General features: G+C 38.5%; 2 protein-coding genes across 2 annotated transcripts in view; both read right to left on the reverse strand.

Annotated features, from left to right (window-relative positions):
* Positions 1–18,992: 18,992 nt before the first annotated feature.
* Positions 18,993–53,088, reverse strand: LOC140226973 (uncharacterized). The gene is made up of 8 exons (XM_072307441.1): positions 52,998–53,088; positions 38,101–38,179; positions 35,954–36,053; positions 32,755–32,882; positions 29,846–30,083; positions 26,023–26,160; positions 22,365–22,472; positions 18,993–19,125 (listed from the first exon to the last, which is right to left on the reverse strand). The coding sequence occupies exons 1-8, from the start codon at positions 53,086–53,088 to the stop codon at positions 19,111–19,113; spliced, it is 897 nt and encodes a 298-aa protein (XP_072163542.1). The 3' UTR covers positions 18,993–19,110.
* Positions 53,089–67,991: 14,903 nt separating this feature from the next.
* LOC140235086 (EH domain-containing protein 1-like) overlaps positions 67,992–72,089 on the reverse strand; it is a 17,364-nt gene continuing 13,266 nt past the window's right edge. The window contains exon 2 of the mRNA XM_072315126.1: positions 67,992–72,089. This exon is cut by the window's right edge and continues 1,056 nt beyond it. The gene's annotated coding sequence lies outside the window, so the exon portion shown is untranslated.

Raw genomic sequence — 72,089 nt, forward strand, 5'->3', positions numbered from 1 at the left:
GCGCCCCCATGCGACATAATACTATAGTACGACCCCAAAATCTGGTCAGGAACCTACGCATGGAGACGCCCTGGCAGGGTGGGTTCATAAATCTCATGCTGTACATTCAAAACCCATGTCAATTTCACGAAACTTCACCAAATTGTAGAAGAAGACTTACTTATTCCAGAAAAATAATTAAAAGTGGGGGTTCATGTGCTCGTTTTTGTGCTAGCAGCGCCCCTATGCGACATATACTATCGTACGACCCCAAAATCTGGTCAGGAACCTATGCAGGGATGCCCTGACAGGGTGGGTTCATAAAACTTATGCTGTACATTCAAAACCCATGTCAAATTCATGAAAATTGACCAAATTGTAGAAAAAGGCTCACTAATACCAGAAAAACAATCAAAAGTGGGGGTTCATGTGCTCGTTTTTGTGCTAGCAGCGCCCCCATGCGACATAATACTATAGTACGACCCCAAAATCTGGTCAGGAACCTACGCATGGAGACGCCCTGGCAGGGTGGGTTCATAAATCTCATGCTGTACATTCAAAACCCATGTCAATTTCACGAAACTTCACCAAATTGTAGAAGAAGACTTACTTATTCCAGAAAAATAATTAAAAGTGGGGGTTCATGTGCTCGTTTTTGTGCTAGCAGCGCCCTCATGCGACATATACTATCGTACGACCCCAAAATCTGGTTATGAACCTATGTAGGGATGCCCTGACAAGATGAGTTCCTTAGGCTTATGCTGTTCATTCAAAACCCATGTCAATTTCACCAAACTTGACCAAATTGTAGACGAAAGCTTACTAATTCCAGAAAAATAATAAAAAGTGGGGGTTCATGTCCTAATTTTTGTGCTGGCAGCATCCCCAGATGATAGAAATCACCTCACCGGACCCCAAAATCTGGTTATAAACCTCTCGTGGGTGTCCTGATTATAAATGGGGTTCGTGAATGTCATGCTGTACATTCAAAACCCATGTCAATTTTACGAAACTTTATGAAATTGTAGAAGAAGGGTTACTTAATGCAGAAGAAATGTAAAAATGGGGAGTTCATGTGCTCGTTTTAGTGCTAGCAGAGCCTCCTTGCGACGGAAATCATCGTAAGACCCCCAAATCTAGTCAGGAACCAATGCAGAGATATAACCTGCTAGGATGCATGAATCTCATGCGGTTTACTCGAAACCCCATTTTCTTTAAAGAAAAAAAAAAAACCCACACACACAAAAAAAAAAAACATGTGACAATTGCAGTGATATGGTGAAAGATATTCAGAAATAAAAGTCCATGTGCGTTTTTGTTATCATTTCCCTTCCACAGCCATAATGATATCATGTGGATGCAAGCGTGGAAAACTCCATATTATTGATATGCACGCTTGTTTGTTTGTTTTACACACTTGCTGTAACCATGTACAAAAAGTGATAATGGAGGAAGAAGAATAAATATAAGGAAATGGGAGTTTTGGTATTAGTCTGACGGACCTCCAAATGAAAAACAAATCGTAATACAATGACGTTGATTGTAGATTGCATGTGTTGGTTGTTGCAGTGGTTGGTAAAGTGCGTGTTGTAAGCTATGGAGAAGTACCTCCACCCCCCCCCCCCCCCCCCCCGAAAAAAAAAAAATTGATTCTCCTTTTGTTACACCAGATTTGGTAATTAAAAAAAAAAAATAATATATAAATGGTGAAAGTGATGAATAGTCTTGTTTGATAACACTTTCGTGACCTAGTATTTTGTAACCAAAAATAAAAAAAAAAACCAATATTTTGTATTACTAGTAATGACAAGTTTAGATCTAATTTAGATTTTAACAGAGACACTCAGATTGTTTTAGCTGCTAGACCTAAAGATGAAATGTGTGTCATATATGCTTGTTTTGTTGTTGTTGTTGTTATTGTTGTTGTTGTTGTTTTAACACCTAGTCCAATAGACTAGTGAGCCTTACACCCCGACTAGGGCCTATTATAGGCCCTTGGTACCTTAGACTTTACCATGTTGATGACCGGATAATGAACTTCATGTCACAAAACAGATCTATGGATTGAAAATGGAAACAGCTCTGTTCCACTTCCAAGCTTCGCGATTCCGTCAATCAGTGTTGTGCTATACAATGACCATGTATATGCGGCTTGGACCGCTGAACTTTGCGTGGTATGTACAGATTGTAACGCGTACAGTCGGCACGCGAGCTGAGCGAGGCCGCCCAGCGCGGGTGCCCGGCGCGGCCGCGGTGGGGAGCTGTCGGGTATCCGTACGTACACATACCACACTCTAGCTCGATCTACTAGCAGCTGCTCAGCTCAGCTAGCTCAGCTCATCACTCGTGCGTGCGCTTCTACGCTCTTTGTTACGTCACTGACACCTGCGCAGCTAGGATGCGCACAAACTCAACTGAGGAACGTCCTTAAGTAAGTTTTTATGTACATGAGAATTGGTCATCTTTTCAGGAGATCATCGATGGTTGGAGCAGGACTGGGCTTTGCTGACTTCATCTCTGCTTGATAACCACCCCACTATTCTGTCCCATCTTCTTCTTATGTAGAGCAGGACACAGGAAATGATGGCAGGGTCCAACGCAACGGAAATGACGAGCCCGCGGAGGTCTCCGACGATAGCGAAGAAGACGACGCATCTTCTTACGAGAGTCCCGACCCAGAGGACTACTACTGGGAGCGGGATGCTTGGGGATCATACCGGGTCCGCTACGACGATGGATCCATCATTACCGATCGCAGTGAGGATGAGGAAGACAGTGATGCCTACTGGTAGAATAGGTGGAGAGCACGGGAGAGGGAGAGGTGCGAGTATTGCTGTTCATGAACAAAGCAGCATAGATCCCCTCCACTCCTCTGAAGGAAGTGAAACTGCCAGAATCCACCCCAAGAGACCTACAGCAAAATCTTCAGAGAGTGGTCACTAGCTACCCGTGTGAAAGAATATTACAGACTGTCCATGAACTTCTCATCTTTTTTTTCCAGACACCACCAATACTCACGGGGACTTGTAGGGTATGATTAAATCGTTCTGTACTCTGTTTGTATTCCTACATTCTTTCTAGAGCAGGGTCGTGACGCGGCGGCACCCGTAGTTGAGGTCGTCGAGGAGGAAGAGAGCTCGGACGTGGATTCCAACTCGAGCAACTGGGATTACGACCGGTACGGACGATTCAGGAGGGTGCGCTACAACGACGATGGTTACATTATTTACACCGAAGAGGAAGAGGAGGAGGATGAAGATCTAGATGAGTGGTAGATATGAGGGGGTTTCCAGAGATAGACATCAGTGACAGGAGCATGGTGATGGAACATGCACCACCTCATTGAAAACTTTGCCTTGGGACCATGACGTATTCCGTGGTCAGTGACTAGGCAAGGCAGTCAGCTCTAGAGGACCAATTGCTGGATGTATCATATCTGACCTTGTATTTATGTTCCACTTCTTGTCATATCACTGCCCATGTATGTCAGTTTAAAGCGGCCTTTTCATCGATACTACCTATTGTAATTGCTTTACGGGGGGGGGGGGGCATTTATTTCTTTTCCCATGTACATCCTTGGATACCATAGCAGTAGTACACCACCACAAATGAGTCAAAACACATGCATAAAAAGAGATCACTGTCCTTCAGGTTATGTCCTGTGACAAAATGAAAGTAGACGATATACAACTGTTTCCTCCTGACTTAGAATTATACATGCATTGTGTTGTGATTTCATGAAATGTCGCCGAATATCCAACCACGTAGTGAGTCAGCATTCCAAGCCGGTTTGTGTGGCAGAAATTGAAACTGTGACAAGATGTGACAGGGTTTGAATGGTAATTTAATTTGCGTTTGTGGCCAACATCATTCTGGGGCGAAATGCAAGGAAATGCCAAAGTGTTGAGTTAATGAACACTGATTACTTGTGCCTTTTACTGACAAGCACTGATATTCTTACCAGCCAGTTCACAGTTATAATCTGAGCATGTGCAGAAAAAGGTCATCTCAGAATTCTTTTGAAATTGAATTGTAACTGAGGTTCTTACAAAACTGAATAGTTCTTCATTAAAACTATGTTACGGATATTCGTGTTGAACCAGGTGCTTATTGGAATTTACAGGTGAATGTGTATTCTTTTCAATCAAATCAACAAAAGACATTCATGCAGCACTGACATGTACAACACCAATTTCTGCTGACCTGTTTTCAGCTGCTCGTCTCATCAAGAGGTTAATCCATTTTTTGGAAAAGTCTGTCGTTTGGAGGTCATTGCAGACCAGTGCTAACTGTGAAGTGGCATATTTGAGCCCACCGATGTTCCTGGTCGACTTTGTTAATTCCTACCCATGTCATTTTTTTTTGTGTGTGTGAAGGGCCAGTTTAGCAAGGATGCCAGTTGGGCAGTGCAGGGATACAGGTTTATTTCCACAATACCATATGTCCCCCAAAAAATTACAACAGGACCCTCTGCGATGGTAACTGTAAAAATAGTGAATTAATCCAAATACAATTTCATGGAGTGAAATTATAACGTATTACCCACATCTTACTGAAAATCCCATCCAATTTACTTCAGTGATCAAAGAGAAATGAGGAATTTTGTAAAGCATGTCAGGAATCCCTTCCCTCCAAGTTCTGTCCATTGTGTCCACACATTATACAATTCCAAGAGCATCCAAGTACTAACTTCGGAAGAATCAGATCCCTGACATGCTTTACAAAGATCCACATTTACTCTGTGATGACTTGACCAAATTGAATGGAGTTTTCTGCAAAATGTAGCTAAGATGTTGTGTTTTAAGACCCTGAAGTAGCATTCAGACAGTTTAATCACATCGGAAGTTTTCAGTGCGAAAATCCGGTTGCAATTTTTTTGGGAACATACTGTACATTGGAATGAAAGAATGTGACATTGACAACTTGTAGACAGGAAATGTACCTTTGTCCCATGTATAGGGAGATTATCATGTTTACCGCTGTTTGTTATTCAAGATGGAAAGGGTGTCAGAAAGTCAGCAGACTTTCTTTTCCGGGGAAGAAGGGATAACAAGAATTTTTTTTCTTTTTTTCTTAACAGGAAGTGTGGCAGGAAGTTGATATGTGAGAAGTTTAGATTAATACCAGTGTGGTAGAGCGATCGGCCTTGTGTACATACTGTTTTCTTCCATTTGCCCAAAGATTGCCATGTAAGTTAACTTGTTCCTTACAGGAACCTGGTATACCAGGTTCTTGTGGAATCAACTCATATACGGGAACCAGGGGTCGATTTTATGAAGTCGTCACATAAAAGTCTTTACATAAATCTCAGAATGGCAAAAGTCGCTCATCTGTAGCTAATGAGATTTTTTGTGTTGTGCCCACCAGAAAAATGACTGTGATCAAAAGATTAGAGTTGCTTCTATCAATATCTGTTCTTTGTTGTATGACAACTGTGATCTGTAATTTACCTTTTTCTAACGAAGTAGAGCACACACTTCGCAATAAAACTGGCATGAAGACATAAGTAGCAATCAAGGCTGAGCTCAGTAGATTTTGATGTTCACTGATTCCATTCTGGTACCCTCATAGTGTATAACAAAAGAGTTTGGGAGACTGTCGGTGCATGTTCTTGTCATACCTCGGGTCTGATGAATATTTTGCATCATTCGATGGCACATGTAGTTGACAGTGTAAAAGGGAAACATACTGCTTGACTGCTTTCGCATAGGCGGAGTACCAATCTGTCCGTTTCATTGTCAACCAACAAAAATAATCTTGTTTGGCTGCATTTAAGGCTCTCGGAGAATTGCAGGAGGAATGGGTTAACCTCCTGTAAAAAAAAAAAAAAAAAAAAATGGGGGGGGGGTAGAAGACACTGTATCAAAACACTTAAATGAATTCACATGTCACACTAAAGTTCTGCTGGATTTTCAATGTTGAATATTAGAGGTTACCTCGCTTGCTGCTTGTTTGTCCTTGCTAGCAATGACTGATGTTGCAGTTCATATTGCAAGTAATACTTGGACTTGAACTATAAGTTCATATACATCTTGTGTACAGGTAACAAAGAGCGAATTCCAATTGTACTCTAAAATCACTGTTTGATATACATACCAACTTCATATTGTTGAAATTAAAGTCTTATCTCTTAGTCCCATCTGATTAAATGATTTGAGGTTAACCGGTCTTATGACAAGGGTTGCCTGGATGGAGCAGCCACAGATATCGACTTATCTTTAAACTTGTGTTCTCAATTTCTTTTCTTTTTCTAAGTTGAAATCCATCAAGTTGGTGTTGTCAAAAGGGAGATCTAATCATCAGGGTTGCAGCTACATTGACCAGACTTGTGTTATCTAATGACCTTGGTGCTTACATGTCAAAAGAAACCTGGGAGGAAATCTCTCAGTCCAGTGGTTCCATTTGCAGTGTACTGAATACGTCGTACATTTTGCATATTGGGCCTTGTAGAACGATTTCACAAGTGCATGAATTCATGATTTAGAATCACATAGAATAAAAAAGAAGTGTTACCAAAATAGTGATTTCTCACCTGTGCTATGTGTTAATTGGATGCAATATTTTTGCAAGTTGTTAATTTTGCAAATATTGGTCAACTTGTGAAATTCATAGAAGTGAACCCCCCCCCCCCCCACAAAAAAGGAAGAAAATATACCATGCATACGCTATATGTGACTGTCCATCTCAAAACCCACAAAAAGTCGCAGATTAGGATTCTCAGTCATAGTTGTTTGGGTTGACTGACTCGAGGTTTGATTTTTTTTTTTCTTACACAGGAGAGTATTCTTCTTCTGACCAACTCACAAAATTTGACGGCTTAAAACTAAAGCAAAATGGAGATATTAGCAGTTTTGCTGGACCATATTTTTCGGACAGGTGCTGCTTTTGCCGGAAAATGCAACATTTTTTTTTTTTTAATTTCTAATTCTGCAAAGCATGTCTGAGTGAACTTGCTCTTAAAATTCTCTTTTCTCCCTTTCCTATGAAAATGCACCCCATAAACTCTTTCGTATTTCAATCACTTTCTGAATAGGTAAAATGGTCCAATAGGTTAGCATGGTCCAATTTACATGTCATTTTAAATCTTAGAGCTTGCGCTTTTAAATAACGTAGAAAGCGAAAATTCAATTTGACCTTTTTTTTTTGTGGATTTTGGGCTGGGTGGTCACATCTTGCAGAGCAAGTTGAACAGGAAAGAGCACAATGTTGTGCAGTCACAAGACATGCTGTTTACCTGAAACTTGTGTAGCAGTGAAAATCCTACCCCTTGGGAGTTTTCCTGGTATTCAAAGAAGAAGTGATTAACTGATGCCATGCTAACAAAAAGGTACTGCAGTTTAAATAGAAAGCATTCCAAGAATGACATTTCAAAAGTTACTTTCATAGACAGACAAACACATGCACACACACACACACACACACACATTACACACAACAAAGTACTTAAGGAAAGAACAGCTTTCCACATGATATACTGGTGTCGATGGTAGTAGCTACATACTATATTGTGGAAACAGTTTTCACCAAGGTGGTATAGATCTATGGGCTGCCAAAGCTATGGAATTGGGGAATTTTCATGTACAGCAAGAGCTACCTTTCTACACAACTCATATTATGTCTTTTATAGGGGGAGGGGGAGAATTGAGGTAGTTTCAGACTCGGTGAGTCTGTAACAAAAGAAAGTCTGTTGCTTTGTTGCATCGTCTTCCAGGTAGAGCTTTCAAATTCAAGGAACTTCCCTTTTTCCATTTATAAGGCACATACCGATTGGAGTAATTATCCCCGTTTGCATCAGGGTGCCTATTTGCGACAGGGGCAGTTTCATTCATTGATAAAACAGCTAAAGAGTGCCGAGTGTGCTTAGTCCCACTTTAGAACAAAAGCAGTCTGAGTTACTCGAAAGTGTTATGGGAAGTGCGAATACTCTCGCACCCAATTTTATCACCAAATGGAACGATCCCTGCTGTAAATGGGCACCTAGTTGCAAACAAGGATGATTTATACTCTATATGTTACAATATCTTTAGTGTTTTCACTTGTTTTTTTTTTTCTTTTCATTCATTTAAGGTACGAATATGAATTTGCTAGCAGGTGGCTCAGAGATTGGGCAGTTATAATAGCGTTATTATGTAGGGTGTGAAAGCGCCACTCATTAATGCAGTTTGCTTTGAAATGTACTTTCACAAATGTCATTCTGACTTTTTTTTTTTCCCCAAAAATACCAACTTTGATATTGAAATTGAAAGCTATAAATGAAGATACTGGTAGATGCATTGTAAATAGGCCAAGTGCTATTGCCAGTTCCTTGATATTATGTTACATGTTTACATAATAAAAGCAGTCTGGCAGTTAAAATAGCTGTGTTTGCCATTGAGATTTGCGCTGGCTTTCAGCAATTTGACATCAGTGATCAATAGACTCATTTTTTTTTAACTCAGAACTGTGGTCCATGCAGCATACTTTGCAGCTTGTGCCGTATCAAAACCAGGGGCCCGTTTCATGAAACTTGTTATCAGTGACAACTGCCACATTTCTATGACAAATTTATTCTCAGCCAATCAGATGCAAGGATTTGAGTAGCTTGTCACATCTATGACAACTTGTCACTGATGACAAGTTTTATGAAAAGAAGTAAATTGTCACATTTCGTGAGCTTTTTTGTCCGACAGATCTCACTCCTGCCCTAGCTCACTGCTGAAAGATCAAAGGAGTATTTTGTGTGATGGCGTTTAATGAGAAGTGTGTAACATGTTATAATGTTTGCCAGTACTCAGAAATGCTATTTGAATTCAGACTCACAAGTATATTTCTGTTTAAGAAAGAGATGATTTAAGTTTACTGTAAATTCATTTTGTGCAAACATGCTTACAAAAAAAAAAAAAAAAAAAAAAAAATTAACCACTTTTCAAAATTGAAGGAAGTTACATTAACTTTTCCAACAGATCAGCTCTATGATTAAAGGAGCCTTGGTTGTTAGGATATGCCAAACGTGTGCTAAGTGTCAAAAGATATTGTTACGTGTGATAATTTGTATTCTGTATGTGGTAATGTAAATGGCCGCCAAATATGTTTAAAGGCAGTCTGCAATGCAAATGTATGTTGACTTTTGTTGATTTGTGATACCCTGATCATCCCTTATGTGGCAAAAAGAATACACTGAATATAGATATGTTCCATGTATTTTATGAATCTTCCCTTTTTCCTTTAGATTCCTTGGATGTGTCTAAAAAAATCGTCCTAACCAATATTCTGTTGCTGACATCATCTGTCAATCACTGCTACATAACAAATTTGATTAATAGAAGACACTGGAATACACCTTCCACTGAACTAAGCATAACTTATGTGTTTCCATATCATTTGCTACTCATATTAGTAAAATCTAGTATGGAAACTGCAAGTTATAATTAATGTTGGGGAAGATGCATTCCAGTGTCTAATAAAAGACCATGCACACACTTTCACACACACCACCAAAGAAACAGAACAAAACAAAACAAAAGTAAATTCCTGCCTATGGAATGTAATGGAACAGACCAGGTGAATGAAATGCTTTGTTAATCGGCCGTATGAAAACAAACATCCACAAGTTGTTGTACATTACAGAGACTGTCTGTTGTCAAGCTGATTTGGAAGGCTTGGAATAGTTTTCCTCTTTGTTTATGTTGTTTTTTTTCTTCTTCAACAATCCTCAGTGCATGGGCATGGGGACATGTATTGTGCTTGGATGAAAGAGTATCACAGGTGCATTCATTGAACATGAATATCTTTGGTATGCTTGATGTCACAAAGGCACATAACTGAGAAATACCAAACGAAACCACTTGCAGGTACATACAGAGAAAAAGAACTTTTGGCTTCAGGAATGCAAAGGTCATGACCTTTTCCCTCCCCACCGGTACCCCCACCCCCTTTTATTCAGTACTGCTGTACACATGAACTGACTTGTACATGCAATGGCAATGTACATACAGAATAAAGACTTTGTTTTGCCTTTCTATTTGCAAGTTGGTCTTTTTATCCTTTTTATCCTGTTTGTACTCCATATGTACTGTGTAGAAATACTTGTAGTACAAAACTTGTATGTTCTTGTAGAGTGCACACCTGTTACGATGTCCTCGGAACTAGCAGTTTTCTTTCGTTGCAATGAAATTTCATTATAGCCAAACAGTTAAGTACATGTTTATATGCATATATATATATATATATATATATATATATATATATATATATATATATATATATATATATATATATATATATGATAATTTTGGGACATGAATTTTTACTTCATTGTAAACAGAATTTCATTCTAACCGTGTTCATTGCAAGAGGAATGCATTGCACAGAGCGTATCAAAAAAAAGAAGATAATCCAACTTTGGAGGGCTGCCATTTCTTAAAGGGAAGATAAACCCCAAGAGCAATGTGGATTGAGTGAAAGCAGCAACATTAGTAGAACACATCAGTGAAAGTTTGAAGAAAATCGGACAATCGATGCAAAAGTTATGAATTTTTAAAGTTTTGGTGTTGGAACCGCTGGATGAGGAGACTACTAGAGGTTATGACGTATGAGTGGACAACAATACCAAGAAAATATAAAGAAAATTCTACAAAAATCCATTTTTCATGAAAATTACAAATTCCATCAACTTGATATTGACATATGTTAAGGGTAGCAATTATTCCCCCTGCTTTCTGAAAGAGGTTGGTCCATTGCTCTTTCATAATTCTAGAAAAGTGAATTTTTGTTGAATTTCCTTTATATTTTCTTGGTATTGTTGTCCACTCATACGTCACATCCTCTAGTAGTCTCCTCATCCAGCGGTTCCAACACCAAAACTTTAAAAATTCATAACTTTTGCATCGATTGTCCGATTTTCTTCAAACTTTCACTGATGTGTTCTACTAATGTTGCTGCTTTCACTCAATCCACATTGCTCTTGGGGTTTATCTTCCCTTTAATTGTCAGTTACGAAGAGCACAATGTTGTTTGTAAGGAAAGAGAAACTCTTCCTCTTTCCATTAATACCTAATTATGTTGACAATTGTCATGCATGACTGAGCACATTGACTTTAAAGGGAAGGTAAACCCAAAGAGCAATGTGGATTGAGTGAAAGCAGCAACATTAGTAGAACACATCAGTGAAAGTTTGAGAAAAATCGGATAATCGATGCAAAAGTTATAAATTTTTAAAGTTTTGGTGTTGGAACCGCTGGATGAGGAGACTACTAGAGGATATGACGTATGAGTGGACAACAATACAAAGAAAATATATAGGATATTCAAAAAAAATTCACTTTTCTAGAATTATGAAAGAGCAGTGGACCAACCGCTTTCAGAAAGCAGGGGGAATAATTGCTACCCTTAACATATGTCAATATCAAGTTGATGGAATTTGTAATTTTCATGAAAAATGGATTTTTGTAGTATTTTCTTTATGTTTTCTTGATATTGTAGTCCACTCATACGTCATAACCTCTAGTAGTCTCCTCATCCAGCGGTTCCAACACCAAAACTTTAAAAATTCATAACTTTTGCATCGATTGTCCGATTTTCTTCAAACTTTCACTGATGTGTTCTACTAATGTTGCTGCTTTCACTCAATCCACATTGTTCTTGGGGTTTATCTTCCCTTTAAAGACAACAATGACAAATTGCACTTTTTCCAAGTTTGCGTGTTATTGTGAAGGAACAATGCATGTCTCACTGCATGGATGAGATCTGTCAATGAAAGTGGTCAAATCATCAGGCCAGCCTGCACGAGTGCAGATTTGTGTTTTAGTGTTTCTTCTAATGTTTTATGGTTCATAACCTTCAACATGGCCACATTGTCGATATTTTGTCCTTCCCATTAAGGTGAAACCATTCTCCATTTTACTCTCTTCATATTCAAGACATGGTTTGCCACTGGGAGCTATGTGTTGAATATGAACAGAGAAAATGGATTGTGTGGGTTGGCCTCTGTGGGAGCGACCAAGTTTTCAGACAAAAGGCCATGTTAAAGGTTATGGACCATAAAATGTTAGGAGAAAACCTAAACACGAACCCTAAGCACAAAACCGAAACACAAACCTGCATTCGTACAGGCTATTTGGCAACTTTCATTGACAGATCTCATTCATGCAGTGAGACATGCATTGTTCCTTCACAATAACACGCAAACTTGGAAAAAGTGCAATTTGTCATTGTTGTCTTTAAAGTCCATGTGCTCAGTCATGCATGACAATTGTCAACATAATTAGGTATCAATGGAAAGAGGAAGAGTTTCCCTTTCCTTGCAACTAACATTGTGCTCTTCATAACTGACAATTAAGAAATGGCAGCCCTCCAAAGTTGGATTACCTTCTTTTTTTTTTTTTTGATACGCTCTGTATAGGTGTTCAAGCAGTGTTTCAAGTATCAGAACATGGAGAAACGACCGAGGTAACAATCAGTGAATGAACTTTTCGTATTACCCCCAGCACTATACAATAAAAATCAAACACCTTCCAAAAAATATGACATCAATTCAATGGCACAAATCTGAAAAAATCTCACAATATCAAATGGACAGAAATTTTGTCGATGCAAAATCATCAACATGTGACAAAAACTGTCATTTTGAGATACGAGAGATGCATTCGATGCTCTGCTAGCATTGACTTGTGGTAACATCTGTGGTATGAAGGCCAATTTAGGTCCTTACATTTACACTTGTGCATAAAAGATAGAAATGGTCAGGATAACTCTTGCATTAAAATTGAATGACCTGCATCAAATTTCCGTCACTAAGGGACAGATATTTCTATAATGCAGTGAGCTATGATATGAAGCATGGTGAAGTGATTAAGTTTAATGTAACACTTGAAATTGTGAGGGTCGGGGCTGTGTACACGAGCACCAAAACCGCATTACGGTACATCATGTCTTTGGCATCGTGTATTGTCATTGGGCTTCCTCATTTCGAGTGGAACATGTCTATGCAAATGACACATAACAAAAGCAATATTCTGTCACAAGTACCGACAGTGATGATGGTAGAATATCAGATATGCAGACCCTTGTCCTCGCACTTCCCATTCTTTTCTATTTGTTGTAATAGTCCCCCATCTTCTGTGTAAGTGCCAATGTGAAGGTTTGTAACCACATCACTTTCAAGCAAAGGGAGGTTAGATGGAATGTCAAATACAGCATTTTATTTTTTTGATAGGCTTCCCTTTTCCCTTGACCGCATTTTCCTTCCCCATTGACTTCTTTCACTTTCTGTCACAATCATTAATATCATGGAAGCAATTATTGGGAAGTTGTGCTTTGCTATACATTAATTACTTGAAACAAATGCTACACGTATTGCTAACAAGATCATTCCCCCCCCCCCCCTTGATACAGTGGGTGTTTTTTAAATGCTACATAACCCCCCCCCCCAACACACACACACACACACACACACACACATGCACACACAGAGTAAACCTGTACTCGCACTTACACACTAGACAAAAACAATCACACACACCCACTCGTGCCATTGTTTTGTGTCACCCGAGGCTTCCAGGGAACGCTTCCGGATGTCTTCATGACACAAAATAATGTTCCAATGGTCATGTTGAGATGATACCTGTTAAAGGGGTCATGACACAAAATAATGTTCCAATGGTCATGTTGAGATGATACCTGTTAAAGGGGAACACCATTCCTTACACAAGAGGGCAAAGTCAAACATACACAGAACAGTTGTGTTTCAGTACAATCGGAACCAATAAGGCAGTTCCAGAAGGTAATTATTTCCCCGTGCTTTCATGAAATAGGGATGTTAGTCACAATTACATGTGCAAATTATAAATGTATTGATGATGTCATGCCTTCACAAATATCTATCAGGTCATACATGATAATACATTTGTACATGCAAAATAACATACTGTACAGCAAGAAATATTTGTTGCATGAAATTTTCACAAACTGGAGCTGATGACCTTTATCACAGCATGAAATTTCACAAATTGCCACTGGCACCCAGTGCTTTATAGTGCAATGTAGACTTTAATTTTGAGAATCTTGACTTTTGAGAAATTCGTTAAAAAAAAAATTAAAAAGCACACAAAAATTTCTGGTTTTACGGGTTAGTCCTTCTTGCCAATGATTAAGCAGTTCTAGCATGCTCCACAAACAAAAGAACAATATTCAATATGGTCACTGCTTAGTCATTATTATTCAACAATAAATTGCCTTTGATACCTTCTCCCATTCAAATTCAAATTTAGAGAGAAAAGTAGTGAAAATCAATGTGCCAGTTAGCTGAAGACATCGGAAAGACATAACATGATCACCTCATGGAGTTGGCAGATGCAGTTGTGGTTGATCTCAGTTTGATGAAACCCGATCCTGTGCCTGATTTCACTAAAACATCTACCTTTCAGTTTATTAGTATTTTTTTTTTTTTTTTGAATGGTCAAATTGGGGGTTGGGTTGCCTCACTTTAATATTGGGATCGAGGTCTTACAGGCCTGAGGTTAGAGGGGTTTTTTTTCCTGTACGAGGCTTCCCCTTTTTTGCACTAATTTTCTTCGGCTTCCTTCCTAGATTTTGTTTTTTCTCTATAACAAGACAATGTCGGCTTCATGAAAGTGCCATAATATTTCATCATGCAGCTTTTTCAGTGTGTCCTGTACCTCATTATTCTTGTCTCCAAATTTGGCAAAGTTGTCCTCTTTCATACCTCTTAAAATGGAAGTGTTGATATTCAAAACGGACACCGAGATAACTAGAGATGCACACTTAGAGCGCACACCTCTGCCAAGCATGCAGCTCATTTCCACCACTGATCTTGTTCTTCAATAGGGATATCAGTGATTTCCACCCATACGCAGCGCTGAAAGTCACCCAATTTCCCAATATAGAAGCCTTTGTTACATCATAAACCCTTGAAAAGCTGCACGGCGCGCCTTGCCCTAGCAGAAACTAGAGCACACACTTTAGTGCGCGCATGCAAACCTCAAATACGCGCAACCTGAACTCCCAAGTTCATTGACCCTACCTGCCAAAATATAAAAAATTCTTCATAAATTCCCCCAAAATTCTCGGATCACAACAAAAATTTAATCATCTGTTACTTGTATCATTCTAAACCTTTCCTGCAAGTTTCATCTAAATCCATTTTTTAGTTATTCTGCACAAGGACAAACTAACTAACAAACAAACAAACAAACAAACCAACCAACGGTAACGAAAACATAACCTCCTCCCTTGGCGGAGGTAAAAGGTTTTGATTATTAGAAAGAGTACAAGTAGTCCATTGGTTTTCCACAGCACTGCTCTTTTTTGTTCTTATCTATCCTTGTGCAATCTTGTAGTGTAGTAGACATCACATATTGGAGATAGGGGACAGACAGACAGACGGACAGACAACCACATAACATACTTGGTAATGATTCCGCCACTCTTCAATGCAGAGGCATAAAACAATGCACCAGTGATTTGTCATTTGTAGTGGGAATGGTGCTCCCCAGTTTCGTACAGAAAATTGAAGGGAAAAAACAAACAATGTGCATTCATTTACTTAGACAACGAAATGTTAATTTTTCTATCTATTTCATAAAAATGGAAATGACCCGACACTAAGCACTGCAATAAAAGTTCATCTCATCATAATGTATTTATTAAACATATTAAGCCATCAATCTTTATGTCTCATCACAACTTGTAGCACTCAGTGACATGTTATTGATTTCCTCTTTGGTCATTGAGCCCTGTTTGTGGACGGATATTGCAGAAATTAAATAATTCCTTACAAAACCACTTCAGGAAGATTTACGGTCTTCCTCAAAACTAAACTAGATTCATGCAACTGGTACTCATTGATGTATTCAATTACACTTCTGCATGAGTTTAATCCAATGTCTCAACAACACTTCCATTGGATAGTGTGATAATTATACATCAGAATCACACATATCATCGCTGGGGTAACAAGACCTCGTATCTACAAAATGTCAAATGTTCAGGAGAGCCAAAAAACATGGCGGCCAAAGCATTATAGCGAATGGGAAAGCCTTTCCTTTGACATGCCATGGCGGCTTCAGTTTTGGGGTAAGACAGTTGGGATTTGGACAGGACATCACTTAACCCATTATTTGACCATTAATCCAAAAAAGTCATTTTCACCAAAATTGCAGATACAAGGTCTTGTCACCCCAGCGATGATATGCAAATTGAATAAAGCAACAATATACAATGTACATGTATTGGCCATACAGATTTTCCATTTGATTGTCAAGAACATGAAGTTACATTTACACATTCAATTACATTTTTTTTCACTGAAAATAGTAGTTACAACACTTGCACTATAAATACATTGTTTGTTTGTTCATTTTCCATCTTAGAAGATGGCTGGATAGCCCATATTCAGCTACGTTAAGCTGGTCTTCCATGGGGTCCAGTTGGATGTGAGGTGGGGCCACTTCACCGGGTTAAACACCCTGCTCTTTGCAATGAATGAATGAAGCGGGATCTTTTACGTGCATGAGTTGTTACTCTCTCATACACGGGACCTCCATTTTATGTCCTATCCGAGGGACAGAGTGTTTTGCCTCTTGCTAGAGGGGACGGTATGCTTACACACAACATTGCTCAGTCCAGACTCGGGTTCGAACCCGGGCCGCGTCATCGTGAGGCAGACGCGCTACCGACTGAGCCAACTCACTGCCATAATTACTTTGATATCACACTTCTAGAAGAGTTGATGCAGAGGATTTAAACTCTTTGCGCATCAGTTTCAGAAGAGGATGTTTGGTAAAAATTGTATGTAGGTTTATGAGAAACTTGGTAGACAATGACTTGAATAGATTAGATTGAATGTAATCTTTATTGAAGTTGCATGCCTTTTCAATGAATATCATCTTTGTGAAATGTGTAATTTTTTTAAAATTATAAAACTAATTATAAAACTAGTACTTATCCGTTTCGTCTGAGTTGAATTATATTTTTACATCTGTTCTAGTTTGATTTGACTCCATTCAAAATTTAAAAAATAGAGATTAAAACTTGAACTGAGTGGAGTTTCATTTTGCTTGGAATAAACAAATTCTCAGTGAATCATGAAAGGAAAAAGGTTGCCTTTCAATGTGTATTAGACTCGCAATAAATGGCACGAACGTTCAAGAATATTCCAGATTAATCCGTCACAAAAATAGAAATATGACAATACTTTTAATATAGTGGTCATACATACAAAAATGAGTAATTGTAACCTTTCATTGTATTACCATCAGAAAATATATGACATTTTATGAAACAATTCACGTTTACACCAGATTTCACTTCACATGATTTACGACACAGGAATGATCTGGTAATGAAAAATTAGGAAGTTCCTCTTTGTGACTGGAAACAGTATGCATTACAGAGATACACACATGTAATAAATCCTGACCTGCACATCATACCACTGATTCCTACATATTAATGACACCTTTAAATGTCCACATTGGATCACTCTGATCCTTCTGTCACCAAACATACATCAATACAGAAATATATGACAAATCGTCTTCAAACATTTGTCATCTTCAACATATTCTTACCTGCTGTTAAACATCAGCACTACATCTTGGCTGGAATCGCTTGCACGTCAGTCATTCAAATTTATGACAAATGACCCGTACAATGAAAAGGCTCGATATATAATTAGGATGGTTCACATGTTATGGAGTGCTCTATAGAGAGCCTCAATTGATTGTTGCACGGCTGATATGTGCTTATTCTTAAGCCAGCAATCTACACTACATAGAATTGAAGATTTAACTATTCAAATTGCATTAAATATTTGAACAAGATGAGACTGTTATAGATACACAATCAGAAGAAATAGTAAATTATCATTCTTTATACAAATATATATCTGAGCATATAGATAGATAGATACCAAGGGTATATAGATAAGGCAATGGTACATTGAATAATGTGTACTGTAGTCAACTCTTAGTACTGTTGTATGCGCACTCCTCATCACAGGACACAATACCAACTTATTCACAGCCATTTCTCCCCAATTTCCAAATGGCCAACCATTATGCTGAAAGCCCCAGGTATGTATATTCCATAAGATAAAGAATAATGTGTAGCAATGGCCCGGTGGCCCACGATCACTAAAGATTTGTGTTGGGCCACAAAATTTATATTTGGTGGTCCAAATGGGCAACTAAGATTCAAAATGGATTGTTATTTTTGCTTCTTTTTTTCGAGGGTGACCATACACATCTTTTTTGGGCAGCCCAAACTTCAGATGTAATTATACAGTCGAGTATAAACTATATCATATTCATGAATTCAAACATATGTTTGCATGCATTAATCATTCGTAAAGACAGCCTGAGTTTCTAGTTTTATCAAGCTTGAACTGCCACAATAGAGTGATTTGAGTTCAATCCATCATGAGTGAAAAGGCAAAGCTGTCTCTGACGAATAATTCCATACAAAAAATTTGTTGGCGCAGAAAGACGTAGAAGATGTCATAACTAGAAAGTCACCTGAAATCTCATGAACACTGTAACCTTCACATGAGCTTTCAGTATAAGCCGGTCAAACCAAATCTGGTTCTTTTCGGTTTGTGTTCAATATGCATTAGAAAGGCAGAAAGTTGCGTTGTCCTCTCGCAAGATAGATCAGTCTAATGTTATTGCACAGTGACAGTTGAAAATGCATTCACACATTCATGTTCTTTATCTTCACTGAAAAAGCATGGAAGGAGTACTGCATATGTCATATATTTAGCAAGTCTACTTTGTTTTTGTGAGTCGCAACTTCCCAGCAATTTCACGAGCGATTAAATTTGTGATTGTGGAGTCCAGCATTGCATGGAGAAATCAGGAATGTAGGGTTCAATAACATAATTTTGTTAAATTGGCAAATAGCACACAAATCGAGAAAATCTGCAAAATAAAAACCCTGTAAAATGTATGCCGCATAGAGTAAAGTCAAGAAAATTACACCTGATACTCGGTAGCTGCGAGTGCAGCTCAAGGCGTTACGGAAGACAAGTATTGGTGAGTAGCGCCATCTTTCACATTACATCTCATAATATGGACTCTGATAAACAAGAACAGACTTGCATGCATGATCTCCTTGGCTGGTGTATCCTTCACAGTCCTACGCAGGGTGATCCTGGGGTGGAGGCAATTGAAAGAGAGTACAAATTGCACGGGATAACTGATATAAATTAACTCATCAAGTACTTTTAATATTTCACTGCCCAAATCATCACCTTTTCATCATCAAGTTTGCACCTCTGAATCTCTGGATGGAATTCTCAGAAAATCCTGGGTTCGATAAATAAATAAATTATATATGAATATGATTTCTGAGACGTAGAGGGTTAAGTCATTACAAACAAATGCAACAAAGCATTCATGTCCGTCATCCTATGAATAATGCATGTCAGTCCATTCACAACTAATAATCAGGCTATGTACACAGAGTGTACATGTGCTTGCTAATGGGGACAAGAGTTTGTCTTTATCAGAGGCGAAGATGAGATCCAAATTACCACTGTTGCATGGGTTTCTTTCTGAATATTGAAAAAAAAAAGGCCAAAATAATGATCATTTTGCAACTCGAATCTCATCCAACAAGAGTGCCAGACAACTGTCAGCCAATGAAACAAAAGATCAGCAGCCCACACTCCACACCATGGAATCAGCAGCGATGGGAAATCATGTTTGGGTGCAGAGCAGCAAAGTGCGTATCCAGTCATCCATGCCGCGGGGGGTACAAAAAAACACACACACACACACACACACACACACACACACACACAAAAAAAAAAAAAACCCACCCCATTGAAGGTCAAAATAAACTCATCTGTGCACACACACATACAGCACCAGACATAACACTACCATTCTCCGAGTTAACCTACGCATCTTACATGGACCAACATCTAGTAGCTTTTTTTCTCTCTCTCTCTCCACGTCTCATTAACTCCCAATGACCCCGCCCACCCACCTACACATTCCCTCAAACAGAAAAACACTGGGCAGAGACAAAGCAAACTCCAAATCTGGAGGAATTTTTGCATTGGCTGGTTGCACCCTACCGTCACACTCTGTGACCAGAGGGACAGTGAGGCGGAACCAGCCAGTAAAACATGCAAGCTAGGCCACGGCTGCTAAGAGTCACGGAGGAGACAGTGGTAGAATCAGAACGACTCTGAATGCAGAGACTTCAACTCTCCTGTCTTCCCGCTTGAGATTTAATTTCTCCCGCCCCGGCTCTGTGTCTCCCGTTGGAAAGGATTTCTTACTAACTGCTATTGTATGTTGAACAATTAAGCCTTAGATAGCACCAGAGAGCATCTAGAACCCTAGGAACTTCACGCTTCGCACACATCAACTTGGAGTCTCCCGTTTGCTAGGGGTTTCAGGCTGGAGAATCTCCAGATCAGAAGGTGCTTTGGGTTGGAGTCTCTGTGAATGACATTGAATGACACGGGGGGAGGAGAAGTTCAACTTCCTGAAAATATTGATTCCAGCCTTCACCGTTTGGATCACGGTGATAGAGGCTCATTTCACACCCAGATTGAACTTTTGTTTCATTCACAATGCACACTGCATGAGGGATATAATGTTTGGAAAGGATCTATGAAATCAGCTGAGTTTTCACAGGGGTGGATCCAAGAATTCTGTAAAGGGGGGGGGGGGCAAAGCAGCTTATATACCACTTCCGGGTTTAATCACCTGACAAGCAAAAAAAAAAAAAAAAAAAAAAAAAATCAGGCCTCAACAGGTATTTCCTCGTGCCACTTCGGGTTTCATCAGCTGACAATCATACACACACACACACAAAAAGGCTTACCGGTAAATCCAATATGCAATTGGCTGACAAGGATGGTTTCTTTTGGGAATAGAAAACGAATGAAAATAAAGGGGGGCACACATAACCCTTTTAAATTTTTTTCTTTTTATTTCTTTTATTTAAAAAAAACTAGAAATGTCGCTACGGCGACTGGTGTATGCCTCCGCCATAATGCATGCTTCTCCTAATAGGTCTATAGTACAATGTCTTGACAATGTGTGATGAAAGTTTCACACAATTTGCAAAATATTAAAATGACAGGTTTGCCACAAATGTGCTGAATGTTCACTTTCCTAGAACTAGGTTCAATTGGATGAATGATTAAAACATCAGAGTGCAGGTATTTGGGGGAACTGATGATTTTTACTTGACTTTTGACCCTTTTATAAGTTTATGCATTGAGTAATTTTCAAGGTATTGAGAAAAAGTATAATTTCAGTATCAAATGGTAAAATAGTATTATCTAAACCTGGCCTTTGACCTTTGACCTCACAGTTCCAAAGAGAATCACTGTTAGGTAGAACATGCATAAATATGTAAGTTTCATGATAATACCTTGAGTTACTTTTGAGATATGGAGGAAGAAGTGCAATTTAGCACTTTCACTTGACCTTTGACCTTTTGGCAAGAAACTTCCCACAGAATATATATTGGGTTATACATGCATACATCAAGTTAAAAAAAATCCTTCAGGCATTGCATAAATATAAGGAAAGCAGTGATATTTTGAGGAGTTGACCTTGACCTTTGACCCCCTGACCTTTGACCCATGACCCCCAACTTCCCTAAATAATCACTGCCCATCGGTACATGCATATATACTAAGTTCCATGAAGATACCTTGAACCATTTGCGAGATATGGAGAAAAACATGAAATTTCAACCTTTTTTTCACAAAATAACCTGTGACCTTTGACCTTTGACCCTGTGACCCTAAAATCCAAACAAAGTATTATCCCACCAGGATATACCCTCATACCAAGTTTGATGCAAAACCACCTCACGGTTCTTGAGATATCGACAAAAACAAAACGGGACGGACGTACGGACAGATGGACGGACGTACGGACGAACGGACAACCCGAAAACATAATGCCTCCGGCCACTTCGTTGGCGGAGGCATAAAAACAGGATTAAGGGGGTGCGCACCCAGTGCACCCCCTCCTGGATCCGTCACTATTTCTGCAGGCTTTAAACTCTGTGTCATTTTCAAAAAACCAAAAATTGGAAAAAAAATAAGATTGTGATCACAATACACTCAGAAATCAGATATATATTTGGCCATGTTTTGATAAAACTAGCAAGATGGGAACATGCTTGAAGAAACAGATGTATGCTTTACACATCTATTCGGATGTATCACTTTCTAAGTTTTAACTGTGGGTTTCGCAAACACATCAAATGCAGTCTGGTTGTGGGTTATAAACAAACAAACAATACCAAGTCTGGAAATCAATCTCTGTGCAAATCAACACATTTGGGTGACTGACTGTATTGTGTTCAACCTGGGGTCAAACAACGGTGCCCGTTGGACCCTGTAGTCGGCCTACCTTCAAAGCCTGGATGAGTAGATCCACCGACGGTCTGTCGTGTGGCACCTTGCTGCTGTACACGAAAGCCACCCTGCCTCTGGGGTCAAGAATGAAATCACCGCCCATCTAGGAAAGAAAAGGGCAGACAATATGCACAATGTATTAAAATTATGCTGGAATAACGGTCAGTCTGACAAATTGTTTCCTTTGTTGCATCTTGCTTTGTTTTATTCTATTCACAACTCTGACAATAATAAATGATTGTGAACAAGGTCTTCTTAACTTGAATGTACAGAAGATATATGCCGGCAGCTTTCAGTCCTGGCAAAAACGTATGATGTATATGTTTCAAATTTCATATTTTGTACCTGATGTGCTTTACTTTCATTGTTAGGGGAAAAACAACATACCAGGTATGTTGGGGGGGGGGGGGGGGCATCTTGTTCCAGGCATCCATGGCAGTCCTGGATACTCGCCAGAATATTGGTACTAAATAAACACTACCAATAAACCATTACTGCATAAATGGTATCACATATCAGATCATGCCTTGTGTCAGATGTTTTTCCTTTGTAATGCATTAGGGGACAGTGGTATCGAAACTGAAAGTGTTATCTTGAAACTGTGTCTTTCTGAGCACTAACTCCGTAGTGAGCTAATGAGAGGACAGCACTCACGACTGCCTGCACAAAGAAACAAAATGTGGTTGTGAGGGCAAGACTGTTTGCGTAAAGAACTTTCCTGTGTGAATGCATTAATTGCACAAGCCGGGAATCCCCACTCAGTTCTACCAAAGAAATCGAAAGTTGACGACCTCTTTCAGTCTGAAATACAAACACACACACACACACACACACACACACACACACACACACACAAAACAGATTCTGTCTCATCTAACCATCTGAGTGGAGTGCTTTAAGTCCTATTACAAAGTAGTTTCCTTTCATGCTGAAAAACAACAACAAAACATTGACCTTATATTGTGGGGGGGGGGGGGGGCAAGAAAATGTCCTGGCATTAGAAACTGTTTAGATTTTGACAACATCCTGCACATTGGAAGAAAATGATTTCTGCACTCTCTGCACAGGCATTGCGGCCACAGGCACCCATAAAACAGCCTTGGCAGAGTGTTGGAAACATACACTTGGGGAAGAGATCCAATGTATACTAGCTCTCAGCATAACTTTTTTTTTCTCCTTTAATAAGGCCATTCATTAATTCAAGTCTTAACCCGTTGAGGACGAGTCCCGAGTATACTCAGGCAGGTGTCTATGGAATTGCATGTTGTAGCAAAATGAAACCGTCCTCAACGGGTTAAAAGACATAGAATATCACGGAAGTTCTGAAAAGAATATCATTCCTGTTGCCAATTCTGCAAATATACCAATGCAGCATGGAAGTAAGCAGGAAGTAAAAAACAGATCAATTTACGAGCTGCATTGTGATAGACATACTGTATTCCTCATTAAGTCCTTCCTACATGACCTACATACAAGGTCAGCATGTGTGCCTTGCATGTACGTGGTCACAAAGGAAATAAAGCCATACTTTAGTACAGTCTTTCAGAAAGTCAACAGCATCCAAGAACATCTTTGCCCAATCACTCGATAATATAGCTGACATCTTTGAGAATTTGTATTATTATCGTTATTGTAAAATTTACATATGTACCAAGGCTCACCATTAGTGGTGGCCGGGTGGCCCAGGGCCACCAGAAGTGGATGTTGGGCCACCACTTAAAAAACAAACAAACAAATATGATTTGGTGGACCAATAATGGGCCACCAAGTTTCACTGTCAAGCCATCAAAAGAAAAACTTAGTGTCAAGCTGTGTATACACACATGTGGGACTAAATTAAAAAAGACAATAATATATACTGAATTGTGTATCTTTGAAAACTGATACTGAAATTGCACATCCCTTCTCAAAAAAAAAACCAATGCATTGTATCAATCACACCAATTCAGCGATATCAATGCTGCATGCACCTGAGTTTTCGTATTTGTTTTTTTTTTCTGAATGGTGTACACTGAATTGTTGCTATCATGTGGTGGCATGGCATATAGATGTATGTCTCTGCGTCCACTGTGTACACATGCATGAAGGTTGTGCATCAACCAAATCAATATGTCATGTCAGTATTAAGCCTAACTAGGCCAGGGGGGGGGGGGGGGGAGGCCCCCCCCTTGATGTTTTGCGCAATGTATCATTAACGCGAAAAGCTATCGCCGCGACGTTTTACTACTTTTTCTTTCGAGTCTCCTGCATCTTTTGACACCAAATTTGCGATGCCCAGGCATGCGGTTCCGAAGTTGTGCATAAATATGTACTTGCATGTCAGACCAAAAATTGCTCAAAAACGTGAATTCGTGTACAATTTCAATGCAAACTGTGTTTACAGGCAAATTTCATAAAAGCATGATTGTTTTGGGGTTTTATTGATTAGAATCAATTAATAACATATTTTCTTGTTCAAAACAATGTCGCAGACAAATTTCATCGAAAAAACAATGAAAAACATAAAGTCGAAAAAACAAAGAAATACATAAGAAATTCAAAAAACAATAAAATACTTCAGAAATTTTTTCTGATTGCACAATTTTTTTCTCTTATATTTGCTAAGAACACTAAAAAGAATATTTACACAAAAAATGTGCCTGTTTTGAGCTTTATTTAGTGATTTATACCAAATTGATTTCATGCATCATTATGCATAAATTAGCATAATTTAGCATAGATGATAATTTTAAAAAAAATTAACTTCATGGTACTTTAGATTACATAATAGGCAATGTGTGTGCCAATTTTCGTCGCAATCGCGCGGTCGACGGGCGAGATCTGGAGGGGGGGCCTGGGAGGGCCCCCCGGCTCTATCATCTACTGTAAAAGTGGAAATTTTCGCGGTGTTGAAATTTTCGCGCATTTCGTGCATCCACAAACTAGCGCGAAAATAAAAGCACGCGAATATTTTTGCTTGCCATATGTTCCTGTGCGTGATGTCTTGATTCCGCGGAATTAAAAACACGCGAAACTCTTCTAACCCGGCCAAGCACGAAAAATTAGTCGCGCGAAAATATCCACTTATACAGTACCTAAATAGCCCGGCCTAGTTAGGGTTAAATTTGCATATTATGTATGTATCTAGTGCCAGTAAAAACAAAAATTAAAAAATGAAGCAGTAACAGCAGTTTTGTATCATGGTAACTGGCTTTCATCCTGTCATTTTTGCAATCAAATTTCAAGAATTGTTCACGTCCCTCCCTCAACTCAACAGGCTGGTGAGCAGTCTCAGATACTAGATGAGCTGATGGAAGTGACTTGTAGGAATCCTGACATTTTCAGGGAGACTCCTGTAGAATCAGGGAGACTTGGCAGCTCTGCATAACATCTTCCAAATATGAATAAAAGTCACCATCAAACTTTAACTCAAATGAGAATATTTCCAGCACCCACACATACATTTACAAGGCTTACTACAAAAGAAGGCAGGGTTTCCGCTCAATTTTTTACCTTCTATAATCTCCAGTGGACATCAAATGCAGCATATTTCAATAGGTAAAGCTCACACCAGTATCCCTGAAAAGAACACTTACTGAGAATGGTTCTACATAAGTACATCCTTGTTACTAGTTTTTAGTGCAAAAGCACAGATAAGCTGTAATGTTACAAACCTGGTTGGGATCATCCTCAACGTTGGCAAACTTTCGGGGGAGGGTCTGTCCTCTGGCTTTTTGCTCTGCGTAGTAAAGCATGGCTGCAGTGCCCCATACCTTGCACACCGAGACACGTAGACCAAAGGCTTTGTATATCTGGACCAGCAGGGAGGAAGTAGAAGACATAGAGGGACTGAAAAAAATGAAATGCTGGAATTATTTCCCCTACTTCATCAAAAGTACTAGCAGACCCAGTTACCGTGTTATCATCACCATCATCATAATCATGACGGGAGAGGGAGGGGAGGGGAGGGGAGGGGAGGGGAGGGCTGGGGAGTCCAGAGGGTGGAGGAAGGACAAGAAAGACCATTCTTTTAAAAAGGATGCACTAATGGTAAGGAATATCCCAGTGTCACAATTTTAGCAAATATTCATTACCATAATTTAAATAAAAGAGAACCGCATTGTCAACAATATGAAAAGGTGTTTTGTCGAGGGGGGGGGGGCACAACCATGGCTACTGTCAATAGGACATTTTGTATCATGGACATGGCACAAAGATTGAAGTCAAGACTGATAAGGTTTCACTTGATCTTATTTCCAGGGTATTATTTTAGAACAGCTGTGACCCTTTATAATAAAGTTCATGCACCAAGGAGGCACCTTGGTCTAGCGGTTGTCATGCTTGATCGGAGGTGAGCAAGCTCTGAGTTCCAAGTCCCGGCCGTGACACCTGTGCCCTTAGCAAGAAAGAAAAACATCCACACTCCTGCTTCTCTCCACCAAAAAGTGTACGGCATATCAATGCATGACTGCCAGGGTGTGGAAACTTGAATTTGATCTTGACCTGGTCTACACTTGCAACACACGAGGTGATGAAGAGGTTAACGTGGTACAGTTATCAGGGTTAGCCAGAAGGCACACACACACACAAATACACACTCTTCTTAACCTTTCCAACAAAGGCCATTTGAAAACAAACCACCCTTGAGAAAAAAACAACAACAAACAAATAAGTACATAAATCTTCACTCCTGTAAGGAGTTGAAGTGTGAGCAAATGTACACAAATACATAAACACTTGTATACATACACTTACATCCCCACATTATACATAAGGACACATACAAATACATCGTGTCTTTGTAACATGCCCATCTGTGGCAGAATATATAATTTTTCCTGTTTGGTAAAGTTAGCAGATCAAGACTGAAAATATGACACGAGAAGAGCTGAGAGGAAGGGTAGTGTGAACGTTCTCTTTTTCGAGCAAAAGGAGTCACATACTAAAGCGGAGGTTTTTACCACATGTGATGACTTTGTCTCTCTGTGAATAAACCACATTTATCATCCATGCAGAGATTTGTGGGCAGGACACAGAAAGCATTGGGTAAACGGGTCTAGGGCAATTACCCCCTGGGCAATTACCCAGGACCCTTCTCCTGTCCCTAATCCTAATCCTAATCCTGAAACTAATCCTAATCCTGAAACTAATCCTAACCATAACCCAAACTCCTAACACTAATCCTAACCCTAACCCTAATCTTAACTCTAACCTTACCACTAACCAGTGGGGGGGGGGGGGGGGGTAATTGCCCTCTGGGGGTAATTGCCCGGATACGGTGTAAACTTGTGGAGTGAGTAGATGCAAATACAGTCAATCATTAGGATTGATGATTTTTTTTTTACTCTTTTTCTTTCCCATTGACGACGACGACGACGACAACAACAACAACGACACAATGACAACAAAAACAACAACAACAAAGAATATATCTATTTGTGACCCCCTAGGTAAAATTCCACAAAAAGTTGCTGAGTAAGATCCTCTGTTAATGACCAAAATATGTTACTTGGGTTCACAAACTCAAATTTTAAATTTGTTTGACCTTGAAGAGTAATCTTTTCTCTACCTACTGTCAAAATTTGTTGGCAGAAAAAAAAATCAAGATGTTAGCAGTTTTCTGGGCCATAGTCTTCGGACATGCAGTGTTTTCATTTAGGAAATGGAACATATTTTCATTGATAGTTCTGTACAGCATGCCTGAGTGACCTTAATCTTTATATCCTCTTTTCTTCTTTTTCCATGAAACTGCACCGCTTAACTCTTTCTCATTCCAATCACTTTTTGACTGGGTTAGGATGGTCAAATTTTAACAAGTTATATCATTGTAAAGCTTAAAGCATACTCTTTTAACTATGTAGAAAAGTGGAAATTCATTATGGCTCACTTTTTGTGGGCTTTGAGGTGGGCGATCACATGCAGCATATATATTAAAAGATGGATCTCAAAAGGGAACAATATGACAAACTTTTCTTGTCCAACAGACGCTGGCAAGCAATGGGTTGCAGAGCGTGAAGGCGATATCATCATACTGGGTTTGCGCATGGACGTAGGTGTGTGACAAATAAATATTCTGACTTCTCTTCAAGGATAAATCACTGCATTTTGGCTGTTTGCATCAAATCAGTTACTACTGAACTGAGCAAACAATAAACCTCAAGTCACTTTGGATCTCAGACGACAATACACCATTCAGCGGGAAGGCATGGGTTGCCAACTCAAGCATGACGAAAATCGAATTAAGCATCGTAAATACATCCGCATTCATGCATGTTTCCATGTGGGTGCCCTTGCCTATCTAAATATTCAATGAATTGTTTGGGGCCTTTCCCCGAAAGAATCCAAACCCATGTATTTTCTTCCTTGTATTTCATTTTATCACTGACATGACGTGCTCATGATGACGACAAAATTTCCCTCATCTTAAGAGTTTGCTTAGACTTGACATCTCCTTGACATTGTTGAATTGTTCAAGCTGCCAGGAAAAAGAAAAAAAGTAATCCACTATTCACTGGTTCCTTCTCTTTCATGCAATGATATCCATGTGACCAAGAAGACTGTCAAAAACATGTTTTGGATATAAGCTCAGAAAGCTGTGAGAAAAGAAAATTGTAAGGTCATTTGTTCTTTTATTGCCTGCCAAGATAGTCTATATAAAGCATAGTTTCGAATACATGAAGGACAGACTCTTGCAATCTGTCTTCATGAAAATTTATGACAGACAAGTTTTTTGACATAATCACAGCAGTCCCTAAAATCCATGGGTCAGATTGTAATTGATAAGCAACTAGAGAAGCACTCTGAGAGCGCAGACCTCCGCCAAGCATGCAGTTCATTTCCACCACTGACCTTGTTCTTCCATTAGAGATATCAGTAATTTCCACCCATACGTACTTATAGCATGTGCTAAAAGCCGCCCGATTTCCCAATTTAGAAGCCTTTGTCACGTCATAAACCCTCGGCTGCACGATGCGCCTCGCCCTAGCAGAAACTAGAGCATGCACTTTAGTGCGCGCATGCAAACCTCAAATACGCGCAGCCTGAACTCCCAAGTTCATTGACCCTACCTGCCAAAATATCAAAAATCTTTCACAAATTCCCCCAAAATTGTCGGATCACTACCAAAATTTAATCATCTGTCACTTGTATCATTTCTAACCTTTCCTGCAAGCTTCATTCAAATCTGTTAACTACTTTTTGAGTTATTTTGCACACAGACAAACTAACTAACTAACAAACGAACGAACAAACCAACAGTAACGAAAACATAACCTCCTCCCTTGACGGAGGTAATAAATGCCTCAGTTTAGATGTGATCGGTGCAATGAAAATCAGAATACCGGTACCTGACATATTGTTGGTTTTGTTTCATCAAGGAGATGTTATTGTCTGGCATCACTGGTTCATCATGAGTACTAGTCAGCAAAAAGGTGCACAGATTAACACTTTGAATTCACATTTCAAAAATAAACATTTACAAGTAATGATAACACTTACATCCCTTTCCTCATCTGTCACCATGTCGAACTGGCACCCCGTGATATCCAACCACTGCGCAGCTCCCTCGCGAGAGCCAAAGGAGACGACCAGGACACGCCCTCCCGCCGCCGCGACGTCGGCGCGCCTCGCCTGGAGCTCCGCCACATGGTGGCGTCACGGCAGTCAGGCGAAGTGACGGAGGAGGACCAGGATGAGACTTTGGGCGCCATCCAGGTAGGAGGAGACAGTGCACCAGCTGCAAGCAAAAATCAACAGGTGATATCGCTTTTTAACCCTTTCCACACTAAGAACTTTGGACAATGCATACAATGCTATGGGGATATCTTTGCTAATCAGCATTCAAAGGGTTTAACCCTATTCTAACTGGGGGGGGGGGGTCAAATTGACCCCTCCCTCGACGTTTCGCGCCACGATTTCGCAACGCGCAAAGATTTTGCCGCGTCGTTTCACGACTTTTTTCATTGAAGTCTCCCGCATATTTTGAGACCAAATTTGCGACGTCCGGGTACACCGTTTTGAAGTTATGTAATGTTTTGCATATGCATGTCAACCAAAAAACAGCTCAAATTCATGATATCGTGTGCAAATCCAATGCAAATTGTGTTTTTTGGTTAAATTGATATAAATTAGATTATTTCAACTTTTAACCATTGAAATTAATCAATTCTAGTGTAGATAAGCCTGAAAAAGTGCCTGCAACAAATTTTGGCAAAAAAACAATAGAAAACAAAAGGTCGAAAAAACAATAAAATACATAAGAAATTAACAAAACAATAAAAAACAAAAGAAATTGATTTCGATTGTGGTAATTTTTTTCAAGAAAATTGTTTGATGTGTCTTGAGGAATTCTGACACAAAAATTTAGCAATCCTCCAGTCTTTTTAATGGAGTTATAGGTGAAAATATGATTTCATGCACAAATTTGCATAATTAATTTATTAAAAATAGAAAGGCAATATTCTTCTATTGTATGACCATGTTATCTTGTAGTTTACATCCAGCTCTATCTTCAGGCAAAATTTCGCGGCGATCGCACGATCGGCGGCCGAGATCTGAAGGGGGGGTCAAATTGACCCCCCCTCAGTAAAAACTTGGTCTCAAATAGCCCAGTTAGAATAGGGTTAAGCCTCTCTGGATTATCGCCTCCAAATAATATTGCCATCATATATATTCATACATCATACAAACTGGTTTTCAATTGTAATGACAGATTTAGAGATGAAAAGACACTTAACTTAGCTTCAGTGGTGTCCCTATCCTAGTTCATGATGCACTTCACAAATTGTCTTCAATTACAGTAATATCCAATGATTACATTGAGACATTTATCAATATGCATTTTTTCCAAAATATTAATCTTCCTGATTTGCTGATTATCATGACAAATCAGGCAGATTGAACGTCACAGTGTCAATAGATTATGCCTCTTCCATTACTTTTAATGAGATGCATCAGTTCTTTCCCTCAGAAAGAAGACAAGTCCACTGCACTGTCAGTGACATGCTTTGTGACAATCTGAGATTGAATTTTGTGATATAAAACATATCTTAACTAATTTTACCAGTACATAGTTAAAATTCACAAAACTTGACTTTGCTCTTTAATCCCAACTGGACCTACTCTAAATGAAATAGAAGAACTTCCCAGTTTACCATGATTTAAACTTGCACAAACTTTAATGAGATTATTACAAAGGTATACAAAAGTACATGGGTAGGGACAAGCGCACAAGCGGATGCAAGACAAAGGACTGTATGCCAGACTTCGCAAAAACATAGCAACAGTATGAAACAGTACTGCTTCAGAGTGAAATATTTGTTTTGTCATAATCTCTCAAAAGCATCAAAACTACGCTCACTGAAATTGTCACACAGAAATTAAAGCTTCTGCAAACTGATGGGAGTGTTGCTACAAGATGTCAAAGTCTTTTGACAGGACTAAGAGTACTCGCCACGGTGGCATACCACGGAGGACAAATGTGTACGAGGACAACAACACACCCATGGGACGGTGGGAAATATCAACAGGGCACTTCATGGCCACCTGGTGTTAAAGCCTCAAGGTTCGTCTAATAAAAGAGTGACTTTTTTTTTACCCTTTCATATACATGTGTGTATCATAGGAGAGGATACTATTTTCTTGAAACTTGAAATACTCCCTCCACTTTATGAAGATATTTAGCTAGTTATCACGGCTTTATTTACATCAAGTACAAATATTGAATAAAAAGACATGACATTAAAATCATATAGAATACCACTGATAACTTTAAAACGAAAAAGGTATATAAGTTAAAACCATTAGATTGAAGGTTATTACCAGATGAGTATCCCTCACACGAGTTGACTAATTTTTTTTTTTTTTTTTAAATTCTGTGATTATCCACACCTGTGCTTGAGTTCAAGATAATTCAGTTCTTACTGTTTTTCTTAAACATTCAAAGAAGAAATCAAACAAGAAAGGTTTTTTCACTTCTTCTTCCTGTTAGATCATATATCTCAATGTGAGTTGGCACATACTTGGTGAATCCTCTGCGATGGGAGGGTTCAATCGAACCTCCAGAACTCCTTCTGGCAACCTTTCCCTATTACCTCCCTCATCCCCCACACTCCATCCCCCACCCCACATCCCCCCCCCCCAAAAAAAAAAAAAAAAAAATGAGAAAATGAAAGCGCAAGCAAAATACATTACATAATACAGAAATAAATACAAGGTAATTGAATTAAAATGATAAAAATAAGTACAAAATCAATCAATCAATCAATCAATCAATACATGCATACATGTACATACATGAATGAATACATACATGTACAAGCTCACAGAGTAGCTAGTTGGAAACAAAAAACCTGTTGAACCTGTCATGGAGTAAATCGAAGTATCATGGTCTGTGACCAGCGACTTACTTCCCAGTCCGCACATCTTGCACCTTGGTATCACACGGCCCTTCAGCACCTACACGCAAGCTGGCCGAGTTTTCACTGGGGTTGGAGAGCTGCCCGTCTATCTCTTCCACAAACTGATTCCACTCTGCCTGGGGTTTGCACAAAACAAAGTGGGGTGGGGGAACGGGGAAGATTGAATTTGTGGCTGTGAATATTCTTGCTACATTCATCAGAACACACAAAAAGGTAGACTTCTGATCATTATGAAACCCCTTCAAAGCAGTTGGCAGTATGCAATACAATCTTGGATGGATAGTGCATTGTAGACAAATTATACTTTGATCATCAGCTGCACAGGGCGTTAACCCCATCATAGCCAAGGGCAAAGAGTTAGACTGGGGTGATCATGTACAAGAGGAGTGGTATGACATGTTTGAGACTGGAGTCCTGACAAGGTTGGGAGAAAGACAGAGATAAAAACACCAAAAAAAAAAAAAAGACAAACAAAAAAAAAACCTAGAGAGATAGACAGGGAAAGAAAGAGAGAATATGCAAAAGAGCAAGAAAAAGAGAGAAAAAAGAAAGAATTAAAGAAAGACAAGAAGTGAAAGAAGTCCATGCTGAATGGAATCTCACTTAAGCCCTAGCCAGGGGAAGTCCCTGCAAAACTCAGGGCCTGGAAAATGTCCGACTTGTTGTTTCCTCTCGGGTAACTCACCATATATTAAAGGGATGGTACAGTATTGGTGGAGATGAAAATTGGGCTTTAACTTTTTTGTGAGATACCAAGAAAACACTTATGAAATAGGTACAGAGCATACATACCATTTTAAAAGGAATTCAAAGTTTATTTGATGAAAATCGGGTTTGGAATAGCTGAAACATCCAAAAACAAAGTAAAACAAAACGATTGTAATACAATGTGGGTCCCACACTTTATAAGGATCACTCTGTTTTGCATATCTCAGCAATTTCAAAATCAATTTTCATCAAATAAATGTTGAAATCTTCATGGAATTGCATGCTCTTTCATATTTCATAAGAGGTTTCTCACTATCTCATAAAAAAAAAATGATAAAAACCTGAAGTTAAAGGGTGTGTACAGTTCTGGTTGAGGTGAGGATTTAGCTTTTAACGTTTTACGAGATATTCAGAAACCACTCTATGAGATGTCAAAGAGCATGCAGTTCTAAGGGGAATCAAAAGATTTTGAAATGGCTGAGATATCCAAAAACAAGGTGAAACAAAGAGATCCTAATAAAGTTGTGGCATGTCGCCTTTTATTATTAGCACTTTTTTGGATATCTCAGCCATTTGAAAAGCAATTTACATCAAATAAACGTTGAATCCTTCTGAAAATTACATGCTCTTTCATATTTCATAAGAGGTTTTTCATTATCTCACTTAGGAATGCTCAAAACATGAATCCCCACCTCAACCAGTACTGTACAGTCCCTTTAAGTCTCAACCAAAACTATAGACCGATTTGGGTTCATTGAGGGCAGCAGACAATTTGTGGTAACTGGGCGCAGCCATTAGCTCTAACTGCGGTGTCCCAGCCTACCCCCCTTCTCCCCCCCCCCCCCCCCCCCCCCCCCCGGGCAACATGTTTATCGCGCACTTGTAGCAGGAGTACACGCACTTGCAACAAAGGTTCGTGCATCAAGCAAGCGTTCGCGCACTCAGTACGAGACGCCTATTGGCTAAAACAACCATGTATCAGTTTTTCATTCCGTGCGCGTACTAATGTGGGGGGGGGGGGGTCGGTGGGGACACCGCAGTAATGGCGCTGCCCATGCCGATGATACACAAATCGCCTCACAGAATCGGTCTATATGATCCCTTTAAAGGGGAAATCCAGCCCAAATATAAGTTAGTCTGATAAGAAAGAGTAAAATATTACGAGTTCAACTGTACAACTTTGATCAAAATCAGATGAAAAATAAGGAAGTTATGACATTTTGAAGTTTCGTCATTTTCTCGGGAAACAGTTCTTGAATGGTCAATATGAATATGCAAAAAGCAAAGTGAGCATGTCATCCCCTCACAACTTGCCACATAGTCTATACATAAAATTTTGACATTTTCAGTTTTTCATTCAAATGCAAGTATACCCAAAGCTCAAATCCTCGTATATCTAACTGATCACTATTCTGAAGTTATTCAACCAGGAATAACATCATGTTTCATACGTAAATGTTTGTACATGATCAATGGAAAATTGTGAGGTTATGACATGGTTAGCTCACTCATTTGCATACTGTACAAGAACTGTTTTGCAGATATCAGCAAAACTTCAAAATGTCATAACTTCCTTATTTTTCATCTGATTTCAGTCAAACCTTTACCATTGAGCTCGTAAGATTTTACTATTTTACATCAGACTAACCTGTATTTGGATTGGATTTCCCCTTTAAGGCAGTCAGATAAAAGGCCAACATGACTTGGCCAGGTAAGTCCTACAATTGTTGTTTGCTCCAATGTCAGCCAGTCACTGAAACCATTCTTGAAATTAAGAGCCCTCTCATTTCAAAACTCAATTTGTGATCTTGTATCAACTCCTGGCTGTAGGGTCTATAAAGAATGCCATCTCTGTTTCTTCTCATCCGTCACACAATGGTGTGTTTAAACGTGCCGGCATTACCTTGGCCTGTCACAATGTTGATTATCGGACTCTATGCAGGTGAGTGAACACAGCAATACAACTGCCTACATTGTATGCAAAATTGGAGCAGTTTCACTTTTAATGCATTGAATTTGTACACATAATTCCACACCTCCTGCCAAGTGGCAACAGACACTGAAGTCTTTACAGCATGCAACATATTCACATCTTTGTACTTGTGGTTCGGATGAATACATCTCAAAATACATCCAGAGTTTTTGAGTGAGTGAGTGAGCAAACATTCAACAGTACATAAAATACATGTAGTTTTTACATCCACTCCTCTAGACGATAAGTTCTAAAACCAGAAGCTACTTTGCTATTAGACAGTGGATGCTAGCTATTGGCAAATCTGAGACCAAAATCGTAAGGCAGTACAGCAGCATGCATTTGACGAGCTCCGTTTTATAGAGCAGGGTGGTTTGGTTTCCTAGTACAACCTTGCCTTATCAAGTTATGTGTGTTTACAGGCAGTTAAATAATGCTGGTTAAAGGTCCTCAGTCAAACAAGTATGTGTCTTGCAGAATTCAGGCAATCAAAAAGCACACACCCACCTCTACTTCTTCTAGAGCAGACACAGCATCCCGGACAGACGGCATGTGGAAGTGCTTCTGGAAGATCGACTCCATCTCGGGACGACTTACCACACTAAGACTAGAGCAGAGGGGAAAAAAAAACACCAACAAAGCAAGTTTTACCATGTAACTAAGAATTCATAGATGTGCCTTTACCCCAAAAATACCTGGTGATAATCACGAGGAAAGTTTACTCATGAACATATTTGAATTTATATATCGTAGGTAGTAGTAGGAAATGTATGTACATTTATTCACATGGATCTACACGCGCAGACCTAAGAATGAATTGCTGTGGCACACATAAAAATATTGAAAATACAACTTTTTTAACATCCAAATATAAATCATGAAATATTCAATACAATAATTACCATTGGCAACCTACACAGTAACACAAGACTATTAAAGTGATGCAAGGAAGTGTTGAAAGCATGTACCTGGTAGAATGTTTCAAATATAATCCTAAAATACTGTAGGTAAAATTTATTGCACATTTGCTCAAAACCCTGTAATCTATCTTGCGGGCTAATGCAGTGTGATATAGCAGGCACAGAGGGAGGGGATCATGAATGGTACGAAACATAGCACAATACTGAAAAAAACCCGAGGGCATTAACCCATTGAGGACGGACTGACTTTGCTACAACAAGCATTTCCCATAGACACCTGCCCAAGTATACTCGGGACTCGTCCTCAACGGGTTAAACATAAAACAAATATTCATATATGATCTAAGATATCAATTAGGGATTCAGAATAGTTGAAAGATAAGACTTAAGTACATACTGTATAAACAAAAATTATATAGAACAGTATTCTAATCCATGAGTGAACATTATTCTAATCCATCCACAAAAAATGACAAACACTGAAAATATTATTATCATTCACACTCACTTACAGTAGAACCATAACATAATACTATATTACTACCATAATATCTCTAAGTGGACATACAAACATTATCAATACAGAATACAGAAAGAAGTTACTTTGAATAAATCCATTGGTGCCGTTCCCCTGTAAAACTACCTGGTAATGGTGGCTTTCAAGTTGCTGACATTCTTAAGCTCTCATAATGACGCAAGCATGAAAACTGAAGATATCAAACCAATACTGCTCATTCTACCATCAAATTTTGTTCTGCATAGGCAAGATTTCACATCTCTCACGCAGGCAGGAACTCTAGAAAGAAGCTGAAACTCTACAAAGTACTGTATACTGCATATGATGTATATTTCGTGAGGGTTTTATTATCGCAAATTTCGAAAGACGGTTGCTATTTGGAAATCGAAAGACACATGAAAATTTCAACTCTGATCCTTACATAAATCTAACATGCACTCATTTTACTGTTCATTGCTGTACATCAAAGATTGCAAATTTAAAGGTCCATTTTACCTTTGGGAGCATTGATTTTAAAAATGTTCAAGATATCACATTGATGCGTATGTGTAGGTCTGTTGTATCACAAAACATCGTATCATATAATTTTTTCACAATAAAGCCTAAAATATAAGGAGATATCAGCATTTTTGTCACTAAACCATAACTGTAGACGGTTTAGTCTGGAAGCATTCTTATTATAACTATTGTTCACATTTTGTGTATTTAACAATACTTAACATTGATTATACGGATTCAAATTTTCACAGCAGTTGTTTCTATCCCTAACTCACATTTTGGAAATATTTTGAAGCACTAATGCTGGTTTTTTGTTTCATCTGCAAATGGTAAATTATGCCTTTAACCACTCGCAAAGTTCTCGCGAAATCCCGATTCACACACACACACAAAAAAAAAAGACTCATTATTGTATGGTGAATATTCACATGTATAAGGATTCAGTGAGCTTTGGGTCTTTAGCAGATCCATGATACATGAAAATTGTCTCTTTCAGTGCACTGATCTAGTTGCTCAAGAGGAAGCAATGTTGTACCCTGATTTCATCCCAGGGAACATCCTACGTCTATCAGACAATGATCGATACTATGGCCTTTTCTTCTTCTCATTCCCCGTGGACAGCCAGACAAAATACAATTGCACATCATGTACCACAATTAAATAGAGAACAGAGGATATAAGAGTGCTGTCATTACATGACTCGAAACCACGGTGCTTACCTTGTAAACAGGGAGTAATAGATTCCTATTGCCTGTCCAAGGACAGATATCCCAGAGTTGACAAACTCTTCAAGTGAATCTGACAAAAAGAAAGATAAAAAGAGTGAAAGAAGGTAAAGAAAAAATTACACAAGCAGATAACAGATGTACACAGTAGATGGGTACACAAAAAGACAGATGACTGGATAGATTGATAGGTAGGAAATGAAACTGTTTATAAATATGAAAATGGGAGGAAAATGTCTTGTATGGTGTTAACTCCAATCAAAACTTGTGGCATTCTTGGTATACATTAAGTCTACACTTTACCAAATTTGAGTTGATCAACAGGTACTCTGTGTCACACTCCCCCCCCCCCCCCATCCACACACATACACACAAACAGATTAAGGGTGTCTTTATGCTCAATTTGCGAAGGCAGAATCAGCGTTTTGAAACGCTGATTCAAAACGCCGTTCACGGGAGCACTGTTTATGCTCACTTTCTTCGAGCCTTGGAAAGAGCGTTTGCGATTGCTTCGCTGACCTCAGCAGAGGCAGGTCAAATTGGGGCGCGCGCTGCGATCGGTGGCCTGGCCTGGGAGAGCAGCTGGGAAAGTCATGCGTATGCACAGTACATGGGAAAACTGCACAGGCCAGGGTAGCTGGCTGGCCGGGCGCGCGCTTTTTCACGTGAACCGGAAAGGCGTTTAGATGACGTCACTCTAAACGCAGTTAGAAACGCTGTTGTGCATGGCTCTGATCATGGGTACCCTTCATCCTGCAATATTTTTAACATCCATAGAATTTTGCTGACCGCACCAAGGTGCTATTTTCTGATAAAGATTTAACAAAATAAAGCCAAGGAAGCTGTAAAACTAGTTTCGTATTATTTAGAATAATATTTTTGTATTTACAGCCATTTTTAGATTAAAAAATGCAGTTTTTTGGCTTTTTAAATATAAAATTAAAAACAGCACAATTTCATGCCCATCATTAAAAGGAAGGATTGTGGTTTTGTTGGACATTTGATGAATGAAATGTATGAAGTAGTATAGTACAAAAATTTTTTATATTGAGAGCATGCCATGTGCTCTTCAAATAAAAATAAATGGACGCATTAATATTTAGGGTTTTGTTCATAACTTTTGGTGTCCACCAAACATATACAGTCAAACCTGTCTATAGCGGCCACCCTATGGAAACGACAAAAGTGGCCGCTATAGACAGGTGGCCGTTATAGACAGGTTGGCGTCCATTTTGAATTTCAATACATGCATTTTATAATAGCAGAAAATACCGCATGTTATTCTTCAAAAAACAACAAACAACCAGCAAATAAATTTGCATGTGCAGCAGTGCTATTATGGGGATTGTCGTTGTACAATTTACTTCATTTTTTTTCATTGCTTCCTATGTTCTTTTGATGTTAAGAATGATATTTCGGGCCTGAGAAGTGCTCTGGTTTATACCCTACTAGTTTGCATGAACGGGGTTCACGTACGAGAGCTGAGTTCGATGGAGATTGATAATGTGTAAAACTTACGTAAACAAGAAACAATACCCAGACAAGTACCCTGTTGTCCTTATTCAACGGGACTTTTAACACTATTTAGTCTGCATTTCGGTAAAATTCTTAGTTGTTATTAGGAGTTGTCTTTGCCTTTGTAGCATCTATTCAGGGCGGCATTACTGAAGCCTAGATCTAATCTAGTCAAGTTGGTGGTAAGACTACGGGTTTTCGTGGCAAAGAGCTGCATTAATTTTGTCAATCGTCTCTGTGTGATTGTGACTGAGCTAGGACTAGGTAAATCACGCAATGAACGTAAAAGACATCGTACTCATTGCTGATTTAATGGTTCAACTAAATTTTTGTGGCTGCTATACGCAGGTTGATATTCACCACGGGAGACAAAATTAGTGGCCGCTGGCCGCGTTAGGCAGGTGGCCGCTATATAAAGGGTCCTTAACACAGCAATTGCGTTCGGGGATTTTTCAATGGCCGCTATAAGCAGGTGGCCGCTATAGAGAGGTGGCCGCTAAGACAGGTTTGACTGTATAAATAAATCACACAATTGCAGTTGATATTGCAATAGCTGTTTTGTAATATAGCATTCAAAAGAGATCAGAGTAACAGTCCAACAATTAAAAAGGTTTTTATTCCCCATTACTCTGATATTAAAAATATACTATCACTTGCAACATCACTTGAATTTTTAGTGTCCACAGTTATGAACATAATACAGCCCTATTCTGAAGTAATGGAAAATCATTTTCTAAACTTTTGTATCACCAGGGATTGCTTTCATAAAAATATAAGAAAATATTACTTCACATAAGCATTTTACATCTTTTTTTAAATTTTTCATCAATTACGAAGGTGGACATGGTTATGAACAAAAGAGTTATGAACGTAACATTCGGTTTTTATTCAATATCAATGTCAAAGTTATGTAGCTATTTCTTAACAATTCTGAACTATTCTGTCTTTTTCAGTATAAAAACACAAACTACTAATGTACTTCTTTTCATCTCTTCCTTATGTTCATAACCTGGACACCACGTCCAACAGTTATGAACATAACGACAACTTCATAAAATTAAAACATTTATCTTAAATTTAATCTTGTAAAATTAATTTGATTTTAAGTCATTATTTTTTTAGTCTTAACTAGTTTCTTGTAAGTTTTGATGCATAAGAGTAATCTGTTTCTTTGAAATAACCACCAGTAGTGTCCTACAGTTATGAACATAATCTTTTTTGACAACAGTAAATTCTTACAGTGAAAAAGAATAAGAATGATTACAACTTTAGTTATGTTATATGTTGGTCCACTCCATTGCCTTTGTTTATTGAAATGTTGTTAATGGGGATATGATATCAATTCAGGGATGTTTGCTAAATTTCTTCAGCACAGGTCACAAAATCTTATGTTCATAACTATTGTCCATAATGGATTCAATCACTATGCTTTGGTGAAGATGCAAATCCCTGAATTTCTGGTATATGATGATAGTCATAGCAATTATCAACTAATATATCACTGAAGTTTTTCTGAAACTGCTTCCATAAATGAATCAAAATAAAAAAAATAGGAAATGGACATGGAGTTATGAACAAAGACACTCAATGTTTCGATGTTTGATTACATGTGCACTGCCCATGGAACAGCTCTTAAAATTGGTGTGTGAGTAATACAGGGTGTAAGGAAGATTGTAAGGAGAGAATCACTTTCATTCCAAGAACTTCATTTTTGACCCCATATGTTACACTTTGGGTACCCAAGATTGGAGCCATGCACTGTTGCGTTCGTGCTTCCCCGTCAAACGTGATTAGTCAGAAGCGCCGATCGTAAACGCACCTATTTGTGCGTTTTGGATCGGTGTTTTGAATCAGCGTTTCTATCGAAATGAGCATGAACGCAACAGCGTTTTGCACTAATCATGTTTCAAAAGCCTGATTTTGGCCCAAAAATGGGAGCATAAACGCACCCTTTGTGCGTTTTGGATCGGCATTTTGAATCAGCATTTCTATCGAAGTGAGCATGAACGCAACAGCGTTTTGCACTAATCACGTTTCAAAACGCTGATTCTGGCCCGAAAAGGGGAAGCATAAACACGGCCTAAAAATTATGTCTGACCAACATTGGGTATATAATTCGAGAAGGCTCAGCTCTCCAGGCCAGTTTTTATTATTAATAATTATCATATAATCATTATTGGTTAAACCAATAGACCATTGTGTGCAGAGTTGTAATGTGTCTTTCATTTTCAGTCTGAGAATGTTTTGCCATGGCAGTTTTGCTACAGAAAGTTTGCACAAAAGGTTAAAGTGTACACCTCATATTTTTCTTCCTGTTTTTGCTTCCTTCAAAATTCTTGGCAAGCAGTGCTCAGGCCTCTAAATGTCAGCAAATTTCAATGATTAGTATAGCAAGTGGAATTAGTATAGCAAGTGGAAAAAAGAAGAGTACATGTATGTCCGAATTCAATGTTCATCAGCTTCCTCCCAACCTGACCATGATAAGAAAATAATGGTAAACTTTTGATTTCCTCTTGACTTCTTTCTCAGGATGAAAGATTATACCCTAGTAGTCTTTTTCTACTTGCAAATGACCGTGATGCATCAGTCTTATAGCATTTTTTCATAATAGATGTGAGTGACAATTCGTCCAGAAGCAAAACATTGTCAGTTTCAAACTGTACAATACAAGGTTAGTATTTGTACACAGGAAATGAACACATCGATTGTAAGGTTACTTGAAAAGTCAAATGGCAATAAATGAATAGAAAAGAAATTCATAGAAAATATTCACTATCTTGTACAAAACACTGGGATATTTAATCATGTGATCATGCATCACAAAATCAACAAAATGCCATGCACACCCCAATTTTACATGAGGACTCAAAATATGTGAAATGGGAGGACCTAGTCTTTTTTTTTTTATATTTTCTGACGGAACAATTCTACATATTTCTGAAGTTTGGTATCATATACTTAATGTGAAACTGTGTTTGTGTTTTTTACTAGAACACTTTTATTTGTAGAATAGTGTGATTGGGTATGTCTTTATATGCCCCTTTGCATTTTTTAACTCTTTATGTGCCACGTTCGCACGTCCGACTCAGTCGACGGCGTGCCAACTTCGCATATTCTGCTCAACAAACAAAGCCGCCAAGATCGATCGATAAACCGCTAATTACTGCTAATCCCGCGGCACAATGAAAGCGTTTCTCATGCTTTTGTTCCTCTCATATACTGTTTGCATTCTATGTGGTAGTCGGCTATCAAGCGATGTTCCCAACTAGATTTGCTCGTACATTCTAAGTTTCTGTCACGGTTTTATGTGCAAAAGTCATGCCTTTACAGTAATGTAGCAACTGGTCATTCAAAAGAAAAAATGAAAATAGATTCGTCATACAATTTATATCGAAACGAAGTTTGACATTCCACTTTAACTTTGCCTACTATTATGCCCATCTTAACAGAAATGTGTAGAAGTTGTACAAATTGCAGAAACAGAATTCTTTCTTAAAGCACAACTACCTTCGTGCATCAGAATAACGTGGCACACAGGGGGTTTCCACCATGGCACATAAAGAGTTAAAAACACTTCACTTTCAACTCATACATTCTAAAAAAATGATGCTACTGCTTTGAAAGTATTAGCAAAGAGGTGGAAAGAGAGTGATGAATAACACGTGCTTATGGAGTGTGCCAAATTTCAGCTTAATAATCTGAAAATCCCTTCATTGTGGGTGGCTGCCATGGAGTTTTACATCCTGTTTTTTTTTTTCCCCATTCATTGCACTGAACACTGCTTGCTGAGATTACGCTCATGTGTACATGAAAAGACCCTAAATTTAACAGCCTCTTTTCTCAGTAAACACTTTTCCATAAGGTGTACTTTCTTTCCATTATTTAGAAAGGTTGGGAAAGTCCATTTGTATTGAGTTATATATCATTCTAAAGCCTGCAGTCTGCTTTTTTTTTTCTCAGAATCTGCCTGTAAAAAACAACCACCACCACAAACAAAAAAACAAACAACCATGTCTGGCAACTTTTTGCTGGTTTTGGAATGCAGGGTCACATATTATAATTGAATATGCTGGTTATAAGAAAACACACATTAAGACACTTTCCAAATACATGGATTTGGAAGGAGTGCTTTCAAAAAAGCATCAAGATTAACAAATGAAGACACAATTGTGGATGTTATATCATTATGGACTTGTATCACTTGTTAACCCTTTAACACTTGAGGTTTCTTGCATTGTCAACCTCTCACACCACAGGAAACTCTCAATCTCAAACTATTTTGCACAGATTAAAGGGACTGTACAGTACTGGTTGAGGTGGGGATTCATGTTTTGAACATTCCTAAGTGAGATAATGAAAAGCCTCTTATGAAATATGAAAGAGCATATAATTTTATGAAGGATTCAACGTTTATTTGATGAAAATTGTTTTTCAAATGGCTGAGATATCCAAAAAAGTGCTAATAATAAAAGGCGACATGCCACAACTTTATTAGGATCTCTTTGTTTCACCTTGTTTTTGGATATCTCAGCCATTTCAAAACCAAATTTCATGAAATAAACATTTGATATCCCCGTAGAACTGCATGCTCTTTGATATCTCATAGAGTGGTTTCTGAATATCTCGCAAAACGTTAAAAGCTAAATCCTCACCTCGACCAGAACTGTACACACCCTTTAAGACAGAGTGATCATGTATCATGAAGACTCAAGTGCAAACTTAACTAGAGAAGCACTCTGAGAGCGCAGACCTCCGCCAAGCATGCAGCCCATTTCCACCTGCACTGATCTTGTTCTTCCACAGAGATCAGTGATTTCCACCCATACATACTGCATTGTGTGCTGAAAGCCGCCCGATTTCCCAATATAGAAGCCTTTGTTACGTCATAAATCCTCAGCTGCACAGCGCGCCTCGCCCTAGCAGAAACTAGAGCACGCGCTTTAGTGCGCGCATGCAAACCTCAAATACGCACAGCCTGAACTCCCAAGTTCATTGACCCTACCTGCCAAAATATAAAAAATCCTTCATAAATTCCCCAAAAATTCTCTGATCACTACCAAAAGTTAATCGTTTGTTACTTGTGTCATTCTCAACCTTTCCTACAAGTTTCATCCCAATCCGTTAACTACTTTTTGAGTTATTTTGCACACGGACAAACGAACTAACTAACGAACTAACTAACTAACTAACGAACTAACTAACTAACAAACAAACCAACGGTAATGAAAACATAACCTCCCCCCTTGGCGGAGGTAACTAGGAAAACAGGATGTATGGACCAGGCAACGTAATACACATTTTTACATGCAGCATGCCAAATCTGAGTGCACATGACACACAGATTACCCACACATAACCCAGAAACACACAGTTATTCAGCCTTATGACTTGTTAGGCATTACTTGGAAGTGTAATGGTTCAGTTTACACTAAGGTCCGTGCATTCAAATACATAGACACTAGCAGCACCAATGGAAATCCACGGGTCTGAGGGCCTCATATTTTTTTTTTTATTTATTCATATTTCTTTCACCGCGGTTTTAGTAGTTTTAGAAAGAAAGAACTTTACTGTTTTCTCCTTCCTTGCTTTGCACCCTTTTCTACCCATGGCCATCCCCTCCTAACACCTGAGCTGAGGAGCCGTTCCATGGAATGGGACTTTAAAATAGTCCCGCCTGCTTTTATCACAGATCAACTTAGCAGCACCCGTGGAAATTTGAGGGTTGTCTTCTTGCTCCCCCCCCCCCCCCCAACTCACCGGCACCAACATAATACCCGTGGTAACCCATAGATTGTTTTCTCCCCCCAAAGATTCTTCCCGTCGAAGTCTGCCCTGCATATCTCCCCCTCCCCCATGCCATTCACCCTCAGTCTCCTCGCCCATTGAAAACAAAAATACATGAGCCCTTTCTGGCCCCCACACACACACATCTTTTCTCTTCATTAAAAAGCTGAAAAGTGGCATATGTCATGAATGATATTTCTTTTACTACGTCTTCATAAAAAAAAAAAAAAAATCCCTCCCAATGACAATCCCATCTAAGTGGGTTGTCGTCCATTCTTAATGTTCTTAATGTTGGTAGACTTGACTGATGGATCATTACACACACATACTGTAGACACAGATTGCACACACACACACACACACACACACACACACATACACCTTTTCAACTCATTAAAAAGATGCAAATTGGTTATATCATCATTTATATTTCTCTTCCCACGTTTTTATTTGAAAAGCAATACTGAGGTTTTCTACCCATCTGTGCCCCTTCAACCAAACGTTAATCCTATCTATTGTTGGTTGTTCCTGAAATGCATTTGATGGATCATCCATGGTTTTCCTCGCTGTCTCTCTCTCTCTTTCTTTCTAATGTTCTTTCATTCCCACTCCAGAATATAATGTGTATGTACAGGCAAAATCAGACCTTTCATAGAACCACCCGTTCATATGACTCGGACTTTTATTGTATTTGTTTTACTTCATTTTTTATATATATTTTGTATTTGTTTTCACCATTGAAAATGTGACTTTTGTGTGTGCCTCTTTTTTTTTTTGAATTGTCATCAGGGCTTCGTATTTTTCTTTGATATTTCTCCAACCACGTTATGAGAGAAGAAATACACGAAGAATATTTTCGTCTTCATTTGCTCCCTCATTTCGGTTTACTGCATCATCAAAACTTGGTTTGATGGATCTAGAACCACCCGTTTATCTCATTGATACTGTTTATTGTTTTTAATTCATATTATTATCATCATTATTATTGCTATTATTGATATTATTATTGTTATTGTTATTTTGTGGGAGGGGAGATCATATTCATTCGATTTTATTATCATTTTATATAATTCATTGACATGGGGATAAATCAAGGGAATTACGGAAAAAAGTTTATCCGTCAAGAATAGTGAATATCTTTTTTCTGTCATGTCAAGGTTACTCTACGACTGATAGACGTTTCAAATAGCCTCATTATCATTGATATTTCATTTTAAACATTAAAACAATCCAGTACCTGTTTGTGTCTCTTCCACCCACTCTTAGTTTGCATTGGCCCATTGTATTATTATCATTATTTCAGTGTATCATTGTTATTGTTATTATTATTATTACTAACATTATATTATTATTTAGGGGAGAGGAGAAAGTAGTCATAAAATAGGGATGATCAACCAAGGGAGGCGGAAGTGTTAATTTGTTAAGAATTGTAAAAATCTGTTTTCCCCCATTTTTCTGATAAAATAATTTTCTCTTGATAAAAAGCTTTTGTGAAGACAGTCCTGCGCGAACTGTCCAAAACTGCTTCACTGCACTAATTATACGTAATCTTGTGCTGAGCAAGGACTACTTCACATATAGACCCCTAGTGTTTTTGTTGCTAATGTGCTGAGAGAAATAAAATACTTTTGTCTTCATTTGCTCTCTTCTTTTTGTTTTTATCACCAAACCTTGGTTTGATAGATCATAGAACCATTATCATCATTATTATTATTATTATTATCATTATCATTATTATTATTATTATTATTATTATTATTATTATTATTATTATCATTATCATTATCATTATCATTATCATTATTATTATTATTATTATTATTATTATTATTATCATTATCATTATTATTATTATTATCAATATTGTTATCATTGTTGTTGTTGTTGTTGTTGTTGTTGTTGTTGTTGTTGTTGCTGCTGCTGCTGCTGCTGTTATTATTATTATTATCATCATTATCATTATTATTATCATTATAATCATCATTATTATTTGGGGAGGGGGAGATCATAGTCATTAGGTTTAATAAGTAGGCACCCGTGGGAATCCCACGTTATGGGAGAAAGAAGAATATTTTTGTCTTCATTCGTTCCCTCTTTTTTATTTTTATCACCAAAACTTGGTTTGATGGACCATAGAACCAACCATTTTATTTCCACTTGTAACTTCAAAAATAGGCGGTTGGCAAAGCGAGGTTTTCCCCCACGTCCGCTCATTTTATGAATTTGTATGTTTACAGCAGCTATGCAGTAAACGAATGGACAGCGGCACGTGTAATCTGATATGGAAGGGCACGATTGGCAGGACAAAATTTAAGTGGATATTTAGCCGTCCTAAACAGTCGGAGTACAATGATACCCGAGCATTCAGGTTTTTTTTTTATTTGGGCACGCCAATGGCGAAATGTACATAAATGCCCTTGTATGACCGCGCCGTGTACCATATGAGAGTCCATATCACGCGCACGCAGATAGTGTTTTGTGTAACCATCGTCAATAAATACCCAGGCGCGGGCCAGAGTACATTGTGTGTGTGCGTGCGTGTCCGCCGGAAGATGACACAGATTTCGCTGCACACATCATCTTTAGTATCCCACTGTCTCTGCAAGCTAAAAGATGGACAATCGAGAAAGCAGGGGTCCAGCACAGAATTCGGTGAATATCAAAATGCTCGGCTCTTTCGTCATGCACAAAAATGCATTATGCATCTATCTAATTAATTTTTCTTTGTCGTCCTCCACATCGACACAGAGGCAGAGCGCAGACAAAACCCGCGCCATTCGATGCAGGATACTCTCCTGCGGCCGGTGGCACCGGTCGCAGCGGCCCGGAGCTGACGGCTTCGAAGGAGATAGACAAATCAGCAACGCCAGAATAAAACAGGAAATACATAAGGCCACGACAACAACAACGACTTAGCGTATTATAGTATAAGACTTTTCTTCTGTGGACCTATAGTCAAGCTATAGATCTAGTCCACCTGTATAAGTTCTCAAACCGTTTTAATACTTAACAGATACTCTGCATTCACAAGTTGTTGCTTTATCAGACAAACCTCAGGCAAGTGTCAGGAAATGTCTTGTATAAAATATCATATGAAATTGTTAACTTCCTTGTGTTAGTCAACTGGTCTATTGTTTAATATCATTAAATCAACCCCCACCCCCATCCCACCAGCCCCTGGGCCCACATACATATTCCCTAAATCTCCAGTAAGGGGGTACCATGGTACTTTTTGCCTGAAATCCGGCCTGAGAACTTTTTTTTAAAGGGGGTGTATTCTACATTTGACCGTTCACCCCCCCCCCCCCAGAAATTTTAAAGGGGGGGGGGTGTTGTTTTACATGTAGTCTCTAACGTTTATGTCATGGCATTTTAATTTTTGTTTCTAAAGTTTTTAATTATCATCTCAAACACATACAGCTGTGGGGATACTGTCTTTCCTGGATATCATTCCATGATTTCACATGTGGCTAACTGTTTTGTGGCATACAATGGCATCTACAGCTGTAGTCTTCAACAACAATCAAAATATTGAGAGACCACAAGTCTTGTACAATGATGCTTTAATAATATGGCTTCAGTGTACCACTACCATAAAATTGGAAATGTCACAGGGTTTAATTCTCGTCCTTTGCTGGGTTGTATGATCAACATTACATTGTAATGAAATTTCACACAACAGAGCAATGCAAAACTACATACACCCTACACTGTATGTACACTAGTATAGTAGACTGTTAATTTTAAAGTGCATTCAGTATCACAGCATGCCGTCAAGTGTTCAAGTGTGAAAAAATTAATGAATGATTAATATTGGGATATTTTTTTTTTCCAACTTGAAGTCACCAATTTGGACCAAAGCTTTTGCTAACCACACTCATTATTCTACGCTTATGGTATAATACGCGAAAGTGGAAAAGTTCTCAAACAAAAGAACATACTAAGACAGCCATTACAGTAGAAGGGAGACAATCAAACACATACAAGACAATGATACTTTCACATACGTAACTATGCATAAAGTCAATGTACTATCCCACACACCAGAATTCATGGTAAAGGCGTATTGTCAGGGTACTTGTCAGGGTTTACAAATGTATCTCAGATGACTATGAAACTACACAACTACAATTGTAACTAGCCTTCCAAATTTATGTAACATGCTTTCTGTTGATCATTGGTATTATTCTTGGTACGATGTATGTAATATTAAGCAAATAATCATCGTCTGCAAGGGCAATGGTACCATCTAACATTGCCGAGGTGATCCGCGAGGTGTCTATCAGGCCGAGCCAAAGGCAAGGGCTGATATAACACCTCAAGGATTACTGAGGCAATGTTAGATTGTACATCATTGCCCAAGAAATAAAAGATGATTATATGCTTTATATCCCGCATCAATTGACAAAATTGAGATTTAATAAAAATGTATTCCATCAACCACACAGATTTTTACCTCGTAATTGTGCTGAATATTACAACACATGAGGTATAACTGTGGTCCACGGCAGTCGTATGAGCAAGACATATTAGATCTAAGACGACAACAAGCGATACTGATGGATTGATAATTCTCGCTATCGCCAATGACGTAAAAAACTCCTGCGCACGCTGAAGAGCTCTGTCACAGGTGCACTGTGGGATTCCTCGGTCCATTGTTCGCTTCCGGTTGTCTAACGCGAGTCACAGTTCCCATATGATTCAATGGAGTTCTTTGTCTGCTTTTCCATTGTTAGCCCTTTTTTCTTGGCTATAATTCAGCTTAAAAGAGTTGAAAGTGTCTAAGCTTTACTGATTTGTGGTCACTAGAGTCATGGTTCACTACTGCAAGGCTTCAATGTGCTGGTCACATGATGGAAAGCGAAGAAATCTTCAACAAAAAATACCTCTTTATAAAGACAGAGTGTGTTGTAAGTGCATGTGCAGCCAAAACCGGGGCTAGTTTGCCACCCGAGCTATCCCATAATGCATGTAAAACGCTGCTCTGCACACGGCACCTACGTATTGGCAATACGCTCAATTGTGCAATGTGCACTGATGTGTGCCACTAGAACTTGTTGGCGCATCTACCATGCGAGTGATACTATTATCGATTGCAATCACAGGTACAATACGGTAAAAAGTATATCACATACGTGATAGTACCACGGCATGGATGGTGGGAAAAAAACATCTTTCGGTCACATATTCCACGTGACAGTAATCCCATTGGTCAAACATATTTACGTGGGATATAAATTACATTAATAACTTTGGTCTCTCTATCTCCCTCTCTCTCTCTCTCTCTTTCTCTCTCTCTCATGTGAGAGACTAACAATGAATATGGTACTGGCACTGGCAGTAAGCAAGGGTGGGGCAAATGTTACCAGTACATCAAGATGATTGATCAAGAGGTCATTTTAAAATTCAGTACACAGAATGATGCCATACCCACGTAAAGTGAAGTCTCATTTCATTCAGTACTTAATGATTAGTTTAAACAATAAATGGAATCATAAAAGGTAGAAGAGAATGCAGAATAGAATACTTGACAACTCCTCATACACTCCCAATTTATTATGCTTTTCATAATCCTTATACATGTATTAATTTAAAATTTAAATGTTAAGCGCTTAGAAACTGTACTGTAATAAGCTCTATTCAAATGTATATTATTATTATCATTACTACTAATCAAGGGTGGACTGAGTGGTTCCATGACATTTGCTCCCGTAACAATTCCTCTCATGAAATATCTGCACGCTAAGCCAAACATAAATTCTACCAACAAGCATAACCCTAACCCTAAGGCTAATGCTAAAATCAAACTAAAACTAAAATCCTATCACAATTAACCCTAAGTCCATAGCAAATATAAGACCGGAGCAATTGTCACAGGAGCAAATGCTGTGTCTCTGGAGTGAAGATGTATGAAGTGTCTGCCAGGTAGCAAGAAGACCATCCAAATTTTTGTTGTTGTTGTACATACCATTCAAATATAGTAAATCTACAGAAACACACTTGAACTTCCATGGGTGAGCAAGAAATAAAACTTTTAATTTATTTCATTTGTCTGTTCACTTCCGTCAGCAGACTCTGGTTTACTTGTGGTCCCTGCATATCATAGTAAATAGGGAGATTTAGATTATCGCGACGGGAACGTTTAGAGGGGAAAAAACCTGGTCTGAGCATGTGGAGAATCGCGTACCAGACGCGATCTATTCATAGCTAGCGCGCCTGAGTTTTCACTACACGTTTTGGGCTATTTTTACATCCGCTCAGTTCACGACGCTAAGAGCTACTTGATGCAACGATCATATGGGGGCGCCATTTTATTTTTGATAGGTTGCGTCTCAGCGTAATCTAAAGCTACTTTTCAGCACAACGCAGGGAAGAGGAGAACGTCCAGCTCAAGTGTGGTCTCAAACATCTGCGCAGCAAATCTAAAGCTCCCTAATCTCTGGGGGAGTGCACCTTTAAAGGGAAAGTAAACCCAAAGAGCAATGTGGATTGAGTGAAAGCAGTAATATTAATAGAGCACATCAGTGAAAATTTGAGGAAAATCGGGCAATCGATGCAAAAGTTATGAATTTTTAAAGTTTTGGTGTTGCAACTGCTGGGTAAGGAGACTACTAGAGGTTATGACGTATGAGTGGACTACAATATAAAGAAAATAAAAAGGGAATTCAATGAAAATTCATTTTTCATGAAAATTACATATTCCATCAACTTGATACTGACATATGTTAGGGGTAGCACTTATTTCCCCTGCTTTCTGAAAGCGGTTAGTCAAGAACTCTTTCATTTTGCTAGAAAAGTGAATTTTTGTGGAATTCCTTTTATATTTCCTTTATATTGTGGTCCTCTCATACGTCATAACCTCTAGTGGTCTCCTCATCCAGCGGTTCCAACACCAAAACTTTAAAAATTCATAACTTTTGCATCGATTGTCCGATTTTCTTCAAACTTTCACCGATGCGTTCTACTAATGTTACTGCTTTTACTCAATCCACATTGCTCTTTGGGTTTGTCTTCCCTTTAATATGTGCTAGGCCATCTCTGTGGAATTCACTGCCATCTCACACATAAGAAATACATTGACATCAACACTGTCACGTAAGAATGCATTGAAAACTTCTACAGTTATTTGTTTCATGATATTTGAACTTTTCCCATTACTCTATAGATATGTTCATCTTCGAGCACATCTTGAGTATTTCATTTAATGGATTTGGCGCAATATAACTTGCAACTATTATCATCATTATTTTGCACAAGACTTGGACGAAGCATGCTGTATTAAAAGTGTGGAGTCTAATGATATTCACTCTACAAAGATCAAATTCATGAAACTGTTCCCACTGTGGTACAAGCAGCTAACATGGCACTTCCAGTAATTCTAAAAAAATTCTTGCATATTATACCTCTTTAAAACAAAAACAACACCAGAATATAACTCATTTGGTCATGGCCTCCCCATTCCTCCTCCCCCCCCCAAAAAAAAAAAAAATATATATATATATGGATATATATATAAAAAAAAAAAAAAAAAAAAAATGCAGAACTCTGCATTTTCCTGAGGGGTATAAGTGTTTCAAATACACTGGTAATACCTTTGACCTTCAGTTTGGCCTCTTCCAAGACGCCCTCCAGCTTAGACGTCTGCTCGGTCACACACAACACCAGGCCCGCACCATCCGCCATCGTGCCACCTTGCTCCACTTCACAGGACTCGGTAAAGACTGCTGGCTCCTTGTGTTGGTATCATTGCCGATAGCCTGTGGCAGTATCGATCAGCATTTGAAAGTGATTTTTATGAATTTTGCAAGTACTGGTGATTATCTCTGAAACACATCTATGATACATCTTTATATACAATGTCCTTCCGGTATAAGGTGACCACTCTAAGGATATACAATGGGAGGCCACTACAGACAAGCTGGCAGTAAAATATCTGATTCTACATGCTGCAAATCACTCAATATTTATAATGGATGTCGAATGTATGACTCTCATACACATACAACAATGCAGAAGGTCAAACTAAGATATTTATGGTAATAATTGCATAACATGTCTTGTTTGTTGTTCAATCTTTGTCCTACCATCCAAGATGCTCCTTACTTTAAGGGGCATTGTGGATGGCAGGACATGGGTTATTACCCATACAGTGTATTTAAGTACAAAGTGGAAACTTGCGCTGACATCTATAATATTAATGTCCTCCTTGTCTTCCTCCTTGAAAACTATATGTAAACAACAATGAAAAGATACTTACCATTCTTCTGCAATGTATTATTATCATTTATAATTTTATTATTATTATTAATTTTATCATCATTATTATCATTATTACTATTTCTATTACTATCATCATCAAAATTATCATTGTAGTACCTATACATTGTAATGGTAACTATGAAATTGGTATATCAACAGTGCTCAACTTGGATGGAGCCAGTACCAGCAATACATTATGAAATGTTACCCATGATTAGGTGGCCACTAGCCATGCTAGACAGGTGGCCACTGTACATAATTTTGGTCCCTCTCTCTAGGAAGTTTACAAATAATTGTTGCACACAGTAGTAGGTGACCACTACAAATAGGAGGCTGCTGAAACACTAGATTGACTGCATACTTTTATTCACACAATCTTTATCACCACACAACTTTATTTTGCAGATATCATTTCTTTAACTAAAACCACAATTTGCAATCACAAGCATCGACATCAACAGCTAGATCAAAGCCACAAAATCAAAACATGAATTCCTTTTAATGACATCTCAGATTGCAGGGGTTTTTCACACACTTTCATTTGACTATGGTTTCCAGTCTGATGTGCTTTCTCTCTCTTTCTGATTATTAAAAGCTATCTATAGGGATCCTACTTTCATTTTTACTACATACAGATATCCCTTGTGATATGACAGCTAAATTGCAATTTCTACTCCATTTCCAAAGTTCAGAGAAGTAGATTACTTTGAAAATTTGAAGGCTGATAGTACAGGCTGTACCTCACATTCTGGTTTTGGTATTTAGATTACTTATCATAAAGTTATCTCTGTTACAAGGGTCTATAGTTTCTGTCAAATTTATGGTTGGTTTGTTGTCATTGTTGTTCTTGAGAAAAATCCTCTCTCCAGCATTGCTATAAGAAGCTACTGTTGATACTGCTGAGGTAATTGAAAACAGACATCTACACAGTAATACATTGGGATCAGATTTTAGATGGGCAAGTTTATACAGTTCCTGGCTGCACCACACTCCACATACATCACGACATGACAAATTAGCTTTTACTTTAGTTTTTAATCAAAGAATTAAAAAGGACAAAGGGCCTACTTCCACTCCCTTTCAAGCAACTGGTAGCAACTAACGTTACTTAGATTGCACACTATGAGAATCAGGGCTAACCTCCAGTGAGACTGGGGAATTCCGCATAAAAATTCTTTCATCAGAGTGAGACATTTTGTAATTTGGTAAATTGCATAAGACTCGAGAGTTGGCAGCCCTGGCCTGGAGTATGGAGTTTCTATGAAAAGTTTGTGTTCACCTGGGTATTCTGCACTTGCTGGACGTTTCTAGTTCTACCAGGGAGGTGGAAAGAGAACCTCTCTTCTCTGTCTTCCACTCCCTCACTAAGGCCTCCCTTCTTCATGCTGCAAGCTTCCTCGCCCAACCTCAACACCTCCAACCTGTATAATTCATTGTGTATTAAAAGGCCCGACATGTACATGAACTGATCTCTCGGGTCTTTCATAAATTCATCTTTTCCCCGAGCGAAATCGAAGTAAAATTTATCAAATCACTTTTGATTCGAAAAAGCGTAACGTTACAGTTTTTATTATATTTTCTCTGCAAAGTTCACCACCTTGACCGAAAGATCGGTTTGTATCTTGTCGTCGGAAATATTTGTGTTCCGCGGAGGCAACGTCTGGCTTCGCAGAATCCCCTCCTCCGCACACAACAGACGGATTTCTGTCTACACTACTAGTAAACACCACCCCTTCCCATCACCCTGAGGGTAAGGCCCTCCCGATCCCATGGCCTGCGCTCTGCATCTGGCTGCTGATCATACGCAGGAAGTGCCGGGTAGACTGGTTGGTTTTTAAGACGAAATTCGACTTACTTCTATCCGAATAACGAAGTAGCTGGCATCACTTTCACTCGGCACGTATCGCTTCCTCTGTGATTCGGGTGTTCTCAGCATATATACGACCGTGGAGTATTTTCTAGACAGACGATCGCATCAAACACGTCAAAGGCCTCCTGCTCCGATCTCCTGTGTTTTTAAACCGCACGCGGTGCATGTTCCCTATTATATCTCGCGCAGTCCCAAACATACTTCGTCGCGTTGCTAAAGTTGTGGCGCGCTCAAGATCGAAGATGGGCCACGAAACTAATCTGCCCTACTTTGGCAAAAGGAAGCAAGTGACATATACCATCCGAATTTGAGTTATTGATGTTTTCATAAAATTATTCACATAATGAGCTCTTCTTCCAGGCCAAATTTCATGCAGAAATACTCATCCTACTAAGAGATATAAAGACATCATGATAGTCCATTGACGTCAGTGTAAATGACAGACACATTTTGCTCCTTTACGAGAAATGTAACTTTTGTCACTTGCTTCCTTTTGCCAAAGTAGGGCAGTAATACTGAGTAACAGTAACCTCAGTGAATATAATCAATGTATTACCAAAAGGGAATGGGACGGCGCGCCCTGGGGACTGGAAACTTGAGTCCAACATCAGGGAGAAGAAGATTTTTCGCGTTTTTTTTTTTTTTTTCATCTCTCTCTCTCATTAAATACATGTCAAATGATCAAATAAATGATTGCATTCTAGGGGCTGTGTAATGCCAAAATGCGGACTGGATTGCTGTTATCAGTTACATCAATTTGCATGATGACATGACGAGTTTTGTGCGTGATCGGTGATGGCCGCATATATCGCGATGATTAATCCCCTCTTTCTATGGTCGACGCGGTAGGGCAAAACACAAAAAGAACAACAAAAACAAAAGCAAACAAAACAAAACAAAACAAAACCTGAGGCTGAAGTGTCAGGGCCGCGGGATCTGGGATCGGAATCCCCTGAACATTCGCGGTTGTGGTTAGTTCGTTATAATGAATTTCGTTACGACCCGGAAACCATGTGTGAAGACTAAGTTACGTTCAGACGTAGTGTAAAAATTATTGCCTTTACTACGCAGGAATTTTCGGGGGGGGGGGGGCGCAAGACTATTCTCATCATGGCCCATGGGGGGAGGGTGGGGGGGGGGGTGGCACGGGATCTGGCCGGAAGGGAGGGAGCGATGCGAGCGGGGAAGGGTACAGTGGGAGGGGGAAACTAACGATTTTGTGCACACCTTGTGGAGACATCATTTTTGAACAGATTTAGTAAGGAAATGATTACTAATAAGAACATTACATATGGCTAAATTCAGAGGCGGATCCAGGAGTTCCGTAAAGAGGGGACGCCTTTACAAAAATTACAGGGTCCCGGTCCCGGACACACGCATTTCTTCCCCATTGTTTTCTTTTTATTTCTTTTGTTTAAACAAGGGGGGGGGGCGCCCGGTGCGCCCCCTTATAACCTGGATCCGCCACTGAAATTATATCTGTTACCTGTTAGTCCGCTCAAGTTGTGTTTTCACAAAGCAGCCTACGTAGAGTCTACGGAGATGGACCAAAACCGACGGATGTGGAGCTTTTGCGGGTTTTTTTTTTTTTTTTTTTTTTTTTTAGAACTGAAATCCAGCAATAGCCCTACACAAGCATACTTTGAGAGCATATTATTGTGAAGTTGTTACTTAAAAGTAAGACAAATGAATATTCAAGCTATGTTGATGGCTAACATGGCACCTGTTACATGCCAAATCTTTTTCGGCGTTTATTGTCTTCACTGTGATAACGGGGCCGACTCAGTCGATAATCGGCCCTTATACTACATTATTATGGAGATGTACAGAAGGTCATCATTGTGGTGGGCGGGTATCGCCGTATAGGCTCCCATACGAAGGAGCTTTTGCACTTTAAAACTGGCGGCGATTTATTGCACTTTTTTTTTGGGGGGGGGCATTAAATCGAACGTTTTTCAGTCAAGTTGAAAAGTGAGAAAATTGAATATTCGAGGATAGGTGTTCGTTGATCCGAAAATGAAATAGGGTTCGTTAATCCGAAATGAACAGACGATGCGTATATCATACCTATAGGTATTATTTACTAACCCTTTTATGGCTTTTCGGAATTTACGCCTTCGGAATAACGAATATTTCAATGTCGGATTAATAAACCTCGGAATAACAACCTTTATTCTATTCTCGGATTAACCTGTTAACGGACATTTGGAATACGGAAAAGAACCCTTATCCTGCTTGTGCGTCTCTGAAATTCAAATGTCTTATTTTTCATTGAACTGCATGACTCTCGTGTACTCTTTTTGTTTGGGGTGATTTTTTGTTGTTGTTGTTTTTTGGTTGGAAATCCATTAAAAATTCCAATTTAAATCAAGAAAAATAAATATTCATGGCAGTGCAAGAGAATGGCTTGTAACTGCATGTCACCTCTTTTTCCGCATGTTTGTGGATGCGTCTTCATTGTAAGTCAGTGGAGATGGAAAGGGGATGGTGTATAAAGAGGTCCACACAAGGGGGTTTTTGCATTAGAACTGAAATTCAATGATCTGATCGAATGCTGTATATAGGCCTATACACTTCTGAGAGAGTAATAGCTATTTGGAAAATTGTTGATGAAAAAATATATTCAGAAAAATTAATATATTCAATGAATGACTTTTCCATGGAAATGGCTATATAACACTGTGAAAAAAAAAATAGGGGGACTATCCCGGGAACCCCTCCCCCTAAGTTCTTCTGGGTCTTGGCTTGATCTTCTTATTTTCTTTTAAATATATCTTGTTAGGGATTTTGATGGGATTTTGCATCTGCGAACCTGTTCAAAAGATTGAAAGTTTCAGACTAAAAAAATAATAATAATAAATTAAATTGAATATATATATATTGTCACATATTTCCCTGAAAGTGTGCATAAGATCGTTAATGACGATAATTTGTATTTTACTCCCAATCATATAGTGTATATAGTCAGTTTGAGATTTGAGCAGCTGCGGAAGAAAAGAAAAAACTAATTCCCTGCGGCGCGGGCCAACTTTAATGACGTCACAGAGCATCATCCACGCAGCCTTTTCAAAAGCTAAAGAAGAAACGAATGCAATCTGGAAGTTAAAAACAGAGAGGTGACCTGCATTCATGTAGTCGCATCACTTGAAATCAAATTACACATTATTTTAACAATTTTGATCTGTACATCAAATTAACGGTTCCATGACATTTGCTCCTGTGACAAGTGCTCCCATCAACCGCATGAAATATCTACATGCTCTATAAGCTAATGATTCCTACCAAAAATGAAACATAACCCTAACCCTATCATAATCCTAATCCTCAAGTCAAACTAATAGTAAAAACTAAAACTCTATCACAACCCGAACCCTAACCCTTGTGAATGTCCTTGGATAAAATAGATTTCAAAAATGAGTCCAGTACGCTCGAATATGAAAAAACAAGACAAAACAAAAGAGAGAGAGAAAAAAAAAAGAAAGAACTTAAGATCCCGCTAACCAAATAATGTTCCGGAAGGATTTCATGGAATACGCACACCTCGTTCAACGAAATTCACGGTCAGCGTCAAGTATGATATAGGACAGGCCTATAGCAAGATGAACTCACATCAATCAACATCCTTGTTTTACTCGTGAAACCGCGCCCATATGGGGGAAAAAAAAAACCTTAAAGAAAAAAACATGATAAGATCCTTTTATGCTTTTAGTGCACTTCGTACTTGACATACTACTAGTGTCTCTGGAGATTCCACGCATTCTGGAAGTGGGAGGGTCCACAAGTTTTTAGCCAACCGCGCGACCTCATACGTTGGAGGCGAGGATGGTGTGTAATGGAATCAGTCTTTCTTCGCCCGGCATTCCGCTGCTACGACGAGCAAGTCAAGTGCTCTTGACGTTGAGAAGGTTCATGTAGACTATTCTAGTACACAAGTGTTATCATCCCCTAATGTATAGCAGTCTCTCCTCAACACAATTGCTAATCTAGTCCCTTTTTGTATAAATCGAAAGAAATTACAAGTGAATGGCGTGCATAATGACCTTCCGGGTGATGACGATTAAATCTTGGCAAATGGAAGCTGAGAATGACAGTGATTCGCAGAACATGAAAGTAGAGATAGGTCTGTGAAATTGGTTCGTTGAATTTTAACATTCTCGTTATTCCAAGCATCACCGCGGAGTTGTTAATGACAGCCCAAATGAAAGCATAAATCGAAACAAAATCGAGGGGGGGGGGGGAATCGAAAAACAAACGAACAAACAGCACAGCCAATTATTTCTCAATGCTTCCGTCCGGAGATTCTGTTCCATTATAACACACACACACACACACACACACACACACACTCACACACACACACACATCAGGGCCGGATCCAGGAATTTCGTAAAGGGGGAGAGCGAAAAAAAAAGATAAATATTTCTGGTGCCACTTCCGGGTTTCATCGGCTGACAAGCATTTTTTTTTTTTGTCTTTTTTTTTTTTTTTTTAAAGGTGGGGCATGCCTGGGTGCCCCCCCCCCCATGAACCAATGCATTTGATGTGCATTATATTTTATCAGAAAATAAATAAATACACATAAAAACATTCTAACACGACCTTTGCTCATAGTTACAATGTAACATATACACCGACAAAAGAGTAACTCCCCCTTCTTCTAAGAATAATCCCTCCCCTCCCCCCCCCCCCCCACACACACTTTAAAACATTCCATCGTATCTGCTCATCGCAAGGATGTAACATACACTCATTAAAATATACCCCTTTGGCTTAATTGGGTGATCAAAATGTCATATATTTTATTTCAGAAAAAGATGTTGAGCACCATAGTCATCTTGGCAGGAGCATTCTAATTTACAAACCTCTGAGAAAAAGTCAAAATCCTCTGCTCAGTCATGCGTGAGTGAGCATGCACATTGACGGCAAAAAAATGGTCACATATCACAGCAGTTATAATATTTTGGGGCCTATTATGAAACATTATGTTTCTAGTGAATTAAGTGCTGTTTTTTTTTATCAGCCATCCTTTGACCCCCCTCACACCTATCCTGACATTTTCATGGTTAGGTGAACACAATTTTATGGGGAAATGGCTATGTTCGACCCTCCTATGTGACTGCAAAATCCATTTAGTTTCCATGCAGAAAGAATTGACATGAGATAATGTGACCAACATTGTGACAGCACAATCCAGCACATGGTGTGTGAACACTGAGGGAATCATTGTGTTGTGGTTGAGTGAGCAAGAAATCCTGAAATGTATATGAGGGGTTCCAACAATGGGTGACAACACAACAACAGCACTTAAACATTTACAAGACACAGAATGTTTCACAGACCACCCAAAACAAACTTTTGTGACTTTTGAAAAGTGAGCATTTTGTCTTTAAAGGATGGTACTGTATAGTATTGGATGAGGTGAGGATTCAGCTTTGAACTTTTTGTGAGATACTTAGAAACCACTTTATGAATTGTTAAAGAGCATTCAATTAAAAAAAGAATTCAAAGTTTAGATGTGATGGAAATCAGCTTTGAAATTGCTGAGATATCAAAAAACAGAGTAAAACAAAGTGATCCTAATAAAAGGTGGGTCCCACCTTTTATTAGGATCACTTTGTTTTGGAAATCTCAGCCATTTAAAAAACCATTTCATTTTTTTCCAAATTAATCATTTTATAAGAGGTTTCTTATCATACCACAAAAAAAAATCATGATAAAAAAGGTTGGAAACTTTAAACCCCATCTTAACCCGCCATCTCAACTGAAACTACCATCCCTTTAATATGTGTTCACTCATGCATGACTACGCAGATCACTCTTATTTTCACACAGAAGTTATTCAATAAGTGTAAAATTGCCCCTGTAGAATCATTTTGCTCAAACTATATTAAGTTTCTTGAAGAGTTATGCCATTTTGATTAAGGGGGGAATTACCTTTTTGTGGTATGTAGCAAATGTTTGATATGAAAAAAACGAAAAGTTATAAGTATAGCCAGATGTAAATGAATAGTCAATACTCTAATGTGTTAAAGCTATCGTTAATAATCACCTCATATTTCAATCTTATAGACAATGTCATACCTCTCTGCAAAACAATGCAATCCCAAAATAAATATTTTGTAAGATATCGCAGATGCGATTATGTTATAATAAAAAAAGTATATTCATACCGCTGGCTCGTATCTCTTTGCAATGTAACGTGTCTGCTGCTATACAGTGTACCAGCAACCCTACCAGGTTTTTTTTTCAAACAAGCATCCATTTGAGATAATTATATAAGAGATTAAATATCATCACTGTTGTCGTGTTACATACCAGGTAACGATGTATCCCAGACTACAGTGAAACACAAAACTGTAATTGGCGTGAAGGATCTTTGGAAAAGTGGCGAGATCACAGAAGGTATTCAGCAAATTTACCACTTTTATACAGGCATAATGTGAAATTAATGAGAGGGCATTTATACACTTGATATAGATCATGATGGGTAATTTGTTGTTGCAGGAACATTAGTCCCAAATAATATAGCTCCTACATGAAGCTGTGTCACCGATATCCGATATGTCATTATAATGATAGTAATGATCTTTAGCGTGATTTGTGACTTGCTGTCTGCATGTATGGTTTCTGTATTTTTCTCTTTTTTACTGGGGGCGGGGGTATAGTTATGTCGAGTGACATAATTTCAACAACCTTGTCACAAAATTGAAAATGGTATTAATCTGGTTGTGTCGTTAGACATGGCAATCTACAGGAGCAATTCCTTTGCTGTATGAGGCTTGTTTTCATGATTGATTTGGGAAAAAGGATTTGGCAGGGAGAAGGATGATAATTCCAGTTCATGGATATAGAGGAAATTATACTAAATATTGTAACATTATACCTATGACTGTTAAGAAAATAAGCGGACAAAAAAACAACTAAGTCAGAATCTTGTGCGGTATTGGTGGTCCCAAATGTGTTTTTGGGTGTGTGATGTTTGTGTGTATTATAAACCTGTGTGTGTTCAAGATTTTATTGAGCGATTTCTTACTAATAAAAGGCTGTTGGGTCACATTCAGCAGAGACTCAAAGAAATAAACACAGGTATACCTATATAGCAATTCGTTAGAACCAAATGTGTGTATATATGGGTACTTTATGGGGTAAAAATCTAGACAGCATGCAGACATGACAAAAAATAATGTTTTTCCATGGCATATTCACACTTCAAGGGTTTGAATCATAAAGTGACTTAACAGGTGCAAGAGGTTTTGGTATTGCTGCATGGGCTCTGGGTATTGTCGACAGGATGTGATGCAACTGCATCCTAAAAAGCACCTCATAAAACTCACATACCGGAAATATGCAAAGTCAGACAAACAGACACAGTGATGACACTCCTGTGCAGTATATACAGGATGGGATGCCCCTTTTTCTAGGTAGTTTTAGTCTTTTTTTCCTGTTCTGACTGTTTTCAGTTGCTAATTTCAAAAGCATGTGATTCATTTCTTTGGAATAACTCGATTTGTGCATTTCATTAAAGACTCTTGGCACTCCTACTGCATTGAATATGTTTTTTTTTTTCTTTGTAATATTTATTGAGATTCATCCATATCAAAATGACATTGATAGTGTATCAAGATTGATAATGTCTATAAAGCCATGTTATCAACTGACCGACACAAATTACTATGCTTGGCACAGACATACACTTTACAAACAGGTACACCCTCACACATGCACATTCACACTCTCTCATAATGCTATTCACACATACCCTAACACACACACACATGCACACACACACAGACACACACACGCACACACATATACACAACTGTTTTATCTCTGCTTTGTTTCTGTTTTTTAGCATGCAGTTGGTTAATATGACATGGTCTTAATCTTGTCAAAAATGCATTTTCATCTAGCAAAGTGAATTAGATCAGATTAGATCACTCAATTAGATACTTACTGCAGCAGGTATCAATTCCTGGCACGAAATGGCAATAGATTGTTTTTCATATGCTTGGCAACATTTGCAATGAATGAGACACACAGGTACATACAGAGACACATCCCATGCATATTTCAACATAAATTCAGCCTGTTAAGAATTATACATTGCATATTAGAATTGACATGGGGTATATACACATACACAAACAGAAACATACATGAACAACTATAGGAGAATGTATCTTAACTGCACTTCATTAAACAAAGTCTGTATTGATCAACATTATAAGGAAAGCAAAGCCAATTGCTGGATGAAGGTTTTACATTGTTAATGAAATGAAAATTGTATGAATACAGCAATGTAGAATAAAGTTGTAAAAACTTCAGCAAGGAAAGCTATATGTGATATTTAAGTTCAAAAGTTACATTCTGGCAAGATACACTGTACAGCTAATAGCATATCAGAAGTCATGGATTCCTGCTTCATGGCTGATAGATAGATACATACATACATACATAAATAAATAAGAAAATAAATAAATGAATGAATGAATGAATGAATGAATGAATGAATAGATAGATAGATGAATAAATAAATAGATAAATTTGATTAATTAATTAATTTAAATAATTAATTGATTTAATTAATTAATTTAATTAATTAATTTATTTATTTATCTATCTATTTATCTATTTATCTATTTATTAAAAGAAATAAACAGAGTTTCACATGAACTTCCTCCATAGCATATTTTTAGGGATAAGTTGGTATGCCGGTATTTCCCTGGCTATGATACACAATAAAAAATGTACTTAAATGTTTTTTGGATGACTGAAATGAAGCCTACCGGAACACCTTCTCATGCATGTTCCTGGGTTGGTAATTGCTGCAGAGAAAAATATAGATATCGTTCAATGTCCAGGGCAAACCTTGAAATAGCCACTGACCACGGAGCAGAAACAGTACACTCCTGGTCAGTGCACTTGTTTCCATAACAACAGTATTGTTTCACCGGAGTCAGGAAGTATGTGCTCTGTAGACAGAAATATTATGATCTTCACACCTCCGTCAGTATACCAATCATTTCTGATCTCAACTTTTAGGGTAGCCAATTCCCTTGAGGGTATGAGGGTATGTTGGGATATTTATAGGGAGAGAAAGCCAATGAGTGAAGCAGTGTGTATGTGTGTGTGTGTGTGTGTGTGTGTGTGTGTTTGTGTGTATGTGTGTGTGTGTGCATGTGTGTGTGAGATAGAGAGATATGTTGTGTACATTTATTTTGTGCAATGTGAATACCTGCACATTATTTTGTTTACCTGAACATTCAATTAGAACGATTCAAGTGTATTCCTTGACAAGAGATACTACATTCCATACGTTAAGTGGAATTTATACAATGATTAGCAATGAATTTTTTAATTTTTTTTTTTTTTTTGGGGGGGGGGAGGCCGTGGGGGGGGGGGGGGCGGATAAAGTATGTGTATGTGCATGTGTGTGTGCTGCAAATCAGGAAAATTAATGCCAGCTACAAGGTATAGGTATTTTCCATTCAAACATGCAGACAGGTAGTTCCTGTGTTGATCTTATTCCAGGTACCGGAGGGAAGAGAGACATGCACTTGTGATAGGAGATGGAACAGCTGGTTATCTTTCAATAGGACCAACCTCAAAGTGCAACCAAGGAAGTATAGGCATACTCACCTAGTACTGCCTTGGTGCAGGGACTCTTCCTGCTTGGTGCAACTCAGCATTAATTGTATTCGATTTGACTGGAATGAAGTACGATCAGATGATCAGACTAGCAATAATTTTCCTCAAAATCAGCTTTAAAAATCAGCTTTTGTGATTCCAAACCATCATGTTTTCATTTACTTTCAATGAATAGAATATTTGACGTGGGAAAAATTGTGAATTGTATAATTGGGTCATGGTCAATATCACTGTTTCATGGAAGTGTACGAAACTTTAATTCAAGAACATTCTCACTTGAGGACGAGCATTGAAGTAACCTTTGTTCATTTGATATTGCTGTTCTTTTTACACAAGGAAGCCAACTGTGAACATCGGGTAGAATTGCACTTTTCCCCTTTTTAGCTGCATGCTGCCTGCCTGCTGAAGGCCACAGCAAATACCATGAAAGCATGAGCTTGCTACTGTAAAGTGAAAACAGCAACGTTAGTAGATCACATCGGTGAAAGTTTGAGGAAAATAGGACAATCGATGCCAAAGTTATGAATTCTTAAAATTTTGGTGTTGGAACCGCTGGATGAGGAGACTACTAGAGGTTATGACATATGGTTGGACAACAATATAAAGAAAATGTACAGAGAATTTCACAAAAATTCATTTTTCATGAAAATTACACATTCCATCAACTTGATACTGACATATGTTAAGGGTAGCAATTATTCCCCCTGCTTTCCGAAAGTGGTTAGCCAAGTGCTCTTTCATTATGCTAGAAACGTGAATTTTTATGAAATCTTTAAAATATTTTCTTTGTATTTTTGTCCAATATTGTCCGATTTTCCTCAAACTTTCACTGAAGCATTGTACTAATGTTGCTGCTTTCGCTCACTCCACATTGCTCTTTGGGTTTGGGTTCCCTTAATTTTTTTTTTTTTTTCCTGGAGCAACAAACTGTATCATAAAACCACAAAGTTGTATTAGTTCAACAAGGGAGGTTCAACTGTGGACCGTTATAGGTCCATGGTTCAACCATGAACCCTGCATGCACACCACCTAATCTTCACAGGTTTACAGCTAGGTGTCACAGAACTCAATCACACTCCACCCCCCCCCCTCCATCACACCCTACCCCCACTAAAAATAAAAAGAAAGAAAGAAAGAAAGGAAAAAGGTCACCACCATGCACACTTTGACCTCTGCTTCCATATCCCTTGGGGACTCCGCTGTTGGTTCAAAGAGTACAGAGAAGTCAAGCAGACACGCCCCATAGCAAGCCGTATGGAATACTAGATTACCCAGCAGGAGTGTTACATTACACTGTGACTGGTACACACAGCGATACACACACATACAGACATATGGCTTATCATACACATGTACATACAATCGACACGTACACACCACATATACACACATATAGCACACACACACACACACACACACAAAATGGTGACCTGTACTTTATCGAAAGAAGAGTCAGACGCATTATAATACGAGTGATATTATACACACACACTGACACACACAGATACATGCACAATCACACACTTACACTATCTCATCACACATCTATCACCATACTTGTACCCACAGAGATAGGTTAATATACCTGCTGCTGTTTTCAATTCTTTTTTTTTTTTTTTACAGACAAGTCAAGGAAAAATCCTTGAACTGCACAAGTGTATATATAACCCCTGTCTGCGCAGCTACCGTAGTAGAACAAATGTACTGACATGCTAGCATACAATGTGTACACTGGGAGCCGTGAAATGATCATGAGATGGCCATTGAAGAAATGCAAAACATACAACCCAAAGCATACATGCACATCCTCAATTCACAAATATATGTAAGCTTATACATATTCATACATCGGTCCATACTAATAATACATGCATGTCACTTCTAGCCCCCCCCCCCCCCCCCCCCCCGCCCTAATTGAGGAAGACAAAACCTGCTGGAAAAACCAAGACTTGTCCACTCAACTATAAAGACTGTCAAAATTACTGGGGCCCGACAGAGCCCTGGTCTTGTGTTGCAGGACTAGAGGATTAGTATAGCACTGATTTTTTAAGTAGCTAAACCCAAATGTCTTTCTCACAGTTCAAGAGCTCTGCATTGTGTATGGGAAGGACTGGCAATGGTGAGCCTCTTGTCTGCAAATTGAGGACAAAACATACTGGAAAAAACCAAGACTTGTCCATTCAACTAGACTGTCCAAATCGCTGAGGCCCAACGAAGCACTGGTCTTGTGTTGAGGATTAGTATAGAACTATTTTTTTTTAAGTACCCGTAGCTAAACCTGGATGTCTTTCTCACAGTTTAAGACCTCTGCATCGTGTATGGGAAGGACTGGCTATGGTGAGCCTCTTGTATGCAAATTGAGGAGGACAAAACATACTGGAAAAGAAAATACCAAGACTTGTCCACTCAACTAGACTGTCAAAATCGCTGAGGCCCAACGAAGCACTGGTCTTGTGTTGCAGGACTAGAGGATTAGTATAGAACTGATTTTTAAGTAGCTAAACCTGGATGTCTTTCTCTCTGTTCAAGAACTCTGCATCGTGTATGGAAAGGACTGGCTATGGTGAGCCTCTTGTCTCCTATCAGAGATCATGCTGTGACAATACCTGTGAGGCTTGACTACATGTACAATGTCTTACACAGTGGAACCCTGTTCACGAGCACAGTCACTGAATCAATCACTGCATAAAACAAGCACAACATAGATAAATACATACGTTGTGTAAGCAGCGCTTGAGCCACATCTGTTCAATTTAGACATATCAAACACAGGACAACACACCAGCTAAAACATGACACAGTTTCATACTTGTTAATGCGACTGCTTAATGGCACTCCAATTTATTACATTCAGTGTTGTCACTTGATATTTAACTATTGGACAGCACAAGTTCAATGCCAATCTTTAAGAAAGAAAAGAAAAGATTTCTTAAACAACTTACAATTTTCGTTTACACTAGATTTATTGGTAAACACAGAGTACTTTCATGCTGCCATATACATTGTCACTATACCAACAAAAAATAAAGATCTTTGGGGACCTACTTTGAAGGGGTGATTTGTAAGAATATACACCAAATAGTTCATTCATTGTACATGTCAATAAATCCACAAAAGCCACATGCTATAGTAGCCTACAACGATTCCGTACATTCACTAGCAGGCAAAATAATTTCTTGTATTGTTCTTTTCCCATTCCAAATTGCCAGTGCTCTGCCTCTTCTGCACAGAGAGTTATACATTAAGACACTAGTATAGGATTTAATTCAGAGTGTTCTGCCATTGAACGCAGGAACCACACACCAATGGCAATAATGGACCAATTTATGATGACTCTATTGTGGCTGCATTACCTGAACTCACTTGGGAACACTACGCTATAGATATATCTGGTTTATCTTACTTCTTCAAACATATACAATGTACACGGCTACATTCATGGCAGCAAAGAAGAAAAACTAAACGAGCAAGAAATAGCAAAGTATGGTGTAGGAAGTCCATTTCACAGATTCAAGTCACAAATGAAGTACAGTACAGTGCTCGTTGGTAGTGTAGGTCTCACAGCAGAAACATGGTGGTGTGTGTAAATTCTTACTATGGTACCTTGGTATATGCGTGTACACTCATCATACATTCTTACAGCACATCCTCTGGCAGCAAAACGACATGTGCCTGAAGAATCCTCACATCTCCAATGAGGTGTTCAAAATTCTGACTTGCAACGGTCAATTTCTTTCTCAATACATGCTCTCTGTTACATTCTTAATTCCGTTCATTGGATGCAGCTCGGGCAGTCAAGAAATCCTATTGCATTCATCTCCTGACCCTTTGCTCTGCAGCAATGTTATGCGCATACCTGCATCTATGAGTGTATACTGGTACGTAATATTAGTGGTACAATGTACCAATGTATTCTGTATACCTACAGTATAACACACATGATTTCAGTACGGAACCGCACACTGTAGTAGCTTGTGACTTCCCGAACATCTAAAATTGATATACATACTTGAAATTTCATTTCAAGTGAATGAGAAATTAATTGATTCTACAAATGCTGTTTGGAAACAAACGAAACAAACAAACAGGAAACAATTGTCCAGCACGACCTGGAAGCACAGGAAATTTCAGGAACAAGTAGAGACCCTTATCTACATCTACTACACAGCACCAGATACTTCAATCACCAACAATCACTGTCGTAAAACACTGTGCATTAAAAGTTTGGGCTACATTGCCATCAGTAGAATCCCTACATCTTGATGAGAACACAGTTTCTGTATTTAGTATGTAGATTATATCCATGTCAAGTGACATATACTAGTAGTTTTAACTGTATTCAATTTCAATGTAGTTTTGCCTTAAACAAACTTCATGCAATTCATGTATCATGTTTATGTTTATACCAAGTAAATCTTAATTCTTCATTCAAGCCTCAGTGCTACAATTCAAACAGTGTTACTTCAAGGCATCTTTACTAGACCTTGTTGAATTCGTCAGCATACTGTACAATTTGTATGTATCATTATGTGTAAACCCCGACTGTAAATCCAACCTCTCCCATACACAGTACAGTACACATGGATGTTATAACAAGTTCACTAGCAATCTCTGTACAGATTGATGTTTAAACATACAGTATGTGAGCCACTATAATATTATTTCACGGAGTACTTATAACTTGCCTTCTACATCACAATGTGTACAGATTTCCACTGGGTAGCTCCATGCACAATACACACATACTTATAATAGCAGATTTATTCATGAAAAAACAAAAAACAAAAAACAAAAAGAATAGGTATTTTACTGTAAATAGACACTCATACACATGTACAATGCATGTCAGGTAGATGATACAGCAACAATTATTCTATAGTACTTTCTCGACATTTCAAAATGAGCTGATATGCTTGACAATTACACCAAGATTCTCCTATGTACTTGACAGCACAAACTTTGTAAGCCTGCCCGGAAAAAATTGAAAATTAGCGTGTTTCTACGAGTGTGGCTTGATGGCAAATTTGGACAGAAATTAAAATTGGTCCCTGTTATTTTGCATACTTGCCAGGTGCCTAATTTTGCTTTAAAATGCCACCCACCAAGTATACATGAAACCATGTTTCCACTGAAGTACCACTTTCAGAACAGAAACCAATTTTAAAAGCAATCTCCATTAACTATGAATAAAATGCATCAACGGCACAGAACAACTTGATTGAAAAACGCAACAACAAAAGTGAACAGCTTATAATTCTTTGATTATAGAAAGGAAAAAGAAAAAGTTGTATAATCTATACAGGTATACAAGAATTCCCTTCTTAGAACATAAAAAGATATGAAACATGTATTGCTTGAAAAACTATGCATGGTTAAAATAGGAAAGAGACAACCCAGGCAAATCATTTGCTAAGACCTTCAATCATGTCTATATGTATACTCCATTAAGAGATGTACAGAAAAGGGCAATTGAAATGGAATTAGCTTGGAAGTTCCATTATCATTATTGACCTTTACTTTTACTCGTAATACAATGTATATATTAATATATACCTTCTTCTCTTCCTTTTTTTTTTTGCGAGGGGGAGGGTAATTTTATATCAACTTCGCTTGTATCATTGTCCTACAACAATGAACTTTAAATGGAATGAAAACAGCAGAATCACTGGTATACTCGTGTGCATAAGAAAAAGGCATACATGTTTTTGTATCCCACACTTAAAATACATTGTAACTATAATGTCTTCGAGAGAGTGAACTGCTTCTTTGCAATCGCCACAATACACTGAGAGCAGCACACATCACATATTTTCTCCGCTCATTTTGTCATTTAAGGTTTTGAACTTTTAGAGTGAAATGTGCTCAGCTGGTTTTCAAGGATGATATGCCCCGATGTGATTACTGCACGAGTAGTGCACATTGAACAAAATAGAAAAATGCTCCAACCCACATATTCTTGCCCACTAGCGCAGTTCAAAGACCAGTTCACAGTCCCTGCCATATCCTACTGTGCACAATTTCACTCTCTGCTATATGCATTGGCTTACACACAGTCTTTTTTTTTATTACTTTATTTTTTTTAACGTAGTTGCAAGGCAGTGAAGTTTCTTACCACATTGCAAGGCCTGCCCTATATCTATGTGTAACTGTACCGCAAGCACACTGTATCTTCACATCACTGCTCTTTTGGAATATATATGGTAAAGATTGCAGCAATCACATTTGTCTTGTCTGATCAAGTGCTTGGCTTTCATTCATACAGCTCTGACGTCCCACCATGTAATTGTTACAATACTAGTCATCATTTACCAATGCCTAATCACTCCTAGCTTACATGTAGACATATTTACCTAACCCTCATATGACCAAAACAAGTGTACCTTCAACAGTGCCAAGAAAAGAAAGTCATAAAACAGATAAAAGTGTGATTCTACTCATATATCTATGTGGTAAAAAGTTCACTTAGAAGCAGACATGAAATTATTTTGTATTTTCATTTACATTGTGGAAACATATAGTCCAAATTACATAGTTGGTACAATATGCATGATCTACTCCACATATTCTTTGTGTTTTCTCTTTCTTGCCAAACTTACAGTATTTTATAATGAGATACTGTGCATACATGCATACTATGTCTAGCTCAATGGTATAGAAATTATGAACGTTACAAAAATGCACCTCATCAAAATGAGATCAGAAGATCAAAAGAGAGTCTCACAGTCTTCCAGGAGTGCAATGTCAGTAATTAGGAAAGAGGAGGGGGGAGGTGCTTGTGACAAATGTGGGTACTGGTAGACAGAACGGCAGAAGATACAAAATAAGCCATTTCTAGGGGCCTGCGCTGAACCGATTCCTGTAACCATTTCCCTTTGCCTCACCGTCTTGTTATTTCTGCAGCGTGCAA

Source organism: Diadema setosum, chromosome 1, assembly GCF_964275005.1.
Source record: "Diadema setosum chromosome 1, eeDiaSeto1, whole genome shotgun sequence".
NCBI classification, from domain to species: Eukaryota; Metazoa; Echinodermata; class Echinoidea; order Diadematoida; family Diadematidae; genus Diadema; species Diadema setosum.